At 34.0% G+C, this 72,089-nt stretch overlaps 4 protein-coding genes and 1 pseudogene across 10 annotated transcripts; 4 read left to right on the top strand and 1 right to left on the bottom strand.

Moving 5' to 3' along the window:
* Nucleotides 1-19,923: 19,923 nt before the first annotated feature.
* Nucleotides 19,924-24,954, top strand: LOC112749301 (uncharacterized). Of its 4 annotated transcripts, XR_011873517.1 has the most exons (5): nt 19,924-20,774; nt 21,029-21,706; nt 22,436-22,536; nt 24,250-24,311; nt 24,457-24,954. XR_011873517.1 is itself a non-coding variant. In XM_072219311.1 (4 exons), exons 1-3 carry the CDS (start codon nt 20,145-20,147, stop codon nt 22,505-22,507), a joined length of 1,380 nt encoding a protein of 459 aa, XP_072075412.1. In that variant the 5' UTR covers nt 19,924-20,144; the 3' UTR covers nt 22,508-22,536; nt 24,250-24,954. The 4 variants fall into 4 exon arrangements, 3 of the variants coding, with proteins under 3 accessions (XP_072075412.1, XP_072075417.1, XP_025653346.1); XM_072219311.1 differs by having other exon boundaries at nt 24,250-24,954; XM_072219316.1 differs by lacking the exons at nt 24,250-24,311; nt 24,457-24,954 and adding an exon at nt 22,962-23,462.
* On the bottom strand, nt 24,071-27,651 carry LOC112727444 (uncharacterized). Of its 4 annotated transcripts, none has more exons than XR_003813881.2 (3): nt 25,578-27,648; nt 25,044-25,185; nt 24,071-24,736 (listed from the first exon to the last, which is right to left on the bottom strand). XR_003813881.2 is itself a non-coding variant. In XM_072219321.1 (3 exons), the coding sequence occupies exons 1-2, from the start codon at nt 26,400-26,402 to the stop codon at nt 25,099-25,101; spliced, it is 912 nt and encodes a 303-aa protein (XP_072075422.1). In that variant the 5' UTR covers nt 26,403-27,649; the 3' UTR covers nt 24,071-24,736; nt 25,068-25,098. The 4 variants fall into 4 exon arrangements, 3 of the variants coding, with proteins under 3 accessions (XP_072075422.1, XP_029148426.2, XP_072075429.1); XM_072219321.1 differs by having other exon boundaries at nt 25,068-25,185; nt 25,578-27,649; XM_029292593.2 differs by having other exon boundaries at nt 25,089-25,185; nt 25,578-27,646.
* Nucleotides 27,652-39,245: 11,594 nt separating this feature from the next.
* On the top strand, nt 39,246-41,858 carry LOC112749293 (uncharacterized). The gene is made up of 3 exons (XM_025797556.3): nt 39,246-39,965; nt 40,753-41,499; nt 41,580-41,858. The coding sequence occupies exons 1-3, from the start codon at nt 39,294-39,296 to the stop codon at nt 41,739-41,741; spliced, it is 1,581 nt and encodes a 526-aa protein (XP_025653341.1). The 5' UTR covers nt 39,246-39,293; the 3' UTR covers nt 41,742-41,858.
* A 2,681-nt stretch (nt 41,859-44,539) lies between these two features.
* Nucleotides 44,540-49,058, top strand: LOC112749284 (pentatricopeptide repeat-containing protein At1g03100, mitochondrial-like; annotated as a pseudogene).
* A 2,176-nt stretch (nt 49,059-51,234) lies between these two features.
* Nucleotides 51,235-54,510, top strand: LOC112749276 (uncharacterized). Its single transcript, XM_025797539.3, has 3 exons — nt 51,235-51,979; nt 53,079-53,846; nt 54,086-54,510. The coding sequence occupies exons 1-3, from the start codon at nt 51,305-51,307 to the stop codon at nt 54,248-54,250; spliced, it is 1,608 nt and encodes a 535-aa protein (XP_025653324.1). The 5' UTR covers nt 51,235-51,304; the 3' UTR covers nt 54,251-54,510.
* Nucleotides 54,511-72,089: the final 17,579 nt, after the last annotated feature.

The following is a 72,089-nucleotide window of genomic DNA, read 5'->3' as shown; positions in this document are numbered from 1 at the left end:
GGGCGTTCATCTCCTTGCATCATGGGCAAGTGGAATGCCAACCTCACATTTTCCGGACTAAAATCTAAGTATTTCCCCCGAACCATTGTGAGATAATTCTTTGGACTCGGATTCACACTTTGATCATGGTTCCTAGTGATCCATGCATTGGCCTAGAACTCTTGAACCATTAAGATTTCGACTTGTTGCATGGGGTTGGTTAGGACTTCCCAACCTCTTCTTCGAATTTCATGTCGGATCTCCGGATACTCATTTTTCTTGAGTTTGAAAGGGACCTCAGGGATCACCTTCTTCTTTGCCACAACATCATAGAAGTGGTCTTGATGGCTTTTGGAGATGAATCTTTCCATCTCCCATGACTCGGAGGTGGAAGCTTTTGTCTTCCCTTTTCCTTTTCTAGAGGATTCTCCGGCCTTAGGTGCCATTGATGGTAATGGAAAAACAAAAAAAATATGCTTTGACCACACCAAACTTAAAATATTGCTCGCCCTCGAACAAGAGAAGAAAGAAGAGAAGAAGAAGAAGAAGAAGAAAATATGGAGGAGAGTGAGGGAAGGTGTTTCGATCAAGGTGTAGAAGAGGGGGTTTGTGTTGTGTGAAAATGAAGTAGAATGGAAGGGTATATATAGGGAGGGGAGTGGGTGTAGTTTCGGTCATTTAGGGTGGGTTTGGGTGGGAAAGATTTTTGAATTTTGAAGGTGGGTGGGGTTTATGGGGAAGAGTGGATGGATGTGAGTGGTGAAGGGGGTAATTGGGAAGAGAGGTTTGAGGTGATTGGTGAAGGGTTTTTGGGGAAGTGTGTTGGTGGATGGTGGACGAAATTGTGATCATCAATATTGGCTCTTTGGCATATACACAAAAACTATTGTGTCTCTTGGTTAAATTCACAACTCCGTTCAACTAACCAGCAAGTGTACTGGGTCGTCAAAGTAATAAACCTTACGTGAGTAAGGGTCGATCCCACAGAGATTGTTGGTATGAAGCAAGCTATGGTCACCTTGTAAATCTCAGTTAGGCAGATTAAAATAGTTTATGGGTTTTCGAAAATAAAGATAAGAAAAATAGAAATAATAAACTGGATAGAATACTTATGCAGATTCATTGGTAGGAATTTCAGATAAGCATATGGAGATGCTGTATGTCTCAAGGACGCCTGCTCTCCCACTGCTTCTACTCAATCCTTCTTACTCCTTTCCATGGCAAGCTTTGTATAGGGGTTCACCATCAGCTGTGGCTACTTTCAATCCTCTCGGGAAAATGATCCTATGCGGTTGTCAGTCGCACGGCTAATCGTCTGGAGGCATCACCCATGGTTGATGGCTACATCCCATCCTCGCAGTGAAAACTAATGCTCATGCACTCTGTCACAGTACGGCTAATCACCGGTTGGTTCCCACTCCTACTGGAATAGAATCCCTTGATTCTTTTGTGTCTGTCACTAACGCCCAGCAGGTTGCAAGTTTGAAGCACGTCACAGTCATTCATTACCGGAATCCTACTCGGAATACCACAGACAAGGTTAGACTTTCCGGATTCCCAGGATCCTACTCGGAATACCACAGACAAGGTGAGACTTTCCGGATCCTCATAAATTCCGCCATCTATCTAGCTTATACCACGAAGATTCTGTTGGGGAATCTAAGAGATACGCATTCAAGCTCGGTTGCATGTAGAACGGAAGTGGTTGTCAATCACGCGCGTTCATAAGGGAGAATGATAATGAGGGTTACTTATCATCACATTCATCATGTTCTTGGGTACGAATGAATATCTTGGAATAAGAATAAGAGAGATTTGAATAAAAGAAAATAGAACTTCATTAATACTTGAGGTACAGCAGAGCTCCACACCCTTAATCTATGGTGTGCAGAAACTCCACCGTTGAAAATACATAAGCAAAGGGTTTAGGCATGGCCGAATGGCCAGCCTGCTAAAACGTGATCAATGATCTCCTAAGATGAAGAATAAAACAGAACTGAGACCAAAGATGAAACGTGGTCAAAAGACAACTAATACAATAGATAAATGTTCTATATATACTTAGACTAGCTCCTAGGGTTTACATGAGTAAGTAATTGATGCATAAATCCACTTCCGGGGCCCACTTGGTGTATGCTTGGGCTGAGCTTGATTAATCCACGAGCTGAGGCATTTCCTGGAGTTGAACTCCAGTTATGACGTGTTTTGGGCGTTCAACTCCGGATCATGACGTTTTTCTGGCGTTTAACTCCAGACAGCAGCATGAACTTGGCGTTCAACGCCAAGTTACGTCGTCAATCTTCGAATAAAGTATGGACTATTATATATTGCTGGAAAGCCCTGGATGTCTACTTTCCAACGCCGTTGAGAGCGCGCCAATTAAAGTTCTGTAGCTCCAGAAAATCCATTTCGAGTGCAGGGAGGTCAGATTCCAACAGCATCAGCAGTCCTTTTGTCAGCCTTCTTCAGAGTTTTGCTCAAATCCCTCAATTTCAGTCAGAATTTACCTGAAATCACAGAAAAACACACAAACTCATAGTAAAGTCCAGAAATGTGAATTTAACATAAAAACTAATGAAAACATCCCTAAAAGTAGCTTAAACTTACTAAAAACTATATAAAAACAATGCCAAAAAGCGTATAAATTATCCGCTCATCAGTGGACGAAATTGTGATAAAAGAATTTCAGGCACTGTTAGAGAAGCTCACAACTCCGTTCAACTAACCAGCAAGTGTACTGGGTCGTCCAAGTAATAAACCTTACGTGAGTAAGGGTCGATCCCACAGAGATTGTTGGTATGAAGCAAGCTATGGTCACCTTGTAAATCTCAGTTAGGCAGATTAAATTGGTTTATGGGTTTTCGAAAATAGAAATAAGAAAATAAATAATAAAAGGGATAGAGTACTCATGCAGCTTCATTGGTGGGAATTTCAGATAAGCGAATGAAGATACTGTATGGCTCAAGGACGCCTGCTCTCCCACTGCTTCAACTCAATCCTTCTTACTCCTTTCCATGGCAAGCTGTATGTAGGGCATCACCGTTGTCAATGGCTACATCCCATCCTCTCAGTGAAAATGTTCCTATGCTCTGTCACAGCACGGCTAATCATCTGTCGGTTCTCAATCAGGTTGGAATAGAATCCCTTGATTCTTTTGCGCTTGTCATCACGCCCAGCCTTCAGGAGTTTGAAGCTCGTCACAGTCATTCAATCCCAGAATCCTACTCGGAATACCACAGACAAGGTTTAGACTTTCCGGATCCTCATGAATGCCGCCATCCATCTAACTTATACCACGAAGATTCTGTTGGGGGAATCTAAGAGATACACATTCAAGCTCTTGTTGCATGTAGAACGGAAGTGGTTGTCAATCACGTGCGTTCATAAGTGAGAATGATAATGAGGGTTACTTATCATCACATTCATCATGTTCTTGGGTACGAATGAATATCTTGGAATAAGACTAAGAGAGATTTGAATAAAAGACAATGGAATTGCATTAATACTTGAGGTACAGCAGAGCTCCACACCCTTAATCTATGGTGTGCAGAAACTCCACCGTTGAAAATACATAAGTAAAAGGTTCAGGCATGGCCGAATGGCCAGCCCTCTCCATGATCAAGTGACCGAATGATCAAAAGATTCAAAGTGATCAAAAGATGTCTAATACAATAGATAAATGTTCTATTTATAATAAACTAGCTCCTAGGGTTTACATGAGTAAGTATTTGATGTATAAATCTACTTCCGGGGCCCACTTGGTGTATGCTTGGGCTGAGCTTGATCAATCCACGAGCTGAGGCTTCTCTTGGAGTTGAAATCCGAGTTATGACGTGTTTTGGGCGTTCAACTCCGGATCATGACGTTTTTCTGGCGTTTAACTCCAGACAGCAGCTTGTACTTGGCGTTCAACGCCAAGTTACGTCGTCAATCTCCAAATAAAGTATGGACTATTATATATTGCTGGAAAGTCCTGGATGTCTACTTTCCAACGCCGTTAAGAGCGCGCCAATTGGAGTTCTGTAGCTCCAGAAAATCCATTTCGAGTGCAGGGAGGTCAGATTCCAACAGCATCAGCAATCCTTTTGTCAGCCTTCTTCAAAGTTTTGCTCAAGTCCCTCAATTTCAGTCAGAAATTACCTGAAATCATAGAAAAACACACAAACTCATAGTAAAGTCCAGAAATGTGAATTTAACATAAAAACTAATGAAAACATCCCTAAAAGTAGCTTGAACTTACTAAAAACTACCTAAAAACAATGCCAAAAAGCGTATAAATTATCCGCTCATCATGTGTTTATTGGAAAGAGAGAATGAATGTTGAGAAGATGGGAGAATATGTTAGGTGGGGATCCTGTGGGGTCCACAGATCCTGAGATGATCCTGTGGGGTCCACAGATCCTGAGGTGTCAAGGATTTACATCCCTGCACCAATTAGGCATGTAAAATGCCTTTCCACACCATTCTGGCGTTTAAACGCCGAAGTGATGCACACTCTGGGCGTTCAACGCCCATGTGTAGCATGTTTCTGGCGTTGAACGCCAGTTCCATGCTTGTTACTGGCGTTCAGCGCCAGCTTTCCTCAAGGCATATTCCTGGCGTTCAAACGCCAGGATGTTGCTTGTTTCTGGCGTTCAGCGCCAGAAACATGCTCTGTTCTGGCGTTGAACGCCAGCCAGATGCACCTTACTGGCGCTTAAACGCCAGTAAGTCCTTCCTCTAGGGTGTGATTTTTCTTCTGCTATTTTTGATCCTGTTTTTAATTTTAGTATTTTTTTCGTGACTCCACATGATCATGAACCTAATAAAACACAAAATAACAATAAAATAAAATTAAAATTAGATATATAAAAATTGGGTTGCCTCCCAACAAGCGCTTCTTTAGTGTCATTAGCTTGACAGTGGGCTCTCATGGAGCCTCATAGATATTCAGAGCATGATGAGGGCCTCCCAACACCAAACTTAGAGTTTGAATGAGGGGGCTTCTCAACACCAAACTTAGAGTTTGGATGTGGCCTCCCAACACCAAACTTAGAGTTTGACTGTGGGGGCTCTTTTTGACTTTGTACTGAGAGAAGCTTTTCATGCTTCCTCTCCATGGTTGCAGAGGAAGGTCCTTGAGCTTTAAACACAAGGTACTCCCCATTCAATTGAAGGACTAATTCTCCTCTGCTAACATCAATCACAGCTTCTACTGTGGCTAGGAAGGGTCTTCCAAGGATGATGCATTCATCTTCTTCCTTCCTAGTGTCTAAGATTATGAAATCAGTAGGGATGTAAAGGCCTTCAACCTTTACTAACATGTCCTCTACTAATCCATAAGCCCGTCTTACTAACTTGTCTGCCAATTGTAATGAGAACAAGGCAGGTTGTACCTCAATGATCCCTAGTTTCTCCATTACAGAGAGTAGCATAAAATTTATGCCTGACCCCAGGTCACACAGAGCCTTGTTAAAGGTCATGGTGCCTATGGTACAGGGTATTAAGAATTTACTAGGATCTTGTCTCTTTTGAGGTAGAGTTTTCTGAATCCATGTATCTAATTCACTAATGAGCAAGGGGGATTCACCTTCCCAAATCTCATTACCAAACAACTTGGCATTCAGCTTCATGATAGCTCCTAGATATTGAGCAACTTGCTTTCTAGTTACATCTTCATCCTCTTCTGAGGAGGAATAGTTTTCAGAGCTCATGAATGGCAGAAGGAGATTTAGTGGAATCTCTATGGTCTCTATATGAGCCTCAGATTCCTTTAGGTCCTCAATGGGGAACTTCTTCTTGTTTGAGAGACGTCCCAGGAGGTCTTTCTCACTAGGATTTACGTCCTTCTCCTCCCTTGTGCATTCGGCCATATTGATTACTTCAATGGCCTTGCAATCTCCTTTTGGATTTTCTTTTGTATTGCTTGGGAGAATACTGGGAGGAGTTTCAATGACTTTCTTACTCAGCTGGCCCACTTGTGCCTCCAGATTTCTAATGGAGGACCTTGTTTCACTCATGAAACTTAAAGTGGCTTTTGACAGATCAGAGACTAAGTTTGCTAAATTAGAGGGGCTCTGTTCAGAATTTTCTGTCTGTTGCTGAGAAGATGATAAAAAAGGCTTGTTATTACTGAGCCTATTTCTTCCACCATTGTTAAAGCCTTGTTGAGGCTTTTGTTGATCCTTCCATGAGAAATTTGGATGATTTCTCCATGATGAGTTATAGGTGTTTCCATAAGGTTCACCCATGTAATTAACCTCTACCATTGCAGGGTTCTCAGGATCATAAGCTTCTTCAGAAGCTGCCTCTTTAGTACTGTTGGATGCATTTTGCCATCCATTCAGACTTTGAGAGATCATGTTGACTTGCTGAGTCAACACTTTGTTCTGAGCCAATATGGCATTCAGAGTATCAATTTCAAGAACTCCCTTCCTCTGAGGCGTCACACTATTCACGGAATTCCTCTCAGAAGTGTACATGAATTGGTTATTTGCAACCATGTCAATAAGTTCTTGAGCCTCTTCATGCATTTTCTTTAGGTGAATAGATCCACCTGCAGAATGGTCCAATGACATCTTGGAAAACTCAGATAGACCATAATAGAATATATCTAATATGGTCCATTCTGAAAACATGTCAGAAGGACACTTTTTGGTCATCTGTTTGTATCTTTCCCAAGCTTCATAGAGGGATTCACCATCTTTTTGCTTGAAGGTCTGAACATCCAATCTAAGCTTGCTCAGCTTTTGAGGAGGAAAGAATTTATCCAAGAAGGTCGTGACCAGCTTATCCCAGGAGTCCAGGCTATCTTTAGGTTGTGAGTCCAACCATGTTCTAGCTCTGTCTCTTACAGCAAAAGGGAAAAGCATGAGCCTGTAGACTTCAGGATCTACTCCATTCGTCTTAACACTCTCACAAATCTGCAAGAACTCAGTTAAAAACTGATAAGGATCTTCAGATGGAAGTCCATGAAACTTGCAGTTCTGTTGCATTAAAGCAACTAATTGAGGTTTCAGCTCAAAATTGTTTGCTCCAATGGCAGGAATGGAGATACTTCTTCCATCAAACTTGGACGTTGGTTTAGTGAAGTCACCAAGAATCCTCCTTGCATTATTGTTGTTGGGTTCGGCTGCCATCTCCTTCTCTTGTTCGAAAATTTCAGAAAGGTTGCCTCTGAATTATTGTAATTTAGCTTCTCTTGGTTTCCTCTTCAGAGTCCTTTCAGGTTCTGGATCAGCTTCAACAAGAGTGTCTTTTTCCTTATTCCTGCTCATATAGGGAAGAAGAGAACAAGAAAAGAAAGAGGAATCCTCTATGTCACAGTAAAGAGGATCCTTTGTTGTTAGTAGAAGAAGGAATGGAAGAAGAGTGAAGAAGAATGGTTAAGGATAGAGGTAGTGATTTGAGATGAAGAGAGGTGAAGAGAAGTGTTAGTAAATAAATAAATAAATAGAAGAAGGAGAGATAGAGAATTTCGAAAATAATTTTGAAAAAGTGGTTAGTGATTTTCGAAAATTAAAGATAAGATATAATTAAAATTAGAATTTAAAACAATTAAAAGGAATTTTTGAAAAAGAGAGAGGTATTTTCAAAAATTAGAGAGGGATAGGTAGTTAGTTGGTTTTGAAAAAGATAAGAAACAAACAAAAGTCAAATAGTTAGTTGAAAAAGATATTAAAATCAAATTTGAAAAGATCAGAAGATTTAGATAAGATATTTTGAAATCAAATTTTTGAAAAAGATAAAATTTTGAAAAAGATATGATAAAAAGATAAGATTTTTACGAAAAAGATATTTTGAAAAAGATTTAATTTTTAAAATTAAAATTGATTAAAAGATAAGATTCTAGAATTTAAAGATTGAACCTTTCTTAACAAGAAAGTAACAAACTTCAAATTTTTTAATCAAAACATTAATTATTGATTATATTTTCGAAAATATGATGTAAAAGATAAGAAAAAGATTTTGAAAAATTTTGAAAAATATTTTTTTTGAAAATTTTCGAAAAACAAAGATAAAGTTGAAAAGATATGATTTTTGAAAAAGATTTTGAAAAGATAAGATTTTTAAAATTGAAAATTTGACTTGACTTGTAAGAAACAACTAATTTTAAAATTTTTTGACTAAGTCAACTCAAATTTTCGAAAATTTGGAGAAAAATAAGGAAAAGATATTTTTTATTTTTGAATTTTTAATGATGAGAGAGAAAAATTAAAAACGTCATTTTTGTGTTTTTCTCTTTTTTTTATGGATCAAAACAAAGAATGCATGCAAGAACACTATGAATGTTAAGATGAACACCAAGAACACTATGAAGATCATGATGAACATCAAGAACATAATTTTGAAAGATTTTTGATGCAAAGAAAACATGCAAGACACCAAACTTTGAAATCTTTAATGCATGGACTCTAACAAACAAACAAAATGCATATGAAAAACAACAAACAACACAAAACAAGAAAACATCAAGATCAAACAAGAAGACTTGTCAAGAACAACTTGAAGATCATGAAGAACACCATGAATGCATGAATTTTCGAAAAATGCAAGAAAATTTTTTTTAAAGCATGCAATTAACACCAAACTTAAAAGTTGACTCAAGACTTGAACAAGAAACACAAAATATTTTTGATTTTTATGATTTTATGATTTTTTTGTATTTTTATTATTTTTTTCGAAAATTATATTTTAGAAAAACAAAAATAAAGAAAAACTTTTTGAAAGATTTTTGAAAATTTTTTTTTGAAAAGAAAATAAAAAGAAAATTACTTAATCTGAGCAACAAGATGAACCGTCAGTTGTCCATACTCGAACAATCCCCGGCAACAGCGCCAAAAACTTGGTGGACGAAATTGTGATTCGTACTCTTTGTACTTGTATGCAATTTAATTCGAGATAATAGCTCTTTACTATGTGTGGTCACAACTCCGTTCAACTAACCAGCAAGTGTACTGGGTCGTCCAAGTAATAAACCTTACGTGAGTAAGGGTCGATCCCACAGAGATTGTTGGTATGAAGCAAGCTATGGTCATCTTGTAAATCTCAGTCAGGCGAATTTAAATAAATTATGGAATTTGGAAAATCAAATAATAGTAAATAAACATAAAATAAAGATAAAGTTACTCATGTATTTCCATGATGGGAATTTCAGATAGGTGTATGGAGATGCTGTGCTCCTCCTGAATCTCTGCTTTCCTACTGCTTCATCCAATCCTTCTTACTCCTTTCCATGGCAAGCTATATGTAGGGCATCACCGTTGTCAATGGCTACATCCCATCCTCTCAGTGAAAAAGGTCCAAATGCTCTATCACAGCACGGCTAATCATCTGTCGGTTCTCAATCAGGTTGGAATAGAATCCCTTGATTCTTTTGCGTCTGTCACTAACGCCCAGCCTTCAGGAGTTTAAAGCTCGTCACAGTCATTTAATTCCGGAATCCTACTCAGAATACCACAGACAAGGTTAAACCTTCCGGATTCCCATGAATGCCGCCATCAATTCTAGCTTATACCACGAAGATTCTGATTAAGGAATCCAAGAGATATGCACCCGGTCTAGGGTAGAACGGAAGTGGTTGTCAATCACGCGCGTTCATAGGTGAGAATGATAATGAGTGTCACGGATCATCACATTCATAAAGTTGAAGTGTAACGAATATCTTAGAATAGGAATTATTCGAATTGGATAGAAAATAATAGTAATTGCATTGAAACTTGAGGTACAGCAGAGCTCCACACCCTTAATCTATGGTGTGTAGAAACTCCACCGTTGAAAATACATAAGTGAAAGGTTCAGGCATGTCCGAATGGCCAGCCCCCCAAAACGTGATCAATAGTCTCCTCAGATGAAGAATAAAATAAAACTGAGACCAAAGATGTCTAATACAATAGTAAATTATCCTATTTATACTAGACTAGCTACTAGGGTTTACATGAGTAAGTAATTGATGCATAAATCCACTTCCGGGGCCCATTTGGTGTGTGTTTGGACTGAGCTTGATCTATCCATGAGCTGAGGCCTCTTTTGGAGTTGAACGCCAAGTTGTAACGTGTTTTGGGCGTTCAACTCCGGGTCGTGACGTGTTTCTGGCGTTTTACTCCAGACAGCAACATGGAACTGGCGTTGAGCGCCAGTTTACGTCATCAATTCCCGAATAAAGTATGGACTATTATATATTGCCGAAAAGCTCTGGATGTCTACTTTCCAATGCTATTGAGAGCGCGCCATTTGAAGTTCTGTATCTCCAGAAAATCTATTTCGAGTGCAGGGAGGTTAGATTCCAACAGCATCAGCAGTCCTTTGTCAGCCTCCTATCAGAGTTTTGCTCAAGTCCCTCAATTTCAGCCAGAAATTACCTGAAATCATAGAAAAACACACAAAATCATAGTAAAGTTTAGAAATGTGAATTTAACATAAAGACTAATGAAAACATCCCTAAAAGTAGCTTGAACTTACTAAAAACTACCTAAAAACAATGCCAAAAAGCGTATAAATTATCCGCTCATCAGGCGGCGCCAGCTGGACGCACTTCATAATTTTTTAAAAGTAACTCATTATTGTGTTCAGCAACAAGAAGGCAAGAAATTAACTCAAAATATTTTTTAAATTCTTTTTCTCGATACTGCTGCTGCAAGAGCACATTCGAGGCATGGAAGGTCGAGAAAGTTTTTTCTAACATATCATTATCAGTTATCTTTTTTCCATATAATTTCATTCGCGAGGTGATTCGAAACATTGCTGAATTATATTCATTTATGGATTTAAAATCCTCTGGACGTAAGTGCGTCCATTCATATCGGGCTTGAGAAAGTATTACCGCCTTTTGATGATTGTACCTTTCTTCAAGGTCTTTCCACAGATCTGCTGGATCTTTTAATGTGAGATATTTATTTTCCAATCCTTCGTCAAAATGACGACGAAGGAAGATCACGACTTTGGCTTTATCCTTTTGGGATGTATTATTTTCAGCCTTAATGGTATCTTCAAGATCCATTGAATCAAGGTGAATTTTATCATCCAGTATCCATGATAAATAGTTGTTTCTAGATATATCAAGAGCATTAAATTCAAGATGAGAGAATTTTGACATAATGAAAATTTGTTACATGAGTCTTTCTAAAATTTGATCAGAGTCTCGTGCTGATAACGTGTTGTAAAATAAATAAATAAGGAAGATATGATAAAATATAAAATAAATAAGTATAAATAGAAGACTCTAGTATTGTGTTGAGTTAAGAAATTAACTAAATTATTTAATGATGACAAATATTATTTTATTAAGCAAAATAAATAATTAGTGTTGATTGTTTATGATTATACGAGGCTAATTATTTATTGTTGCAAGCCAAAACTCATCTTTGTAGTAAGCCCAAGAGGAAGAAAAATAATAAACAAGACTAATGGGTTGATAACACAAACAAAGCCCAAAAGGAAGCTAGGCAAGGAACCAACGGGCATAATTTGATACAAACCCGATCCAAGTCCGTTTTGCTCTCTCATTCAAACTCTTCCCATGTGCCTTCCCCAAAAGCAACGTACACATATCTTGTCTAAATCAGAAATCAGAAATGGAAAGAAAAAAAGCTTAATATTCAAGCCGTTCACAGAAGAAGAAAGAAAGAGAAGGTTAGGCAAGAAAGGTTGAGGTCAAATCAGCAAGTTCAAACCAAATCAAGCTTAGGCAAAGGTTAAAGGTCAACTATTTCCTATTGCATAAATACTGCGTTCCTCTCCTCTTCCCAACTTTCTGCCACTCCAAAAATGGCTTACAAGAAAAAGTTGATTTCTGCTCTAATCTGTTGTGTATCTACGGTTACAAGTGAGTCTTGGGGACCAAGTAGCTTATCAATGGCCAAGATCTGGTTTACCATTGAGAATATCTATTTTCTACTTTACTATGGTTTTTGGTCAACAAGAGAAGGTCAGAGCACAGTTTCCTTTCTGAAGATTATTGGGAAAAAGTGAGGAAATGGGTTGGTGAAGCACAAAACTCAAGAAGTTGACTTAGGAAGAAGAACCTAGCAACATGCAAGGAGATAAAAGAGGTTTGCTGTTCATTCAGAAGCCAGGGAGAGAAAACCAGAGTTTGGTAAGTGGTGTTCTGTGAAGAGTTCCCTGAAGAAGTTCCTCTACTTGGATAGTGCTTTCTTTTAAAGAAGCATTCAGCCAAAATGAAGAACTTACTCAGAGACGTGCAAGTCTGGTTTATCACATAGCAAAGAGGTTGTTGATGAAGTCAATCTCCTTCATGTTTTACAGATTGTAGTTCTCTTTTTAATGTTTATCTTTTTGTAATTTCTTGAGTGAAAAGGCATCATGAGAAAACTCAAGTAAAAGCCATGAGTGAAAAGTGGCTGAGTGATACACTTGAGAGAAAAGTCTAGAGTTATTTTCAGATTTCTTTAGGTAAGTTTGTGTCTTGTATTCAGTACCAGTGAGGTACCCCTTTCTTAGTTGGGTGAGCACTAAGAGTGAAGAGTTAGGTATTAGCATAGTGAATGTCAAGTTAGATTAGAACTTGAGTATGAAAGAATTATGTCAATCCTGTGGAATTGGTGTATGTAATACTTTTAATTATAGTGGAAATTTCTCCATTATTGTGGAGGAGACTGGATGTAGGTTGTATAGCACAAGACAACCGAACTAGGATACATGCTGGTGTTAGCTTCTCTCTTCTCTACAATGTTCTATTTTCTGATATTCATGAGACAAAAATAAATTGTCTCATAAATTTTCTGCTGCTGAGTTCAAACAGAATCAGAATTCAAAGTTTGCATTAAAGGGTTATTTCAGTAACTTAAAAGAAAGGCATAGATTCAACATCCCTTCTCTAAGCCTACCACAACCTTCATATTGATATTCACCAATATAATTATCTCACTATAATAATAGAAGTAACGTATATATTTAGTAGTATTATATAATGCAATTTAAGAATTTAAAGAAAGAAATAGAAAGGAAAGAGAAAGGAATGCTTTTTATTGCTGTGTATAGTTTCTCAGATTCCCTCACCATTTATAGTCGTGTGAAGTTTACAATTTCAACTTCATTAACTTATATTTGCTATGAGAAGTTGAGTCATTCAGTATTAAAAACAAAATCAATCACTCATATTAATTATGGTCATCCACCTCGTTTGTTTTTATCACAACAAAAACAAGAATAAATTAGTATTTTTATAAAAAATTTAATAGTTGACTATATAAATTAATTATTGACTAAATATTTGAATTATTTTATCAAATGAAATATATTTTTTGAGAGTTATTTTGTTAAAAATAAATATTAAAATATTTTTTATTAAAAATTTGAATCTTTCATGTGTCAAAATAATTATTTATTCTTATAATAATAATATAAATAAATTTAATTTTAATATACTACTAATATAAAATAATTTTATATGTTAATTTAATTACGTAACGTTATTTTAATAAAAATAATTAATTTTTATATTAATTATATAAATAATATAAATATAATTAGATGATTATATATTAAAATTAAATTTAATATAAACATAAACAATACTTGAAAGAGAAATTATGAAATTAATACTAAAAATATATGCTAAGTTTTTTTTTTTTGGTTTGCACCAGAGTATCCATCAGGCCGGAAGCCCAATGACTAATATCTCGGGTACTGCAGAGGCACACAAAGTGGGCGACCCTCCCAAGCAAGCTTCATTCCCATCCTCAAGTGAGTATCAAACCCGAAAAAGATGGTTAAGGGACACAGACCCTCATCCATCTGTGCCAACTTGCGTTGGTAAAATATATGATAAGTTTAACCGGCATTAAAGCACCATCATTAAAACAGTCCAAGACTTTTTTGCCCACAACAAAAACCCATAAGCCTAAGTAAAATTTGATTAGACTTTAGAATCATTTCTCGAAAATAAAAAAAGTATATATTCAAAATCTGTTGACTTCTGATAAAAAGAAAATAAATCTGATGATTATTGTTGTAAAATAACTAAATAAATAAACAAGAAAGAGGTAACAAATGAAAAATAAAGAAATATAAAGAGACAGAAAAATATGGTAGTCGTATAAGAGAGAAAGAGAATTTTATTGCTGTGTGTGTATTATGCACTGAGGTTTAGCCTCTATTTATACATGTAAGGAGACTACTATTTTTCACTTTCATAAAATGAAAGGACTTTGGTAACATAGCCCTTCAGTATGGAAAAGATGAGCCACTCATGGTCATCCATTTCATTCTTATCGCAACACTCTCCCTTGGATGACCATTTAGGATTATTACCTCGTTAAAATCTTACTAAAGAAAAACCCAGTGAAAAAAACCTTAGTGAAGGAAAAAGAGTACAATATCCTTTGTGATAGGAACTGCCTCATTAAAAACCTTGTCAAGAAAAACCCAATGGAAAAAAACCCTGACCAAGAAAAAAAGAGTACAGTCTCCCCCTCTTGTCGATATCATTTAACATCACGAAATCGACGCATCCCAATATGATGTACCAATCTTTCAAATGAGGATTTTGGGAGTGACTTTGTGAATAAATCTGCCAGATTGTCACTTGAGCAGATCTGTTGGACATCAATTGTCCCTTGATTTTGAAGATCATGAGTGAAGAAGAATTTTGAAGATCAATTGTCCCTTTTTCATATCCAAAGATCTTACAATCATTGCGGTACTCAATGGATGTGACTTATCCATATAAAATCTTTTTAAGATCTTCTCTGTGTATGTTGTTTGATGACCAAAGATCCCATTTTTATATGCTCGATCTGCAGGACGAGACAAAATTTAGTCCTTCCAAGATCTTTCATCTTAAACTCTTCTTTTAGAGTTTTTATAATTGTTGGAATCTCTTCAGGAGTCCCAATGATATTTAAATCATTAATGTACACAGCAATTATAATGAATCCAGATGCAGATTTCTTTATGAAAACACATAGACAGGTATCATCATTCTTGAATCTACTTTTGGCCAGATACTCAGTAAGATGATTATACCACATTTGTCTAGATTGCTTTAGACCGTATAAAGATCTTTGCAATTTAACTGAGTATAACCCTTGCGAATATTCACTGGATGGTTTAGATATCTTTAGTCCTTCAGGGACTTTCATATAGATATCCCGATCTAATGAGTCGTATAAATAGGCTGTTACCAAATCCATTAAATGCATATGCAGTTTATGATATGCAGATAAACTGACCAAATAACACAATGTTATCGCATCCACTATAGGAGAATACGTTTCTTCATAATCTATACCGGTTCTTTGTGAAAAACCTTGTGCCACTAGTCAGGCTTTATAGCGCACAACTTCATTTTTCTCATTTTGTTTTCTCACAAATACCCATCTGAATCCAACAGGTTTTACATCTTCTGGTGTACAGACTACAGGTTCGAAGACTTCACGTTTTACAAGTGAGTCTAATTCAGCCTTCATGGCTTCTTTCCATTTTGGCCAATCATTTCTTTGTCGACATTCTTCGACTGATCTTGGCTCAAGATCCTTACTTTCATGCATGATATTCAATGCCACATTATATGCAAATATTTTATTGATAATTGTCTTATTTTGGTTCCATTTCTCTCCTGTAAAGACATAATTTATTGAGATCTCGTCATTTTCACAATTTTCAAGTACCTGAACGTCTTCTGGCGTTAAAACTATATCAAAATTTTAGACAACTATAGGTGTCTTTACTATGTCTTTTTCAACAGGAATCATATTTACCTCTTTTCTTTTTTGAGAATTTTTATGTTTGGAACCGACAGGCCTGCCACGCTCCTGGCGTGTATTTGCTTCAGTGGCTATTTGTCCTACTGGAACATCAATTCAAATTGGGGCATTTTCCGCCCTGCCACGCTTCTGGCGTGAATTTGCTTCAGTGGCTACTTGTCCTACCGGGACATCAATTCGAATTAGGGCATTTTCTGCTGGTATATAAGATTTGGTTATCCTCTTTGTATCGGAAAATGCATCAGGCAATTCATTTGCTATTCTTTACAAATGTATAATCTTTTGAACTTCTAATTCACATTGCCCTGATCGAGGATCTAAATGCATCAACGATGATGCATTCCAATTAAGTTCCTTTTCAGGAAGCTTATTCTCTCCCCTAATGTTGGAAATTTTGATTCATCAAAATGACAATCCGCAAATCGGGCTTTAAATACATCCCCAGTTTGTATCTCAAGATACCTCACTATAGAGGAAGAATCATATCCAACATATATCCCCAATTTTCTTTGGGGTCCCATTTTGGTACGATTAGGTGGTGCAATTGGAACATATATTGCACACCCAAATATTCTTAAATGGAAAATATTTGGCTGCTGGCCAAAAGCTAATTGTATAGGAGAGAACTGATGGTAACTCGTTGGCCTCAAACGAATAAGTGCTGCGGCAAGTAAAATAGCATGCCCCCAAACCGAAGTTGGGAGATTTCTCATAAGTAAAGGTCTAGCAATCAATTGGAGGCGTTTAATAAGTGATTTCGCTAACCCATTTTGTGTGTGAACATAAGCTACTGGATGTTCAACACTTATTCCATTAGCCATACAATAAGCGTCAAATGCTTGGGAAGTAAATTCACCAGCATTATCAAGACAAATTGCTTTGATTGGATTTTCTAGAAATTGTGCTTTTAATCGAATAATTTGAGCCAGTAATCTCGCAAACGCCAGGTTGCGAGAAGATAATAAGCACACATGTGACCATCTCAAAAATGCGTCTATCAAGACCATAAAATATCTAAAAGATCCACATGGTGGATGAATAGGTCCACATATATCACCTTGAATCCTTTCTAGAAATTCAGGGACTCAAATCTAACCTTTATTGGTGATGGCCTTAAAATTAACTTTCCCTGAGAACATGCAACACAACAAAATTCACTAGTTTTAAGAATCTTCTGATTCTTTAGTGAATGTCCATGGGAGTTTTCAATAATTCTCCTCATCATGGTTGTTCCCGGATGACCCAATCGGTCGTGCCAAGTTATGAATTCATTTGGGCTAGTAAACTTCTGGTTTACAATGGCATGTGATTCAATTGCACTAATCTTGGTATAATATAACCCACATGAAAGTGAGGGCAACTTTTCTAATATAACCCTTTTATTTGAATCATGAGTTGTAATACATAAGTACTCATGATTTCCCTTATTCATAGTCTCAATATGATATCCATTTCGGCGAATATCTTTAAAACTCAACAAGTTTCTTCGAGACTTGGTAGATAATAGTGCATTATTTATTATGAATTTTGTTCCTCCGGAAAACAAAATTATAGCTCTTCTGGAGCCTTCTATCACATTGCCTAAGCCAATAATAGTATTAATATATTCTTCTTTTGGCACAAGATGGGTAAAATATATATCACTTTTAAGAATAGTGTGCGAACTTGCACTATTCGCAAGGCAAATATCTTCATAATATATCCTTGCCATTTTTCTTCAAAGACAAATAATAATAATAATAAAATGAGTAGAAGTACATGCACAGTATTTACATGAATATTTAACAAACACATACATATATCAAACTATTCCATCATTGATCAAATAGCCAATATTTCCTTCAAAATCCTTAAAGAAATTAGATACATCATAATGAGTGGTGGAATTTTCATCATTTGAAACAAAATTTGTTTCCTTTCCTTTGTCATCTCTTTTCAAGGATGCTTGATAAAGATCAATTAGGTGCCTTGGGGTACGACAGGTACGTGACCAATGGCCCTTTCCACCACAACGGAAGCATTTATCCTCAATTGATATACTTTGCACATTATTTCTTTCTTTATCCCACTTCTGGTGAGATTCTTTCTTGTGAACATAATTTCTTTTTCTTCCATAATTTTTCTTGCTATCAAATCCTTGCCATTTACCTCTTCTGGGGTTATGATTTGCCGCATTTGCTTCAGAAAATGGGGCGGCGCCAGCTGGGCGCGCTTCATGATTTCTTAAGAGCAACTTATTGTTGCGTTTAGCAACAAGAAAGCAAGAGATTAGCTCAAAAAAATTTTAAATCCTTTTTCTCGATACTGCTGCTGCAGGAGCACATTCGAGACTTGGAAGGTCGAGAAAGTTTTCTATCAGGCTTGAGGAAGTATCATCGTCTTTTGATGATTGTACCTTTCTTCAAGGTCTTTCCACAGATCTGCAGGATCTTTTAATGTGGGATATTCATTTTTCAATCATACGTCAAGATGACGACGAAGGAAAATCATAGCTTTGGCTTTATCCTTCTGGGATGTATTATTTACAGCCTCAATGGTATCTCCAAGATCCATTGAATCAAGATGGATTTTAGTATCTAGTATCCATGATAAATAATTATTTTTAGATATATCAAAAGCATTATATTCAAGATGAAAGAGATTCGACATAATAAAAATTTGTTACCTGAAGTCTTCCTAAAATTTTGTTAGAGTTTCGTGCTGATAACGTGTTGTAAAATAACTAAATAAATAAACAAGGAAGAGGTAACAAATGAAAAATAAAGAAATATAAAGAGAGAGAAAAATGTGGTAGTCGTATAAGAGAGAAAGAGAATTTTATTGCTGTGTGTGTATTATGCACTGAGGTTTAGCCTCTATTTATACATGTAAAGAGACTACTATTTTTCACTTTCATTAAATGAAAGGACTTTGGTAACATAGTCCTTCAATATAGAAAAGATGAGCCGCTCATGGTCATCCATTTCATTCTTATCGCAACAATTATAAGTTTATAACATATTTAAAAGTAGGAGTTAGGAATGATAAATGAATTTCTATGTGAACGGAGATTTTTCTCTCATTTTTTGTCCCATTTAATAAAATATCTCTTATTTTCATCTTATTTTTATTACAAGTTTTTTTATTTTTCTTTAGACAAAATATAATAGGTAATTTAAATATTTGTGATATAAAAAATTAAATATTATTTAAAAATTATTAAATTATATTTTTAGAAAGTTTAATTTAATTTGATATATTTTAATTTTGTTTATTTAATTATTATATTAGATTTTATATTAATGAATTTAAAATTTTTTTTATCTAATATAAAATTATAAATATCTCATAAATTATGGTAGTTTATATAAAGTGAAATTGAATGAATCCCTTTTTTATTGTATCGGAGAATTGGATAGAAGGTTGAGAAGTATTTTGAATTCAATTTTCAAATCATGGCGTAAACAAATTAAGTTGAGAAGTCATTTTTTTGTTGCGTCAAAAAATTAGATAGAAAATTACGTGATTATTTTTGTATTCAATTCCAATCTTTTTTTTTTATTTTTTATTTTAATTTTAATATTTTTTTATTCGATTTAAATTTTTATCTTTTTGTTTACTTTCTTTTTCTTTATCAAGATGGATACTTACAGAATTGCAGGTATTCATAGATATTAAACTTTAAAAAAATAAAAAAATTAACTCAATCCTATAAAATTTAATATAATTTAATTAAATGTATCAAATTAAAACATAATCCAAATACAAATTTAATATAATCAATATACACAGAAATTTTTAACAGACAAATTAAAATAAAATAAAATAAAATAATATAATATAATAATTTTTTATAGTTAATCATAGTTAAATAATAATACTCTTTTTTTGTAATGACACAAATTTAAATAATTAATTATTATAAATTTAAATATTATATACATTATTAATTTGTTTTTAATTAAAACTTAAAAAAAACCATTAAACATGTATTTACATAAGAATATTTAAGTTTTTTTTTTTTTCACGAGAATTTTACAGATCTTCGTAGCAGGTATCTCAAATCTCGTCCCCGTTTTCATTTATTCACAAAGACAAATCTCTGTCCCATACAAATTCTAAGGATCTCCGTTTGCTTTTCTGTTGCAAGTAATTTCCCCAATACCTGTGGATACAAATTTTGTCGTCATCCTAATAGCAGTAAAGTAATTTATAATTTTACTATTAGATTTAGACCATTAACTAATAAAAAGCATAAAAAGGTTTTTATTTTTGTTTTCTTTTTGGTCGGACAGAAAGCTAAAAACAGTGAAATATGTCCAGTCGCCAGTGCACTTGTTAGCTTCCTCACGAAGGAGTCTCCTTCTTTTACTTCTCTAACCATTTCTCTTCTATCCAACTTCGAACAGCATAGCATTCTAGAAATCAAAGAGGCAAATCATAACACCTACAAAATCATCAAACCCTGCGTTTCTTTTCGTAATGGCTTCCAAGGAAGACCAAACGTTCACCTTGAGACTTTTGGTAGACAGAGAGAAAAATCGTGTAGTTGTGGCTGAAGCAACCAGAGACTTCGTGGACACACTTTTCAGCTTCCTCACTATTCCACTCGGAACTATCATTCGACTCGTTTCGGAAAACAACCACCATGATCAACAACCAGAGCTTGGCTGCATCAACAATCTGTACCGTAGCGTGGAGAATTCAAGTGACGAGGTTTTCTGGAACCCGATTTGCAAGCGAATGCTGCTTCGACCGCGAAACCCTCACGAAAGCCTTTGCAAGAAACTGAAGCTGAATGTGGATGACACTGAGCCTACAAGGTGCTTCATGTGCAGTACCAAATGTAAGAGTGATAATTATTTCTTGTTAAGTACTTTTGCAGGTGCTAGTTGCCCTTCGTGTGGGAAACTGATGGACAGAGAATTGAAGCTTCTGGAAGATTCTGGTGAAGTTGGTGTTTTTCTTAAAGGGGAAGCCATGTACATGGTTTTTGATGATTTAAAAGTGCTCCAAAATTTTCCTGGAAACTTGATGAAGGAACTTGTCAAGCTTGGCTACACGGATTTTAAAAATCTCAGCGAGATGACCAAAGTTGTTAGCCTCAAGGGGGTAAAATTTCTTTTCATTCACCTTACGCTGTGTGTTTATAATTGCATACGTGTTAATTTAGCATTAAAATCTTGTTAGTCGGAATTCTTGGTAATAGGACATAGATGCTACTGGTTCAATGAACACATTGAAGTGGCAAAGTTGTGGTGGAATATCCATAATGAAGTGAAGGATTTTCAGGAATCAAGCTCTTCTTACTTTTAATGATGAATTACATTATCATTTTACATTTTTTTTCAATTATTTTGTTTTAGATGTTGGAGTTAATGAAGCGAGCATTAACCTCCAATTCTCCCCTCAGTGATGTGTTCTTGGCAAGCGAAGAATCTAAGCCTCTGTACACCTTCTCACCAAAAGTTGGTGGAAAGCCCACACAAATTAAGAGGATTAAGATATTTGCGAGAAAATCATTGAAAAAAATAGTGTATGCTGAAGCTGAGGAGGATTTTGTTGATTTTCTATTCAGCTTCCTCACAACACCAATTGGATCCACTATGAAGCTTTTGGATGGAAATGCTTCTCTGGGATGCATCAACAACTTGTACAAAAGTGTGAAGAACTTCAGTAGCTTATGGTTCATGGGAAATTCAAATGATCTCTTGCTTGATCCGCAAGTGGCACCAAGATTCGGTTTAAGGACTGGGCTACAACTGTTTTCTGAGCAACAGGATCCTATTTACTATTATGGCAGCAATGATGCGATCTCAAGGAACCCTAGTCTAGTAAAAGATGCTTGTTACATGAAGCTATTCGAGCCGAGATTCTCTGATGGCTTTAAACTCGGATTTGTGAAGAGGCCATCACTGTTTGTTGTGTGGGATGATCTGCATGTGACACCAATGGCTAATGCTTCCAGCATTTCATTGTTACAAAATATAAATGCTCCATTGGATGATTTGGAGGAACATGTGATCAGCATTGGGAAGGCAGAGGTAACAATCCACTTCTAATTTTACATTGAAAAATTCTTAGCTGCTTTAAAGCAAGATAACAATTGGAGTCATTGTCAAACTAAATAACAGAGAATAAGGGGATTTTATTATTAATATCCTCCAATATGTTCCTCAATATAACTTGAGATTTTGTAACACTCTCTATAATAATGCACTCATTATAACACAAGTGATACTCACCCTAACACATTACACATTGCTTCTGCTTCTCATGTCTTATTCTTGGTGTATGTTGAAGGATGAGAACTTGGCTGTTTATAATATTTCAAGAGGAGCAATTGATGATTACATATATAATTACATTCAAACATTATCAATGTTATTTAATCCACCAGCTGCTATAGAGACACTAGGACATCTATTTTCATAACGGTAATGTCTCATGATGCAAAGTGGTGATTATTAAATAGGTTCTAGCACACCTTTTTTTCCCCTTAGGTTGTGTTTGGTTTGATGGTAAAAGAATGAGGAATAAATTTCTATAGATAAGCTCTATGTATAATTTTGGACATGAAGATCCTTGAAATTTCACCATCTCCCACCCGCACTTTTACTGCCTAAAAACTAAAAGCACCTACAAATTTCCGTTATATTTTATGCTTTATAAATCTTGAATTGATGATTACTTTTGATATAACTATTGGTTGGAATCTTAGAATTAGTAACAATAGTAACATCCTTGTCCTTCGTTATATTTACATGTTTCAGGCAATAAACCTGTTAGGGGCTTCTTTGACATCCAAAGCTGCTTTGACAGAAGGTCTATTCTCTACTTCCTGAAAAAGCCAAAAGAAGAACTTGGATCACTTGTAAGATTATTTGGATTGTGATTTCTGTTTAGTTATATTTGAGTGAATTTGTATGATGTGATTGTGGTTGTGGTTTTATGTTCTTATTGGTAGTGATATTTTTGTAATAATTCTAAGGCTGACTATTGTTTAGAAGTGATTTAGTAAAGAAGTCTAGCTATGGATAAATCTCTGGGTTTTCAACTTCAGTGCCGGGTGGAAGAAATTATATATATATTGGTCTAACTACAGAGTCAAATTAATTAAATTTTGGAGGCAGTATATAATAAAATTACAAAATTTCAATGGGGGTAAGACCATCTGACAAGATGAGTCAAAATATTATGAGTTCTGTGTAATATTTTTTTAAGATTTATAATTTTTTGAGCTTAGTCTTGAAATTTTAATATTAAACAATATTGAATACATTGAACGTGAATCTTTAGCAGAAAAGCAACTACTTACTAGAAAATCTTCTCCTTGAAGCCAACATTTGGGGACATTTCTGTGAGCTTATTTAAGTCTTTGTAGCCAAGTTGGAAGAATTCATTTGCACAGTTTTTAGAACTTTGGAGCACTTGATTTTTATATTAGAACTAGCTACCAAGTATGTTACCTTTTGAGTGAGGTTTGTCTGGTAATCTGATTTTGATGCTTCCTTGTTCAATTTTGGAAGTGATGATGTGTTTGGTTACAGTGCAAGTGCTATTAGCACAACATAACACGGTCTTGATGCTGAATATTGTTTATAACTATAGTGGTTTAGCAGAAGAGTTGTAAATTGTAATAGCTAGGATGACATCTCTTTTGTATATTCATTATTTCTCACTTTGAGACACACATTGTATTCTATAATGGTGATGAAATAATGAGTTATAGGGAGTAATGTTCCCATGCAACATGAAGAATTACGTCTATCTCTATAGACTCTTTTCTATATCTTGCCATCTTGATTTGGGCAACCCTACCATGTCAAAGCTATTTTACACTACAGTCAGTTAATTTAAAGCTTTGAATGACACTTCCAATAATGACTTGAGAATTGATAATAATGGCTAATGTGGTAGTGACCTATAAAATGATTTTGAAAACTTTATCAACTTCATGTATAGCAAAATTGCAAAAACAAGTGTTTTATTTCGGTGATAAAGTGCTTTTCAAGTTTTCATGTCCATTTTCTTGCATAGAAAACTACCGCGTGATCATTCAACTTCACAAGCAAGTAATGAATATATTTACACGTGTCACATCATTGCTGTTTTGGTGTTTAGAATTATATAAAAGGACACTCCAATACACAAGTATTTCGCGTTACAATAATGTTTGAGATAATAAAAAATCAGCCTTAAGTTACAGAATTAACATTCATTAATGATTATTATTAGAATAATTGTACAATTTTGAATGTAATAAATATGTAATTACGAATGTTATATATATATATATATATATATATATATATATATATATATATATATATATATATATATAAATGTTATATTATATAAAGTAACCTTAGATATTGTTTCCTTAGCATTACTGAAATAACGCAAGATTTAGGAAAAAATTGTACCCAAAAAATATAATATACACATAACCTGATAATTACATCGGTAGTCGTTTTCACAGTTTCAGTCTATGAGCTTAAAGTTACATAGAGACAGAGCAAAAAAGAGTATAGTCTAAAAATAACATTTATATGCTTATTTTAACCCCCCTTTAAACTTGCTTCAGGTTAGGGAAAATGCTCTGGAAAGAAACAAATAATAGTTGAAGATTTTGGCCAGCATTCAGAGGTTAGTCCCTTGTATGCTAAGTTATGCTTTTAGGGGCAGTTCTTTATGAGTATAATCGACCCTTGATTGCCATCTATTTTTTCGATCTAAAACGGGGCCTAAAGCCCAGGAAAAAGAAAAACAGTAAACAAGAGTGGTTTTGCAGAACTCCACTCCACGCTCATCAGCTTCCACCAAGAGAACCACTATAGCTGGGACTTCTTCGAACAGCATGACCCCTTTCTCCATTCCTTGCCCATATTTGGCCAGAGCATCGGCACATTGATTCGCCTCTCTGAAGATGTGCCAAACACCACCTTCTGCGGTTTTTTCAGCAGCTCCTTGATCGACCTCACCAGGAAAGCTCTAACATGAGTCTCAACTGTGGCACTCCGAACGAGATTATCTATGACTTAACCATTCCCTCTCAATATTTTGCATTATATCTACAAAATATGCAAAATCAGAAAAGGCATGATTAATAAAATAAACAAAATTAAACACAGTAAGTAATAATTAAAAAGTAAAGAAAACACGAAGGCATAGCTTGGGCATCCCCAAGAAGAAAAATATGATTTAAGATCGAGTTTGTTCAATGTAACAAAAGCCATGAGCATAGCACAATCTTGTATCATCTATACCAATTGTAGAAAATAAGATTAAAGATTTCCGGCTATCCTCGATATGTCAAAGGAAAATAATATCAAGAAACAATAAAACTCAAGAAATAAACAACTTCCAACATCAAATTACCAAAGAATCCTTATCTTTATCAACCTAAGGATATGGAAATACGACCTAATACACATCACTCAACACTCGTCGTCTGGTTGGAAGAGCGAGATTCCCATTCAAGAATCTGTCCCACCTCACGGGGAGTCATAAACTTGGAATCCTAAATAAAAAGAAAACCAAAAATATAGTTAGGAGGAGTACTCGAATTATAAATACAGTAAGAGGAGAAAAAAAAAAGATGGAAAGCTTATATTTGCAGATTGGAGAAACAAATCAGACAGTATGTATCAATCTAGTACATCCCTAAACCAACTATCACCTATACAGATTATCTTCATATCAATAAAACTCATCTTTTATGTATATATATGTCATGTGAATTAACCGAATGCAGCATCACGATGTCAAACTAAATCCAGATAGTCACACACACGCACATCAACACACATATAAGAGATAACCAAAGCATATCAGAAGCAGTGACTATGATGTATTCTACGTCATTTCTTACTCTAACACTAACTAGAGTGACACTTGAATAATTTATCTCACCTCATTACTACTGCCCATTAGTAGACCTTTACTGATCATTTCACGAAGAAGCTTTACTGCTTGCTCATTCTTATTTCTAACAAGATGGGCTCGAATAATTGTTTCATAAGTTGCAGCATTTGGAAGGCAACCATTTTCTTTCATTTTTGAAAATAACACCATTGCTTCATCAATCAAGCCCTCTTTAGAAAGCCCACGTATCATAGTATTGTAGGTCACAACATCTAGACAATAATTGTTGACCAAGAGCAGCTGGAAAAAATTTCTTGCAGTCCTTACTCTTCCACATTTGCACAAACCATTCAAAAGAATAGTGCACATGTACAAATCTGGACGATGCCCCTTGTCAACAATTTTCTGAAATAGTGCAATTGCTTCATCAAGATGTTGGATTTTGCATAAAGCATCTAGCAATATATTGTAAGTGATTAAATTAGGGGGTTGTCCACTTTCGTGCATTTCATCAAGAAGATTCTGTATGCATGATATTCTCCCTGATTTGCATAATCCATCAAGAAGGGTACTGTAAGTTATACTATCTGGACTTAAACTTTTGTGACGCATTTCTTTAAAGAGACTCATCGCTTGATCCACCATTTTGTTCTTGCAATATCCATGAATCATGATGTTATAACTGTAATCATCGTGTATCAAACCTGCTTTGTTCATGCAGTCAAATAACTTTGCTGCCTCATTCACTTTATTGATTAGAAAGTAACCAGCAATCAAAGAATTGTAAGTGACAACATTAGGCTTATGGCCACTTTCCAACAACATCAAATATCTTTTGGGCTTCTCCAGCTCTTCTCTTTTTACATAAAACATCAATTAATATACTGAAGGTATATATGTTTGGCTTGATGCTGCTTTTAACCATTTCACTCAACAATTGTGTAGCTTCTTCTAAGCGACTGGCACAGCAAAAACCGTGAATAACGGAGCTGTAACTGACAACATTAGGAGATATTCCTAGTGCAATCATCTTGGGAAACAAGTTCTTAGCGTCAGTCACAAGCCCATCTTTACATAACCCATCAATAACAGTGTTGTACATTACTACGTCGGGTTTAACAGGTTGCTTCTCTAGCTTTTGCAGCAATTCAATGGCTCCTCTTGTCTGCCCTATCTTGCAAAGCCCATTGATTAAGGTCCCATAAGTGACCTCGTCAAGCCGAAATCCCATAGCTCTTACCTTATCATGAAACTCCAATGCTTCCCTGACCTTCTTGTTTATACAGAAACCTTTCATTAGGGTATTCAAAGCAACCACATCCAATTGATGGCCCAACTTGATAATCTTGGCAAATACAGAGAAAGCAGAATCCATGAGACCCAAATGTCAAGATGCAGAGAGTAAAATATTCAGGAGTGATTCCCCTAAAATCCATTTGTGCAAAGAGCGAAACAGCAGTGGAGCATTGTTTGATCTTAGCAAGAGACATTAAAATCTTGTTGAACTCAGCCACAGGGGCAAATGGCGCTTACCAAGAAGGGTGATAAAAGAAGCAACAGCATCATCCACATTGTTATTATTGTTATTGTTAGGAGGAATTGGGAAAGGGGAATGAGCATAAAGCCTGAAAGGAACAGAGTGAAACAAACGAAGAAGGAAGGTGGAATTGAGATAGGTGTACCTCGTGATCAACATCTTCTCCTCAAAACTTCAAATCAAATCCATACAGATTGGAACCTTGTGCTTGCTCCTATTTCCCCAAACGAAGGTTGAAGTTCCGTGAATGTAGCAAACAATATGTCTGAGTGTTAGAACTCTTTTTGTGTTTGTTCCAACTTCCAATGGGGTTTTAATTTTATGATTCCTTTATGAAAAGTATCGGATACATATTTTTACCCAATTTCCGTTGAAGAGCAGATGACCATTTTGACAGAAATTATTTTTGATATCGATAAATAAGTGGTTTTTTTTTGTTAAATATTGTTATTTGGAGTATTTTATAGAAGTGTGGAGTTGTAGAAAAATCTTACATAGCATGCATTGTGTGTTGAGATTGCAGAAATTTTCCGTCGAATTTCGAAGCAACTTTTACAGGTATTTTTAGTAGAGATTCGTCACGTATCAAGCATAGGGCAACACACATCGTACGTGTTGAAGCAGCAGAGAATTTTTGTATGGTTATGAGATATCTTTAGTCATGATTTCTAACCACGTATCATAACACGTATGTGTTGGAGGAGCAAAAATTTCTCACATGATTTCAAAACACTTTTATCAGCGTTTTCGTACTACATGTCAACTCTCGGACAATATGCACTCTACATGTTAATCACTTGTGCAGCTGGTCTCCATGTATCTATCATACATGCTCCAAAAATTCCAAAATACTAATGTGTTGGTGTCTTTAAAGGGAGGGGGAGGGGACTGCTTTGCATGCTTTGTTAAGAGAAACTTATTTTTTATTCTTCATCTCAGAAGGCTTTTAAGAGAAACTGAGAGGGAGAAAGGTGATTTTTGGTGAGTGTGAGAGTAAGTAGTGTGTTATTTGAAAAAATGGTATGTAAGTATATCTCTGTAAAAGAACACTTATTAATTATTTGGGATAGTCTAATTATATAAGTTTAGTATTTTTACTAATTTAGAGCTTAGTATTTAAAATACATTAGTGTAATAATTTTGGTTAATATTATTATTAGCAGTTATAGTAAATTAAATAATTTAAATACTTATTTTTTATTTTTCTGTGATAATATTAATAATTTTATTTATTTTCTGTTATTTATTTTTTTTGTTATAATGTTATTGTAATTTAATCTATTAATCTGTAATTATTGAAACTAATAAGTGATAGAAATATTGATAATTTGTTTAGAAATTTTATTATTATATATTTATTTATTTTTATGATAAAAATTATTTTTATTAAAATTATTAAATAAGATATTTTTTTCGGATATTCTATTATGATGCCATTAATCGAAAATAATATCATTTTAATTTATCTTGTAATTTTTAAAATTAATAAATAATATAAACTATTTTTTTGAATTTTTTGTAATTATGTTATTTTTGTTTCTATTTTAATGTTTTTTATTTTTCGTAATTATTTTCATTTTATTTTCTATAATTATTTTTTTATTAGTTATTCGAATTTTATAATTAATTTTATTTTATTTTCCGGAATTAATTTTTAGTTTATTTTTTGAATTTTATATAATTATTTTTATTTTTTTTCTATTTTCTATTCTCTATCTTTTTTTTATTTTCTATTCTGCCCGTAAATTTGATCCGTCGGAAATGTGGCATTCGGCAGTTGATTAGGTCTTACGAACAACGAGATTTTACCATATCTTGAGAGTTGGAGAGATAAGAGGGAATTCTGGGTTGTTATCTGCTCTTGTGAAAAGGTGGAGGTGGGAGACTCATACATTCGTATTGCCAGTCGGGGAGGTCACAGTAACATTCGAGGACGTGTTACACATATTTGTCCTACCGATTGATGGAGAGGTTGTGACTGATTGGACCGATAGCAGTCATGACTTCTTGGTCACCCAGAGCCTAGCGATTTTCGGCAGCAAACACGTTGTGAGTAGTTCCTCTAAAAGCTACATAAATCTGACCTAAGTTCGCCATATCTGAGACACACATCTTTTAGACACTGAAAGTCTGTTCAACGATACATTAGGTGTCACATTTTCAATCTGTTAGGTAACACCCTCTTTGCAGAAAAGTCGACGGTATATGTCCATGCAAAGTATCTACCACTGCTCCAAAATTTTGATAAGATGACACTTACAGTTGGGGCCAGCAACTCTCACACCCTTTACAGGTCATTGTGTCGTGCATCACAGTACGATTGCAAGAAGATGGATGGACCCCTTGATTTGTTGTTTGTATTGGCGTGGGAGCGAATGCCGTGGCTTGCGTCCATTCTACGACAGCAGCTTGCACCGGCTGATATAATGGTTGCACGCATGTAATAGTACATAATTTATTGAAATTTGACTCATATTTTATTTATGTTTTACTAGTAGTACGTAATTTAAACTATGTTTTAATGTTGTGTAATGCAAGTGGAGTCATCATCCACGAACTAGAGCGTGGATGTCAAAGAGCGCGCGTCTATTAGGCACGAAATAGACTACATGGATGGGGTTAGTATGGGCATTAATTTACGAGAATAATTTACGGTATTATCAATAATCTAATGGCCCATGCAATATTTTACAATTTGTCTAGCGGCTATATATCGGCATCATTATACATGCCGAGCTACATGAACACCTTGATGTGTGTGATACGGTAGGACCGTTGCTTTCATTTGAGTGTATCGAATGGCATCCTGCGAACCGAGTAGGTCGCCAATACGAGTATGCACAGTCCCTCCTCTGCCTGCATAAGCCATCCCAGTTGATCAGCATTGCTACACTCTTCGGAGAGTACAGTACCATGATTGGAGCGAGATACATGACGAATGGATACAACAATGGGGATGTCATAGCAGTTGATTGCGAGAGAGGCATCTACAACTAATCGCTAACTTTAGCCTGTCTACCGATTACCGGAGTAGGTACCTTGGTTTATTCTGGATGTACATGAGGTTGTCGGAATACATTTCTCAGTAGCCACCCCAGCATCCACCCCAGCAGCCAGCACAGTCTTATGCAATGTTTCAGCTATTTTCTTATCATCGCACATATCTATCTCAGGCATCATAACACATCCATCACAGCCAGCACCACAGCTCGCATCACAGCCAATCAAAGCATCACAGCTCACATCACAGCTAATAGTCGCATCACAGCCAGCACCACAGCTTGTATCATAGCTAGCAAAGTCATCACAGGTAGCAGCAGAGCCATCTTGGATTCGAGTTCGCAGACTTTCTCCCATTCTCACCATAGGTAGATATGTTTGTGGATGATAATCTAACTTGTCGATTTCTTGCTAGTGGTGGTCGTCTTAAGGAGGATCTCATCCCATCACAACAATCGTCGCAGTTACACCGGGTATCGGTCGATGGTTCGTCTTGTCGAAGCCATCATACCACCACACCCAATAGTTGAGCGAGTGGTTGCATCGATCCGCATTTTGAGATCGATCGAGGTTGTCTGAATATGCCAACAGATGTTTCCTACACAACGATGTTTCCTGCATCTCGTTTCTTCTATCAAACAGGTGCACAACGATGTTTTCTACACGCTACATATTTTTCTCTACCCACTGAGTAGCAAACTCGGAGTAAGTAAATCTAAAATGCTTGAGCTGGTGAGCCTCAGTACTCTTTCGCGTAAATAGCTCATTCAATCGATAATATGTTGCTCGGACGAGCGCCAAGACATGAATATTCTGGGCACCCTTTAGCACTGAATTAATGCACTCGACAAGGTTCGTCATCATATGACCCCATCGATGTCCCTCGTAAAATGCCAATACCCATTGGAAACATTTGATATTGTCGCACCAACGAGCATATGCCTCGCCTCGTTCTTGCAACCTCTTGTAGTTGATTTTGTATTCCTCCACTGTCCTTGAATACCCAATGTGACCACAAGCTTTTGCAAATACAGGACTTTGAATTCCATTAAGAAGTTGCTACCAATGTACCAAATACAAAACATCCACCATGTTCTTGGAGGTTTCCAATCACCTCCGCTATGATTTACTGTTACCCAGATTGACTTATGACGATCGGAGATTATACCCACGCCGTCTCTTCTTACAACATACCTTCGTAAATTACTGAGGAAAAGTGTCACGCATCAGCAGTCTCACCCTTCACGATGGCAAAAACAATAAGCACAATATTTTGATTCCCATCTTGCATAACTGCAACCAAAAGGCAACCTTTATATTTTTCGTATAGGTGGATGTCGTCAAACTAAACCAGTGGCTTGTAATATTTAAAAGTTCTTATGCATGGATTGAAATTCCAGAATACCTGATGAAATATCCTAACACCATCTACCTCTTCACTCCCGCTATACAGGGGTCGTATTTCTATTTGGACTTATGAACCAGGCATCTTCTGAACCATTGCCGAGAACCACAACGGCAAAGCTTGGTAAGATTCTTTATATTCATTGAAAACTTTGGCTATCGACTTTTGTTTTGCTAACCAAGTCTTTCGGTAACTAATAGTGTAATTGGATCTTGCTTGGACTTCCGCAATTATAGATTTTATCTTTATGGATAGGTCGGATTCAACAATGGCTTCATAGCCTCAGCAATCGTGTTTGAGGCCAACTTGGAGTGATCCTATGAAAATCGTTGTCACGGAACACATGTGCCTCCTATTGTATCTCCGAATCTCCTAACAAGCTTTCTTCTGTATCAAACTACCTCGGTTAAGCCAATCACACCCACATCCATAAGTCTTGCATTTTGCATAGAACATCTGTGGCTTGAATTCATAAACAATGTAATCGACTCCTCTGGAGATAGTGTAACTCCGAATTACCGTGATGACTAATTTTCTAGAACTGTATGTCATTCCAATCCTGAAGTTTCCATCCTTAGGATCAGCAACACCTATAAAAAATAAATTGTCACTCATCGATCCGTCAAAACAAAATTAAAGAAACATATTACCCATTTCTCATATACCTATGTTCGCATATTTGGAAAACTTCAGTGCATGCATGATATCAAGATCCAAGCTACGCATAAAAGGCAGAACATCCATCGATTGACTGACTGTGGGTGGAACCAATAAAGTTTCCACAACTGCCTCACCTCCCCCATTGTCATCCTCGTCATCGTCACCGGCTTCATACATAGCTTCGAACTCATATCATTATTCATTCCTTCGTGCGTTTTAACTCTGTCGTCTTACACTTCTGGGTCATGTTGAATCTCATCCACAACTATATTTTCAAACTCAACATACAACTCAATCTTTGGGTGTTGCATCTGAGTTTGCTGGTGAATATGAAACATCTGCTGAATACTTGTTTTGTCAACAATCGGCATAATCTTAAACTGTATTAGGCTGCCAAATACGACAACCAGACTCCTGTAGAGAATGCTACTCACTCTCTTTAAAATATCACTCTCTATGCTCTTACAGAGGTCGTACTATAGTTTCGCGAATGTTATAATTCACGGAACCACAAACAAAAATGTATTCTCACACGCAAAGCTCACCCCCTCATATGTATTTCGTATATCCTCACCGTTGTGGTAAACTACTATATTTGCAGTGCCTTCCATCACACCAATAATGCAGTAAAACACCTCTTTCGCAATGAAGTAAAATGATAGCGAGTTTCAGTTTGTATAGGCGGAGAACTCATTTCGCAGGTTACGTGTTGCAATGACATCCAACCTGCATTTGACACGTGTACAACACGCAGGGTGCGTGTTGCTTCTTATTAGGACACATGTTCATCACGCTGCATGCCTGAGTCAGCACGTGACCTGTGTGTTGCACCTGTTATATCTGCAACATCCACTCATCTGTATATACAAAAAAAATTTATTTCCAGTAAAAACTCACATCTTTTTTCCATATTAAAATTTTTTTAGCCCCATTTTGACATTCGATCTTTCAAAAAATAAAAAAATAAAATAATATTTATCAATTACTGCAAATTCGTTAGTATTTATATTTTTATTCTATTATTTATTTCGTTATCTATATCTTTAACAATATATAATGACAAAATATGGAATAACTAACCTTAACAAAGTATTGGATAAGTTTAAAGAAAAATTTATGTATTTATGTGTTATATTTTATTTTTGTGGTCGACAAGACTCGCATCAGAATATCACAATTCATTTTGCATCTATATTCATTCATCTAAGTTCATTTATGAAATATCTTACAAAAGTTATATTTAAATATTTTTTATCTTAAAATCATTTTATATTTTGGAATTCAAAATTTTGTATTTTTATTTTTATTTAAGGTTTATTTTTGTATTTTATTTTGATTTTATTAATGAAAAAGTATTAATATTAATTTTAATTCTTAACTTTTAGGATAAATAAAATGATGCGACCTTCTTAAAAATTAGATGATTTAAAAACTACTTATTATAGAAGAAGTTAAGTTTACTTTTTGTCTATACGAGTACATATGATTTACTTTTAAATGTAATCAAAATAAACATGAATTTATTTCATTTTTTTAAATTTACATTCATTATTAAAATTATGATGTAATGGATGCACTCTTATAAGAAATAAAAATGACTCAATAATTATTTTTTTCTAAAAAAATATGACTCAATAATTATAAAGTCTAATTTAAACAATCATACATAAATAAAATAAGTAATAAAAAAAGATATAAAATTTAATTTTTTTATTATGTGATTAAATCATATTGTTCTCATATATAAATGGCATAAAATTTAATATTATCTTTTTTAGAGCCTTCTATTTTTTTCAGTTTTTATGCTTATTTTTATGCTTTATTTTAATTTTATTAAAACAAAAGTATTAAACTAAAAGAATTGATATGATGTCTAAGAGTGATGACCAAAAATAATAAATTTTGATAGGCTCTAGTATTTTTTTATTTTTGAAATAGTATTTTTAAGGTATGTTCACTTTTGAGCGTAATAATTATGAACTAATATATGGTGGTAATTAATTGTGATCAAAGAAGAAAAGGTGAAAGGAGAATAAGAAAAGAGAGAAAGAAAAAAGAACAAGCGCCAATATAATAGTAGTAGTGAGACAATGATATATATGTATATAGAAAATAGTAAAAAAAAAATAAAAATAAAAATTAAAAATTATTAAAGAATAATCAACTAAAGATAATTTAAGATGTTGAATATAAAATTAAAAAAATTAGTTATTAAAATTATGCAAAAACAAAAGTACTTTTAAATATAAATTTTTATATATATTTTAAATTAGATAAGATTGAAAGATAAATAAATTTATAAACATTTATAAATTTTTGTCTTGATTGTTACACGTAATAACAACACAATAATTTTAGTATTATTGAGTTTGACAACAACAATAATAATTATTTAATAATAACAAAATATTATTTGTTAGGTTAAAAGCTCAAATATTTTATAACGTGTGTGATTGTTGTGCAGAAAAATAAAAAACAACCAAACAAGTCCAAATTTCATGGCAAATAATCTCTCTTCTCCAAGAACCCGTAATCCACGTGAAATATCTTTAAAATAAGGATGAAAAGATGTTTCACAAGTTAAATGGCATGTTCAAAAGTGAATTCAAGTAAAGTAAAAGAGTGGTCCACCAAACTTAAGCACTGAAAAAGGACAAAAAAAAAAGATTAAAATTGGAGGCAAAAAAAAAAATCAAAATCAGATTTAATACAGAAGCTAATTAAGAAAGCTGAGTTACTATTTATGTAACCACCCTAACTTGTTGAAGTAACCATATTCTTTATTGCACATTTTCAAATAAGAAGAAGAAAATGGAGGTTGTCTTTCTCTACTGTAAATCAAAGGATAAAATTAAAACTGGGAGTCCAGAATTAGATGAATGATTCAGATCTTTGAAGTCAAAAGAAAAGGAAGAAAGAGAAGCAGTTAGGTCAGAATTCAAGCTAATTCTACTGGCCATGAAATTTTGCTGCTGTTCCATTTCTTTTCTGTATCTATGTTCTGATTTTTGTGGAAGAACACAAAATCAAAAGTGCTCTCCTATTTAAAATTGGTATCCTCACCAAACTCAAATTTTGCAAGCTTTACTCATATATAAAAGGGTAAACTGTTAGAAATTGAATTAAGGAGAGTGAACACACTATATGGATCTTCATAGCTTTCGCACTATACCTTTTCCTCTTTCATGGTTTTACATTGAATTTTCTGTTTTTCATTTCTATCTTTCTTTGTTTCAAATCAATGAAAAAAAAAAAACAAATTAGTGAGGAATCGATAAAAGCCACTGAGAGAAAAGGCAAAGAGAGTAAGTTTGGAGAAAAGTCAGAAATTATGTCAATATCTTTTGTTATTATTTTTATTTTGTATTCTTAAATCTGAGAGGTTTTCTTACTAAATTGGATGAACACTTAGTGTTCAGAGTCTAAAGAGTAAACTTAGCTAAATCAAGCTTGGTTAGAAGTTTGTGTTGTCCCTGATAGGATTAGGTTGAATATTTAGGAATTAGTGTTTGTAAATCTTTGACAAAGATAGTAGAAATTCCACCACAATTGTCGTAGAGACTGAATGTAGGCCACATTGCACATGGTGGTTAAATCAGGATATATGCCTATGTTATTTTCTCTTCTCTGTTCTTTCTGTTTTGCTCGTTATGAGACAAAATAAATTTATCTCCTGCTCAATCAACTTCACAGAAGTCAATGCAACACAGAGTATTAACTTCTCATTATTGCTCTATTCCTGATTCATTTGGTGAAAGACAAAATAAATTTGTCTTCTACATAATTAATGTTACAGATTTCATAGCAACTTGATCTTAAATCCTAGTTTAAAATTTAAAGTGTATAAGATTAAAAAAAAAACCATAAATTCAATTTCCATTTTTCTAGGTCATTGAGAACTTTCAATTATTATCAAGAGCATGATCTCAAGGAATCAAGTTTCACATCTTGAAGCAAAGATTTAATGGCCAATAACATGGATGCAAATATTGTGGCTTACACACTCAATGAGGGCCAATCCCACAATAGACCTCATTTCTCTAATAGCAAGAACTACACTTATTAAAATGAGAGAATGTGAATTTTTGTACAATCTGTCGACTACAATATTTGAAAAATAATTGTGAATGGTCCAAAAGTTCTAACAATCACAACTGCCGAAGGAGTTGTCACTCCCAAAGAAAAATCTAAATGGAACGATGAAGATACAAAAAAAGTGGAGCTAAATGTCAAGCATGATGTATTACGCAATTAATTCAAATTTAATTATTTTGTACATTAAAAAATTAAATGTCTTATAATTTTTTAATTTTTATTTTATTAATAATTTATTATTTTTTAAATTTTATATCACAAATTTATAATTTAAAAGTATAAAAATTAATTTTTTAAAAATATTAGAAAAAAACTAACAATATAGTAGTTGTTATTTTGTTTTAAAATTAAATAAAACTTTAAGAAAATCTTAAAATTTTTATCATTTTGATAAATAGAAAGTTGATATTATTAGACTTAGAAAAAAATTAAGAATTATTACAAATAGTGTTAAAAGCAGGCGAGTTACTCGACTATGTCAACTTTTTTTATAGGTCAATTGAATATATTAATAGTAGATAAAACAGAAACAATATTGTCTATATAATATTATTTTTTTAAGAAGATATAATAAATTTGATATTATTTTTTATAATTATTGATAAATTTTGATAATTTGAACAAGGGAAAATATAAGGAACCAAAAGCTTATCAGCTAAAAACTAAACAAAACTACATTAATTTATATCAATAATTAATTAATTTTAAATTTTTTAAATTCAAAATTTAAAAAAGAGCAATGCTAGGGGACAGTAACTTTTGTGATTGTTAGCCATCAACTAACCATCAATGATGATTTGATGGTGTGAGATTGGTATGAGATTTCATCCAATGGCTCACCTTTCTCTGCTGGTTACATGCTGGCCAAAATTCAATAGAATTGCTGGCTCCCTAGACTTTTCCTTTAAAAAATTTTAAATTGATTAAGTAAACCTAATTAAAACCTATAAAAACCTTCCTCTTTTTTCTCACATTAATCTATCCACTTCTAACAATCACAAATTCGAAAAATATATAAAAGAACATCCATTTAATATGAAAAAGAAACATTCTAATACTTAGTAGAAGAAACATCCATATATATTAACTCGTAAAAATTTTGAATTCATCCAAAGGTATTTGGCTGGGTTTTGGCTGATATGCTTTTGGTTCCCTAGCTTTACACTTTGAACAAAATTTTTTGAATGTTTGATATTTTAAATTTTTCTTAACATAATAAAAATATGATTTTATAAGCAAGAATGAAAAATAAGTATCCATATAATTATACATTCAGATATTCAAATCAGACAAGAAAATAATTTTTTAATAAATTTTCAACAACTCAAAAATTAACATAATGTATAGTTATAGATGAAAGTGATAAACAAAAATAAGAGTTGCAATAATGATATGGTGGTAATTAATTGCGGTTGGGATGAATAGAAGAAGAAAATAAGGAAAGAGAATAAAACAAGGCAACATAATAATAACGGTAAGACAATAATTAAATTAAAAATTAAAAAATAATAAAATTAAAAATAATTAAATACGTTTAATAGAAGATTAAAAAATAAATTTTTTATCTATTAGAATTGTGCATAGAGATAAATAGTATTTTGAATATAAATTTTTAATTTTGTTTCAAATTAAATAGAATTGAGAAAATAAATAAATATAATAAACACTTATAAAAAAAACTAATCTGTAAATAATATTAATAAGTTTTTATCTTGGTATTATTACACATAATAACAATGTAATTTTTTTAATTTAAATTCATTTATTTTATATATTCTACATGTTAAATAATTTAAAATATTTTATTTTTTCATAATTTATTTTTTAACTAGTGATATTAAATTTATAATTTTAAAAATAAAAATATAAAATATTTTAAACTCAATAGAAAAATAGCTAAAAAGGTACGATAGTGTCTGTTGATTCGTTAGTTATTATAAAATAAATATTAAAATATATATTAAAAAACTAAATATATTATATTGGATAAACCACTAAAAATGCATCTAAATAATTTTGTTATTGATAAAAATACACTTGAATTTTGTTATTGACAATGCCCTCAAATAATTTAAAAAACGTGACAAAAATACCTAACATTAAATATGTATTATAACAAAATACTTTAAAATTTGATTTTTGATGCCATTTTTTATAAGTATGATTAGAAAAACCAAATATTATTATTCTTAAAATTTGGTAATTTTTTTAAATAAATATTTTTTAAATTTTTTTGTCAACAACTAATAATATTTTTGAAAAATAAAATAAAAATATACAGATTAAATTTTTATCCTATTTTTTTGTGTATATTTCTTAAACAGTTATCTAAATATTTCTATAAAATTTTGGATTAAATGTATAAGTATTTTTTCAAATACAAAAATTTGTTATCATTATAAAAAAATATTTTTTAGATATTTTATCGCGTTTTTAAATTATTTAAAAATATTTTTATTGATAATAAAATTTAAGTAATTTTTGTCAATAATAAAATTATTCGAATACAATTTTTGTAATTTACCCCACATATAATTATATGATAACCGATTTTGTGACAATTTTTTAGACCTATTATGTTTGTTGGTTGAGGTACAATTATTTTGATCATCCTAGCTTTACTAATTATTAAATCTTAAAAAGAATTTAAATTTAATTAATTTCTATAATTTTATTAAATTTATAATTAAATTTTTATACATATATTTTTAATTAAATTCTTACACTATTTTTAATTTTATAATTGAATTCTTATCAATGTAAAAATATATTAGAATTAATTAAATATATTTTTATAAATTAAAGGTATCCACAATTAAAAATCTATCTAGATCATATATTTTTTAAAAAAATATTTTATTAATTTTAATATTTTTGACAAAAAAATTCTAATTATAAAATTAAAAATAATATAAAAATTTAATTAAAAATATAAAAATTTAATTATAAATTTAATAAAATTAAGGGACTAACATGTCAATTAAACTAAGAATTTAAAAGTAGAGTATTTCTCCGCCACAGTTCCCTCTCCCTCCAATACTTGGTTCCTTTTCCTCTGCACTCTGCCATGTCTTCCCAGCAACAACAAATTCCCCTCAGAATCTTGATCGACAAACCAAACAACAAGGTCGTCGCCGTCGAATCCACCAAGGACTTCGTCGACACCCTCTTCAGCTTCCTCTGCCTCCCTCTCGCCACCATCATTCGCCTCCTCACCAAACGACACGAGCAACAGCAACAACCACCACCATCCATTCTTGGAAGCATCACGAACCTCTACCACAGCGTTGAGAATCTAACCCCAAACGATGTCTGGAACACTGTATGCAAGGACATGCTTCTGTGCCCTAGAAACCCCTGTGAGTCACTCTGCTCTAAGCTCTTGTTCAACGTTGACGACACTAAACCAACACCGAAGGTTCTCGTGTGCAATTCTTGCAACAAGTTCACAACTTTTCCAACCCTTGATTGTGTTTGTGGCAAACGCATGGAACATGTGCCCGGCGATTTGGATTTAGAGCGAAAAGGGAAGAATGGTAATAATAATAACACCAATGTCAATGTGGATGCTGCTAAGACTGGGGTTTTTGTTAAGGAAAATGGGTCTTTGTTTTTGGTGTTTGATGATTTGACAGTTGTGCCAAGTTCTTTGGTGACCTCAATGGATATGATGCTTCAACTTGGATATTCCGATTTGACTCATCTTGAGGAATATACTTGTGATATTGGCAAGGACGAGGTAATTTTTTTTTCTCTGTGAATTATAAAACTTTTAGGTGCTTTTGGCATTGGTCAATGCCATAATGCCTCAGGCTCAATGAGAGTTTATAGAGTTAGTTACAAATCACATGTTAATGGAGTCTTGTAGGGTAGATTTTGTGGGATACCTTCGAAGCCTTTATCATCTATGACAACCGTGCTAACCCGTTTTGCCTTGTAACTCTTATCTTGTGTAATATGAATTGAAGGATCACACAAATTTTGCTTTACTTCATATTAAAATTGTCCTTTGTTTAAAGTAAATTTTAAATTGTTAGAGTTAGCACTGAGTTGGTTATACTTAATAACATGAAGCTAACTAACTCTACCTAAACTAACTAACTTATGTAATTTAATCACTGATTAATGTCACAGTTAAGCTACTTGTGTTACATGTATACTATCATACTAGTATACTACCATCTGTTAACTTTCACCTAACATTGTGTATCTAAGCATTGCGCACTCTTCAGACTCAAAGGACTCTTGCATGAATTATATGTATTGTTTACTTGTCAATTGATTGGTGTACTAGTCTACTATTAGAAAGGACATGAGCAAACATTAGTTATTTACTAATCTTAAATTTTAATTTTGCTAATTCTGAATGGTGTGCTAGTCTTATTCCTTAGTTTAGTCAAATATCTTTGAGTTTCATTAAAATTTCATGCTTTGAGTGAACTTTTTTCCTTAAAAGAGGAGTTGTATATTTTGTTTTTGTTTGTTATCTTGATTAAGAAACTATCCCATTTCATTTTAATTTATAGATCTTGAACCTGCTCAAGTATACCATCAGCTCCCATGAGCCTCTAACTAATTTGATTTTGGCAAGTAATTCCAAGAAGAAAGATAACCCGCCAAATCCATCCGCATCAGCGATTAGAGTGAAGGTTGCCTCCACTGACACTAAAATGGAAGTTAAGATAGTTCAGAGTAAGTCTCAAAACAAGGTTTTATTTGCTGAATCTACAGAAGATTTTGTTGACTTCATGTTTAGCTTACTTGCCATACCATTGGGGTCCGTCATAAAGCTACTAAATGGCAACTCTTTAATTGGATGTGTTGATAACTTGTACAAGAGTGTGGAGTCTTTGCACTCTTCATGGTGTACAGAATCACGTTTCGTGCTGCTGAATCCCGGCATAGTGCCCCAATTCGGTTGCCTGAATCAGCCCCTCAACATTCCTGATGTGGAGCCTACTTACTATTATGGTACGGGGATATATGAGAAGGATAACCATTATGGAAGAAAAGGAGTTCCCAGAAGTGGCGGAGTCATTTCCAAATCAGATCATGATATTGTTAGTGTAAAACGATTGACTGCACTGGACCCAAGATCCCCAAACAGATCAAAAGAAGATGGTACCGGATTTGTGAAGAGGCCGGCATTGTATGCTGTAGATGATCTGAGAGTGAGACCATTGTCTGCGGATTCTTGCCTTTATTATTTAAAAGATTTGAATCTTCCCCTTGATGATCTTGAAGTGAAAGTGATAAGTATTAGTGAGGCAGCGGTAAGGCGACACGTATTCCCTCCCATCCCTCTCCTTTTAATGTGACACCTAATTTTCATTATCTTTAATCTTTGGTGCAGGCTTTAAGCCTCCTTGGAGCTTCCTTGACATCGAAGCAAACACTGACTACTGGGTTGAAAGACTTTCTGGATGTGCCGAGACAAGAATTAGATTTGGCATCAAAGTATACTCAAACTAGTCAACTTGATCTTTTAAAACATGAACCTAATCCAGAGCCCTAAATTCTCAGACATGTGCAGTTTTTGCATGCCTACACGTATTTTGTTTTGAACAACCAAGAAAATCTTTAGACCTTATTGCAAATTTGGTGTGCAAATACTGAGGTTTGCCTTTATTCATTAATACTACTAGTTTGAGGTACTTAACTTTAGTTGTATGTACTTACCTGAGTCCTGAACTGCTTGAATTCCAAAAAATATTGATTTTGTTCTCGAACACATACTTTTATGGCCATTCCATCATATATTTTGGGACCTGCTGACCTACATCAAACACATGCTGTCAATTGCTAATGGCTAGTGTGTATGTGTGCGTGTGTGGTCGAAACCACATGCATACACCAGAGGCAATTCTGCTCAAGCTGGTAGGACTACTTATCATTCGACTGTGATTGTGTCTATACAACTATAGATAATATAATGCCTATAATAAGCTACAAGATTTTGGGAGAACCATCATCACAAAAGTTAGTAATATTGTGGGAGAGTCCAAGATCTTATAAGGCTTCATTTTTAAGGTGTTGGCTCCCGATGTGAAACTCTTTTTCAGGTATTAGTCCCACGAGACTCGTAACATGTTCCTTGCAACCAATCAAAATAAGTGCAAAAGAACACCATTTGCCTTTGCTGTTGAATCTCTCTATCAGTTATTTGGTTTTTGCAGTATACAAGTGAAACAGCAAATGTGATTATTATTGCTAATGATGCGATCATTCTTCATGCTAGAATGTTATATAAGTAATGTGGTGTGGTGTTTGAAGCTGAACTGATGGAACTGCAAAGAGAATGTATGGCAAGTTCTGGTGCAGAGTATTGCTTCCTTAGATGGTGAAGAATTGAAGCATATTGAACCGCAAATGAACTGCAGACACGTGGAATACGAGTCAACACCAATTTAACTTTGGATTAACGCGTCTAAACCAACAGGGAATTCTGTATGCTAATGGTTATTTTTTCGGTATCAAATATTTAATCAGTACTAGTAAATTTGCTATTAGTAATAAATTAATAGAATGGAAAAGAATAAATAAAAGAAAAGTGAAAGAAATGTACACACTGTTGTACGGTTAGTTTAATTTATTTAAAATTAAATGTTCTTAATTATTTTCTTAACCCAAATATCGTTGGTATATATTTCAATAATATTTATGATTACTTAATTTTTATATATAATACTTACAGCATTCCATTGATGCAACAAATGGATGCGTCATTTAATTATGGGTGATTATTATGGTATTTAAAAAATGATATTTAATTTAAAAAATATATAAAAATTAAAAAAAGAATTAGATAATAAAAAATAAGTACTATAAAATTCACCTTAATAATTTAGAGGAGCATGTGATCACAAATGGCGAGCCAGGACTAAGAGGTTGTCATGGTTTTAAAAGTTGGAGTACATCGATCAGTCTGACCGGTCCAATCGCGTACCAATCACCTATGCGATTTAATTTAATAGGGATGTATATGGTCCGATTTAGTCTGAAAACTTGGTTTGATTTCGAATATTTCAGAAACTAATTTGGTGTGATTTTATTGGTTTAAAACTGAACAAGAGTCTTAAAAATAAACCCGGTTATTATTTTAGGTCGGGTTCGAACCATAGTTCGGGTCACCCGAATTATCTGATCATCATATACAATTAATATTTTGTGTTATTAGTGATAGATGATGGTTATTCTTATATAAAATTTAAGTATTGTAAACCTTACTATTTTGTATTATTAGTCATTATGGTAGCGTTTGGTTACTGAGACATAGATAGGTGGTACACGGTGACACATGTCTGCTGTTTGGTTTGGTGAGACACAGATTTTCGAAGGACACGGGAGGACACGGATGGACACGGAGACACTAAATTTGTGTACCTCCAATTTGGTGAGACACTGAGACACAACTTGTGAGACACTAATTTTTTACTCTTTTACTCTTATTGAGTTTTTAAAATTTGTCCTCTTATCTTCTCAATTTTTTTTTCTCTTTCTCTTTTAGATTCTACAACTAAATTTACTTTTCTATTTTTTTCAAAAAAATTTGTACATTTAATTTTATTTATTTATTTAAATTTTGATTAATCTTTGATAAATTCTAAACTTTAATTTTCTATTTTTTTTTTCAAGAACAAATATATATTTAATATTTAAATGATAATTTAAGATGGTATTAGAAAAAATAAAAAATTATTAGAAGAAATAAAAATTTAATGGTGATGGCATGCATTGTTTGGGATAATAGGTGTATTGTAATAGTGGTAAAACTTGTGGTTGAATGAAGGGTAATTCAGTCTTTTTTAAATATATGTGTCTTGTTTTTTATTTTTGCCAAACACAATACATAGACACAAATATTTTATGTCTATGTCTTTAATGTCTGTGTCTCTGTGTCTATGTCTCATCAAATACATCAACCAAACGGAGCCTATAAGACTATAAGTTAATGCTTTATGTTTAAAATACATAAGACTAACTAGACTAATACATAATATTGTGTTATTCACTTATTTGTATTGATTTAAATATTTGGTGTTATTAGATAATATTAGTATTGATTGTGGTTATACTTTAATTTTAGAGAATGGTTGATTTTTGTTACATTTTTCTAAGTGAATTTAATCATGTCAAATAATGGGAGTTTTAGAAATTTGGATATTTTCACGTGTTACCTTACAAGAAGGTAATGTTAACAGCCCGGTAATCGTGGCCCAAAAGTGTGTAGATTTCATCGAATTTAGAGTCGAATTTGAATCTAACAAATAGACTCGATATATATTTCGGGTCGAGTCTGTATCGCATCAATCCGGTTTCACCGACACCTCTATGATTCAACATTAAAAATCGCCAGATTCAAAATTGGTCGTAAACCGTTGAACTAGTCGGTTGGTTGAATCGAACCAAGAAGACCGCTTTTGGAAAACGGCCTCGTTTTTTTGCGTATTGTTAGAAAATGAAATGGCCAACTTCTTCTCAGCCTCAACCCCTCGAGCCATTCCTCAGTCTTCCTCCCCAAAACACAACCCTTGGTTACAAGTCCCCCATCGCCGCAAGGAGTGAGCCCCAGCGCTGCCGTTCGTTGCTCTCAGGCACCACCGTGTCTTCGTCCGGTCATCCGCGCTTCTTCCTAATTCAAAAATCGGTGCGTCTTCCTCGAGCTCGACGTCAGTCGCTGCCTTGTTGGTCTTCGTCTGCTCAGCCGCCGTCCGTCGCGCTCAGCCACAGCCGTCTTGGTCTGGTCGTCGTGGTCGAAGAATCCAACCCCTTTCCTCATTCACCAAGCGCAGCTTCTTCCTCAACCTCGCCATCCGCCGTCTGCTCTTCGTTTGCTGAGTCACGCTTCTGCCGCCGTTCGTCCGTCGCCTGGTCTCCGTCTCCGTCTTGCTTCTACCCCTCTGCTCAGACTGCTCAGAACGAAGGCAATATCTTCAATCTTTTTTAAATGATCGTTCTCTGTTCTTACATGGTTCTTAGTTCTTTCTTCAGAAGTCAGAATATTGATTTTTTTGCAATAGCTTCAACTTGTTATTAAATTGTTGTTATGAAATCCATGTGAAAATTTTTTGCAATAGAAATCTATGTGAATTTGTCACTCGTAATTTTTTGCTCTGCTGTGTTTTTGTGCACCGTTTTTTGCAAGTTAATGCTATTTCCTTTAGTTTTTTTAATGTTGGATTTTGAAACTAACCCTAATTTCTTGCTTCTCAGGAATCGAAAATCAAAGAAATAGGAAAGAAGCAGGTATAATTAATTAAATTCAATTCACTGAGCACTGTTTGGTTAAATATTTTTGTTTTCGCTTGTTGGGGGTGATGTCATTTATACTGATGGTTTACTGTTTTTATCGGTCTAGGTGGCCGCAACTGAAGGGGTATATAGGTTATGCAATATTTCTACAGAGATTCAGGCATGAACAATGAACTAAACTTCTGTTGCAATAGATTTCTTTTGTCTAGACTTAAAAGCCTAAATCTTAAATGAGCTTCTTTGTTTTATTATTTTAATTATCTTTTTTATACTCTTTTCAGAAATCATTGAATGATTATCTGATTAATGATTATTGATTAGCTCTGGCTGCTCTGTACTGCTGTTTTGTGTTTTGAGTTTTTTGGATAGTGATGTGCTGCTGGTGAGGTGCTGCATTGTGTTTTACTGTTTTCTGACTTAATTATGCCTAGATAGTGAGTTTTGGCAAATACTTGGATGTTTGCTTTTTGTTTCCTGGGAAATTCATCTGTTTCTTGGCTGTCCCTTTTAGTACTTCGAGACTTCATTTATCTGAGTTTTGGCAAATGCTATACCATTTATCTGAGTCTTGGCAAATGCTACACCATTTCTTCAGTCATTGAAGTTTGAATAGTATTTTGATGTTTGTACTTTTTAGGGTGTTTATTTATAAATTATTTATTATTTTATTATAAAATGGTTTTTCTGATTGAATCACAGCTGGACCAGTGAACCAGTGAACCAGTGACTAGAGCAGTTCGATGACCAGTCCGGTTTTCAGAACCATGGTTAAACCTTTTTCATTGCACGATAATACTCATTCCTTTTGGTTTATATAATGAGTTATTTGTATCATCTATGGAATTCGTTAACAAGCATTGCCAATCTACAGACTTTGATTGACTTCAATCTGGGATCCTGCTTTGCAAATTTTCGATAGTTCAATATGCTTACAGTAAGAAAACTTAAAATTGGGCCAGATATCACTTATGCTTTCATTATTGCCAATTGCCATCATAGTGTAGCCCAAATTTTCAACAGCAGCTGTTACAAACCTATCGTTAAATCTATTAGCTCTTATTTATCCAACTCCCGTTCACAAGCACGTCTTCTCAGATTTGAGAATAAAGTAACCCTTCAAGGACTTTGTTTCTCAAGTGTGCCCGAAACAATCCTGGTCCAGGCTCGAGACCCAGCAAAAGTAAGCCTGGAAATACAAAATGCTATTGCGGGGAATCAATTAGGTTATTCGTGGAAGTTATTTGAACAGCACATGCAGATGGAGGATTTCCTAGAAAATCTGTCTTCAACCAACTTGTAACAGGTTATGTGGATGGCCTTGATATGCAATGGTTAGAAAGGGCTTATGAATTGGTAGATCGAGCTATTGAAGAAGGCAAACAAATTTTGTTAGAAAAGGGGGTTCTTATATACCTTAGCTTTGGCCTTGCAAAAGTTGGACTACCTGTTCTTGCATCAACTATTTTGAGGAAAATGATAGATATGGAACTTTTCCCCCCAGTCAATGCTTGGTCTGCTGTTTTGGCCCACATGTCACAAACAGCTGATGGAAGTTACCTTGCTGCTGAGTTGATTCTTGAAATAGGTTATTTGTTCCAAAATAATAGAGTGGATCCACGTAAAAAGAGCAATGCACCTTTGATAGCCATGAAGCCTAATGCTACAGCTTTTAACATTGCTTTGGCAGGGTGTCTCTTATTTGAGACATCTAGGAAAGCAGAGCAGCTTCTTGATTTGATGCCGCGAATTGGTGCCAAAGCTGATGCAAATTTACTGATAATAATGGCACACGTGTATGAGAGAAATGGGCGAAGAGAAGAGCTCAAGAAGCTGCAAAGGCACATAGAGGAAGCCCCAAATCTAACTGATGTTCAGTTTCGACAATTTTATAATTGTTTGCTCACGTGCCATTTGAAACTTGGGGATCTAGAATCCGCATCAAACATGGTTTTGGAAATGCTTAGGAAGGCTAAGGAAGCAAGGAATTCTCTTGCAACTGCCAAATTTATGGTTGATGCTGCTATAATTGATAATAAATATTCTCCTGGACTTGCTTCTCCCCAGAGTTTGAGAAGCAACGGGGAGTTGGATAGTTTTGAAAATAACAAGCAATCATGCAATGATGTCTTATGCTATAAGGAGTTTTCTAGAGATCGAAATTTCTTAAAACTCGAAGCAGAGTCAAAGGCTATTCTTGATTCTTTACTAGCTAAGTTGCAGGTGCAAATTGACTTGATTACAACCGTCCATGGTATACTTCAACCAACTGAAATGATTTATGTGAAATTAGTTAAAGCTTTTCTAGAGGCTGGCAAGACCAAGGATTTGGCAGTGTTTCTCCTCAAAGCAGAAAGGGAAGATTCCCCGTTTTCCAATGATAGTTCAGCCTTGGTTCATGTCATCAGTTCATGCATTTCACTTGGATGGTTGGATCAAGCACATGACCTTCTTGATGAGATGCGTCTAGCTGGAGTCAAAACCGGTTCATCTGTATATACCTCTCTTTTGAAAGCATATTGTCGAGCAAACAGGGTTGTGGATGTCACGTCACTTTTGAGAGACGCTAAGAAGGTCGGTATCCAGCTTGACTCAAGTTGTTATGAGGCAATGATTCAATCTAAGGTGATCCAGCAAGATACACATGGAGCGCTCCAACTTTTTAAAGAGATGAAAGAGGCTAGGATTCCGAAAGTTAATCAACTAGACTCTAGCATGCTGGCTAAACCTGGTACAAAGAGCGATGAAGCCGCCCTAATGAAAGGGCTGTTGCAGGAAATCAAGGAAGGACAGAGGGTGGATTATGGAGTTCATGACTGGAATAATGTAATCCATTTTTTTTGCAAGAAGAGACTAATGCAAGATGCAGAGAAGGCTCTGAAGAAGATGAGAATCTTAGGCCACACACCGAATGCACAAACTTTCCATTCTATGGTGACTGGGTATGCTGCTGTTGGAGGGAAGTATCATGAAGTGACAGAGCTGTGGGGTGAGATGAAATCTCTTGCTTCCGCAATCTCAATGAAGTTTGATCAGGAACTTCTCGATTCTGTGCTTTATACTTTTGTGAGGGGTGGATTCTTTGCTCGAGCCAATGAAGTTGTGACGATGATGGAAAAAGGGAATATGTTTGTTGACAAGTACAAATACCGAATGCTATTCTTGAAATATCACAAAACTCTTTACAAAGGTAAGGCTCCGAAGATTCAGACAGAATCCCAACTCAAAAAAAGAGAAGCAGCACTGGGTTTCAAAAGATGGGTAGGCTTGAGTTGAGAAAGTGAGAATCTAAGTATTATCTCTTCCAAGCCATATTTTTCTAAGTGAATTTTACCATGTCAATTAATAGTTGGAGTCTTGAAAATTTAGATATTTTTACATCCTAGCTAACAAGAAAGTATTAACGTAATGTAATGTTAATGGTCTGATTTTTACCCGGTTTTTGTCCGGTATAATTGTGGCCCGAAAATGTGTTGGTTTCATTGGGTCTAGGGTCGAGTTCGAGTCTAATAAATAGAATTTTCAGAAGTTTGGAAAATCAAATAAATGGTTGATAGTTCAAAGTAGTGAATTTTTATCAAAATAGTGGTTTCGGAAGTTTACAAGTTTGCCAGAAAAGTCAAACAGTAAAAAATAGAGTTTTTTGTATAAAACAAGGTGGTGTGTTTACGCACCAAGGGGTGCGTACGCACGCAACAGCAAGCCTTTCTATGCTTGTGCATATGACACTTGCAAAATCTCAAAATATGCATGCACACACCCCCTCGTGCATACGCATGAGCCAAAACACACTCTCTATTCTGTGCGTACACACACATTAGAATTCCTAGTTTTTTGCAACTTAGGAAAATTCAGCTTTTAATACATAACTTTCGACGTTCATAATTTTTTCTACAAAATTCTGTTTTTCACGAACTTTATACTGTTCTAAAACTCTTGAAATTATTTTTAATTTAAAACAAATTTCATTCAAATCCAGAATTCAAGGTTTAAGTTATGGTCCGTCAAAGTTCGTTAAAAATTCATTTTTTACCAAAAGAGTTCAAAACCTCTATTTTTACAATTTTCATTTTAAAGCCAAAGTTTTCAAGTTTCAATTCAAACCAAACCATATCCAAAACATACCTAAACACTTCTCGTTTATTCCATGACCAACCAATACACAATTTTATCAAGTTCAACCTCAACAATTCATAATCAATATAACTCTATACTCAATCATCAATGTATCATCTTTATTCATCAAAATCATCATTTCATCAACCGTCAACCACAAGCATCAATCACCAATCCATTCTCAAACTAATTCAATATTTTTCATCAAGTTTACTAAGCATTTACATAATCATACATTTCAACATATCTTATGGTCATTTAACCTAAGTTTTCACAAAACATTATATATTATCTACGAGAAACTAAAATAATACCTTAGCCGGTTTTTTTTAAGCAAAGACACATCAATTTCACTGTTTCCTTCGGTGTGATACTACCTGACGATGATGATAAAGCCTCCATGTTCTCCTTCTCTCACATGAACATCTCAAAAGTTTTCTTGAGATCATCATCGTTGTTGATGGTCATGAGCTTCATGAAATCTGAAAGTCCAACAAATGGTCGCCATTGGAGTCGAGGTCTTGGTTGAGGCCTTGAGCTTCATCGAGAGACAACTAGTCTCCAATGGATCCAAAATAGGACCTGAACTCAAAGGCAGAGATTTTTCCATCTCCGTTAGCATCAAAGTGACGGAAAACCTCCCTCATGGCTTCATTTTCTGTGTCTCTAGTAGTAGTTGGAGCTGTGCGTAGGTTTAGCGTCGTTAATGATGTTCGGTGGAGGCTACTACTACGGCACAGCAGCAACAACAACCCGACGAGGATGACGTGCGTCTCGAACAGGCGTACAAGAGGTGGTGGCCAGTTGCGGTGCGATCTCCCGTTGCTACGGTGCCCAAGAGAGGTTGGGTGTCATCGGCAGGAGGCTAGGAAGCGTCGGTGGGAGGATGAGCGGCGTCGGACCAGACAGCGGTACCGGAGTAATTTTATGAACCAGAAATTGCAAATGGAAAATAAAAAGTTAGTGTGATATTAAGAGCTTGTTTAGGTAAGTTTCTTAAAAAAGATATTTTTTCGAGTTATCTTTATTTTAAAGATCTTATGAAAAAGTAAAAGTAATCTTATGTTTAGGTATTTTATGCAAAAAGATCTTTTTATCTATCAATTATGTTTGAGTATAATAATATAAAAGTACTTTTTTGTTTATTTATTACATGAAAAACAACATTTTTTTAATTTTTTTAGTGCTTTTACTTTTACTATTAGAAATTTTTTAAACATGCTAAAAAATAAAAAAATCTTTTTTCATTGAAATTTTTTTTTTATAAAAATAATGGCATTCAAATAAGCACTAAGAATAACGGTGCCAATGGTGATTTAAGTTAATTGCAAATTCTTATTTTTTAAATTTTAAAATTTACAATTAAAAATAATTAATTATTAATCAAATTTATTATTTTAATTATAAGAAGAATGTTAGAAAGTCACTAAATTTTGTGATTTATAACTATTATTAGTGTTTTTAATAGTATAAAATTTTATCCAATAGCAGAAAATTATTTACTTTTCTCTAACTGACTAAGTGTTGGCCAAATTTTAATAAAAATATTTACTCTTGCACCTTTTCCTTTTTTTTTTATTTCGTTATTCACGTGATTTAGTATTATTTGTCATCTTTTATTTTTCTTTAGAATTATCATGTAATATTGATTTTCATCTGGTTTGTTTATATGTTACCCGCCTTTCTTTTTCTGCAAGAAGCCAAGAATGCGGCATGGCTTCACAAGAAGAACAGAAAATTCCCATCAAAGTATTTATCGACAAACAACACAACAAGGTCGTTGCGGTTGAATCCACCAAGGATTTCGTCGACACCCTCTTCAGCTTCCTCTCCCTTCCACTCGCCACCATCATTCGCCTCCTCACCAACCACCACCAACAACAACCACCACCGCCACCACTCCTTGGATGTATCACGAACCTCTACCAAAGTGTTGAGAATCTCACCCAAAACGATGTCTGGAACAGTGTATGCAAGCACATGTTACTGTTCCCAAGAAACCCCTGCGACTCACTGTGCTGGAAACTCTTCTTCAACATCGACGACACTGAACCCTCACCGAGATTTCTCGTCTGCGAGTACTGCACCAGCAAGTTCACAACTTTCCGGAACCTGATTTGTGCTTGTGGGAATCCCGTTAATGGACAGCCTCACGATTTGGATTGGGAACTAAGAATGAAGAGTAATAGTAATAATAATGGTCATGTCAATGTGGATGATTCTAAGTGTGGGGTTTTTGTGAAGGAGAATGGGTCTTTGTTTCTTGTGTTTGATGATTTGGCAGTTGTGCCGAGTTCTTTGGTGACTTCAGTGCAGATGCTGCATCAACTTGGCTATTCCGATTTGACTCAGCTTGAACAAGTTACTCGTACTATTGGCAAGGACGAGGTGATCATTTTTATCTTTTTCTAATTGCATCATCAAGTTCTGCTTTAGTTTATCTTCGAATTGGCCACACAGATTTTGCTTTCTTATGTAGCTAGTTCAGTAATTTCGAATTCCAATAATCTAGTCTAGTGTCCAACCTTGGTTGAATTTGGATTAAGTGAATAATATGTATAGATAAACAAAAATGCTATCTCCTCTAGACTTTTATGGCCAAGAAGTTTTGCACGCGAGTGCGCCCCCAACACCGTCCGTGCAAAACTTCACATGGTATGGGAAGTTGACTGGAAGAGTTGTTCAAAACTTCAAATAGCATTTTTGTTATGAAAAACAGAAAAAGATTATTCATAGACTTATTCCCTTAGGTTTGTGGCCAAAATGTGGCATCTGGCTATTGTTTTGTAGTTTCTTAAATCCTACTAAATCCATTGATTTGGATTTGGTAGTTAAGTAGTAGCCTTTGATTAGTGTTTAACTTATGCAGTTAGATTGTTAGAGTTAGTTTGAATTAGCTATACTCGGTGGCTAATCTTCATTCACGTATACTAGCTGCGTTTTAGTTCATGCAAATAGCTTGAAATTAACTAAACATTGAACAACCTATCTATATGTGCTATCTCTTATATCTGCTTTTTTTATGAACTTTTGTGTTACATGTATTACCCCATCTGTTAACTTTCAATGAACAGTTTAAGCTATTAGACAGATTTGTTTTTGGCATTGTAATTGTTCAAAGCCTCCATAAACATGTGGTAGAAAGTTCATTCCTGGTCTCTAACATTGCCTATGGAACAAAGCTGTTGCTAATCATTGATATTCTTCAAACTCAAGGGGCTGGTGCATGAATCTTGTGTGTCTAAATGTAAATTCCTTGGTGTGTTATTTAATATTCTTAATTTGGCTAGTTTGTAAGTCGTAATATTCAGTTAGTTAATTTGCACATCTTGATTGTACAGTATAGTATAGCTCTTATTGTTTGGTTTAGTTTAATACCTGATGTTTCATTTATGAAATTTCATCTTTCTAGTGAAAACGGGTTATGTTTGTGAATTATGTTTGTTATTTTGACTAAGAACCTGCTTCTTTTCATTTTTCTTTATAGATTTTGAACTTGCTCAAGTATACCCTAACCTCATATGAGCCTTTGACTAATATGGTTTTGGCAAGCGACTCCAAGAAGAAAGACAAACCATTAAACCCATTTGCATCGGCAATTAGAGTTATGAGGCCTGCAACCAGTGAGAGTAAAATGGATATAAAGATACTACAGAGTAAGTCTCAAAACAAGATAATGTTTGCAGAAGCTAAGGAAGATTTTGTCGACTTCATGTTTAGCTTACTCACCATACCGTTGGGGTCCATTGTGAAGCAATTGGGTGGTAACACTTCAGTTGGTTGTGTTGATAACTTGTACAAGAGTGTGGAGACCTTAGATTCTTCATGGTGTACAGATTCGCGTTCTGTGTTGCTCAATCCTGGTGTAGCGCCGCAATATAGTTGTCCGAATCAGCTGCTCAACATTCCTGAGGAGGAACTTCCTACATATTATTATGGAAAAGGGACATATGAGCCTGAGCCAAATCCTTACTATAGTAATAGAAAAAGAGAAGTTACCTGGACCGGGGGAGTGATTTCCAAATCAAATTCTGACATCGCTGGTGTAAAACTTCTGACTGCTCTAGACCCAAGATCCCCAAAGAGATTGAAAGAAAGTGCTGTGGGGTTTGTGAGAAGACCAGCATTATATGCCGTAGGAGATGACTTAAGAGTGAGGCCACTTTCTGGTGACTCTTGCATTTCTTATTTGAAAGAGTTGAATGTTCCCATTGATGATCTTGAAATAAAGGTGATAAGCATTGGTGAGGCAGAGGTATGGCAGCTAGTTACCTTCTATCACTAGATTTAGAAATTTTACTTAAAAAAATTGGACATATTAAGGATTTTGTATGGAATGACTAATCTATTGCCTTTTCTGCACAATGAGAGACGAATACGTCACTTTTAAATCTTGAGGGACTACTTTGTCTATGCTAAAATCTTTTTAGCACTTCTAACTCTCATCCCTCTCCTTTTAATGTGATGCCTTTTCTTCATTATTTTAAACTTCAGGCTTTAAGCCTCCTTGGAGCTTCCTTGACATCGAAGCAAGCACTGACTACTGGATTGCAAGACTTTCTGGATGTGCCGAGACAAGAATCGAATTTGGCATCAAAATATATGCGCACTAGTCGTCTTGATGATCTTTTAAAAGAGGAACCTAATCCAGAACCCTGAATATCCGACGCCTGCAATTGGAGCATACATTACCACCATAGTCCTACTATTTTGCTTTGATCAAGAACTAAGAACTTTAGACCTTATTGTAAATTCGGAGTACAGATACTTCATGCTTTGCTACCTAACACACTAATACTAGGTTAAGATTCTTCTTTCCAGTGGTATGGACTTACCTAAGTTCTGGAATACTTTATGTACACACTAACTTTTGGATGTTCAAAAAATGATGGTATTCAAGAGAGTATATTTTATGTTCATGATATACAATGATTATATCCTATCAAACTAGAACAAAGTAGGTGTATACGACTTAAACCCCAAATGGTCTCTGAAATTTACGAAATGCACTGATTTGGTCCCTAATTTTCTATTGCACTACTTATATCCCAGAGATTGAATAAAATGCACCTAGATGGTCCCTTGTCTATTTTCCGATCAAATTACTTGCCGTCGGGAGTGACCAGGCAAATGATTGCCACGTTGGACAACCTGAAATGTTGTCGTATTAATTTTGGCACTAAACTCATAATAAAACGACACCATTTCAACTATAAGGGAGTTAAAACATTGAAACCCCCATAGCAAAGATGTCACTTTGTCTTCTTCGAACGTAAACCACGTTGCTCAAAATCCTGGCATCTGCAAGTCATCACGAGGGTTGTTGTGGGGAAGCCATTTGGAGTTCGTCGGAACCTGGTCATCATTGGCTCAAAATCGTTGAAGGAAGGAGCAAGGTTTCTTCGCGAAACCTCTTGACACAGAGGTAGGTATGCAGCAGATAATTTTTTTTTCCCATTTTTTACCGTGTTGAGGTATGCATCATTGTGGATTTTACTTATGGATTTTGTGTAGGTTAATGAAAAATCATTGAAACTAGATTATTAGCTAGGGTTTTTGTGTCTGCTCCGACTTGGTGTCTTGTCGTTGATCGAATAGAACTCCCGTCACCTTCAAGAGCTACTACTGCGATTAGGGTTAAAAAGAGGATAAGGGACCAAACTGGGTTACACAGTTTTAATTGTTACCTCATATAACCATTAGATAATCTAGGGTGCCAAGTCAGTGCCAGGTCACTCTTGACGACAAGCAATTTGACATGAAAATAGGCAAGGAACCACCTAGATGTATTTTATTCAATCTTGAGGATATAAGTAGTGTAATTGGAAAGTTAGAGACCAAATTGGTATATTTTGTGAGGAACCACTTTAGATTTTAACTTTTTTTATGATTAATGATAACATTATTTCTAGGCAAAAAAGCTTAATTGGCATGGTTTTTTAAGTTAGAGGAAACCACATGGATTCTATTATTGATGAGGACTAGAATATCATCATCATATTGTAATGAATCATTGATTTGGTGGAAAAGGATCCTATCATTTTATACGTTGTTGCAGACAAGTTTAATAAATTATGAAGAAGTTGTATCATGTGATAATATGGACAAACCATGACCAACTCCTATATCCTTGCATTCTCTGAGGTGTGATTTCTTGTAAGAGTTGGTTCGTTAATACCAACCTTATATTTTCAACACTAAAAGAAAAGCAAAAGAGCAGGAACCACATTCACCTCTTCTTTTCTTTTTCTTTCATTCTACTCTTAGAATTTTAAAATCACTTCATATGAAATGAATTTATGCCTTCGAAGTTATTATAAACTTTTCATACAATTTTGTAGGTCCAAAACTTACATCATGTAAGAAAAAAACTTGATACAACAAATTAATTATTGATAAACATGGGCCATAAGAGGCAATACAGAAATATTGTATACGTTTATAAAGCAATTTTGAGAGACATGGAGGGATTCAAAGAGTGAGTTAGTTTGTTTTGTTTGTGCAGTGAAGATCTGAACTTGATAATAATATGATTAAGGTACGAGATGCAAGCTAAGCTTCATTTGATGGCTAGTAAAGTGAAGAGGATCTCTAATCCTCAACAAGTCACATGAATATGTAAACTGCTGACTACTAATTATGAGTATTAGTAGAATATATTTAAGATATTATATATTAATATTATATCTTGGTATATTTCAGATTGATTTTATATTTATTTAGTTTGACATTAGATTAATTATTGGTAAATTCTACTTAATTCTCTCTATTTTAAAAGGTAAGTTATCCCTGATACATGTCAGAATATTATTAATTAAAATAAATTAGTTTATCATGGTTAAATTTAACTTTTTATTTAATTTAAATTTTGTAACTTAACTAATTAACTATGGTATAATTTCTTTTGCAATTTATAAAAATCATTAAAAAAATCTTATTTTGTAATTTATTTTTTCTCAAACCACATATTTGGAAAAAACAAATATAAAAAAATTTCAAGAGACATCTAAAATTTTCAAACACACTATCTTGATAATTTTCTCTTACTTCCTTTATATTTTTCAAAAAACTTCTTCATATATAGTATATATATTTGGTAGTTACTAAAAAAATTCTCCATTATAATAAAATTTATTTTTAATTAGAGTCATGGATGTTGAATAAATTTACTAAATAAATAAATTGATATATATATATATATATATATATATATATAAGCACGTAAATTTATAAAAAAATTTAAAATAATAACGCATTTTATAAAATAAACTATTTTAGTTTCATCCAAATGAATTTGAATTTCAAATTATGTGTAAATTGCTTAGTTCTTTATCTCTTATTTTTTTCTTTTGTTGTCAATAACTCCAAAATTCCGAATTTAATCATATTTTTTAAATTGTTTTCGTCTCTGTACAAAGAAGCTTTTGTACGAAGAATGATTTCTTTTTTTTTTGGAAAATACAAAGGAAATAAGATAGAATTATCAAGTAATAGATAGTGTAAATGAAACTTTTTTGTGTCTTGAATTTTTTTTATTTATTCATTTTATTTTTTGAGATTTTTTTGGTTGAAGATAATTAATAAATATGTGATTTGAGAAAAAAATATAAAATATTTTTTTAATAATTTTTATAAATTGTAAAAAAAAATTATACTATAATTTATTAGTTAAATTATCAAAATTTAAATTAAATAAATAGTAAAATTAGTTATAATGATAAATCAACATATTTCAATTAATAATACTATGACATGTAACAAAGATAACTTACTCTATAAAATAGAAAAAAATTAGTAAAATTCACCTTAATTTTATCATTATAATTAAATTTTACCCTTAACCTGTAAATAAATAATCTTCATTGTACATTAACACACAAATATCACGTTTCTTCTTAACCTAATATCACAAATTCTAATATTATTTATAATACTATATATTAATAAGTATCTTATTAACAAGCATTTTGGACAGGTGATAAGGTTATTTAGAGTAGAAATTTTTTATGTTCTTCTATATATTGATTATTTTCTTTTAAATATGTCTTTAGTCTTTACTTTGTGTTGCTATTTTCATTTAAAGAAATAAGAATATAGTGATTCTATACTAATATGTACTAATATTGTAAACTTGTTAAAATTCGTCAAGCTAACACGGTTTAAATATTCTTCAAATAACAGCTATAATTAATATATGAGAGTGTTATTGCGCACCCATAACAAAAATCACTTTTAGTAATAAATTTTTATAGCAATAATATAATAATTATTATATACTTTATTTAACTTGTATTTTAATGATAATTATATATTTATTATTATTATATAATGGCAATTATATATTTTTTGTAATTATTAAAAAAAATTTACCGTCAATTATATGATTATCACTAAAATTTTTTAGCGATAAAGTATAAAACGATTAATATCTAATTACTAGTAAATATATTAGCGAGTATTTTTATTACCAATAAAAATAGATTAAAATAAATTATCATTAAAAATGTTTTTTTCTAGTAATAAGAATGTATTTTTTTTACAACAATATTAAATGTGTATCAAAATCAATATCACTAAAATTAACTATTAATATAAAATACATATTAAAATATAAAATACATATTAAAAATAAATAAATAAATATATATATATATATATATATATATATATATATATATATATATCGTAGCTGATTTTAAAATACGTATTACATTTTTGTTTTTTTCCAATGTTTATGAGTTATTCTGTTCCTAACGTTATTAAAAAAATAAATAGAGGGAAAATCTTATCATGAATGAACATAATCAATAAATAACTTAGGAGGATAAATTTAAATATTTATTAATATATTAAATTTTATTGGATTTTTTAATTTTAATAAATATAAATTAATTTTAAAAAAGTACATACTATGAGTCTTATAATTATAGTATTATAGTTGCTATAGAACTTTAACAACACTTTTTTACATTTTTAATTTAAAAAATAAAAAAATATTATCAAAATATAACAAAATTTAGCTTTATACATATTGATTGAATAATTAGAACTGATTAATGTTCAAGTGGTATTTGAAGATTCAAAGAGTATTTGTTTGAATGAAAAAAGATTGGACGTTTGTCTGTCCGGCAGAATGGCGAGGCTGAATTCAAGGAGCGTGGTGTCACGGCCTTGGACACACTCCAACGCTATCGTGCCGGCACTCGGACTTACTCAACCTCTTGAGCTAAGACCAAGTCAGCCTAACCCTCAATACTTAGCAAGAAAGCTAAGAACACAAGAGAACACAAGAGAAAGGAAGCTTTGGTGGAAAGAACACTTTATTACTCAAGTGTTGGTTACAAATGATTCACACACCCAAACTCTAACTCTTACCCCTATTTATAGCCATCCACCTCCTCAATGGATGGTTAGGATTAAATCTAATCAACGGTCCAGATTAATCATCTAGAACCTTCTTTACAAATATCTATCTTACCACAACTCTCTAAATACTTCTAGATTGTTCCATACAACTCTTCATACTTTTATATCAATCCACACTCTTCTAGAATATTCCATGATCTTCTAAAGTCTTCTAGAACCTTCTAGAGTATTCCGGAACCTTCTAGGACATTCTAGAACGTTCCAGAACTATCTAGAGTATTCTCAAACACTCCAGAAAACTATACAAACACTGTTAAATCTAACCTTCTAAAAATTTACCGTGACATTCTCCCCCACCTAATGCGCAGACGTCCTCGTCGCGTTCTGTTCATGATAGCGCTCTAGGTGTTCTTGGAATTGCCACAGATCTTCACGAGCTTCCCAACTAGCTTCAGTTATCGGGAGCCCTTTCCACTTGATCAAATATTGAATACTTGGTGGTACCCCTCTTCGTCTCACAACGCGATTAGCTAAGATCTCTTCGATTTCTTTATCGAAGGATCTAATCACCACAGGTGGAGCACGACTCGAGTCACCTCTACTCGGTTCATCTTGGTCTTCATGATATGGTTTAAGCATACTCCATGGAAGACCGGGTGGATCTTCATAGAGGGAGGGAGTTGTACTTTGTAAGCAACCTCCCCAACACGTCCAATGATCTCAAATGGCCCTTCGTATTTGCGAATTAAGCCCTTATGAACCTTGTGAAAGGCTTTGAATTGTTGTGGAAGAAGTTTAATCATTACCTTGTCTCCCACTTGATAGCTTGCATGCCTCCTCTTCTTATCAGCCCATTTCTTCATCCTCTTTGCAGCTTTGTCAAGGTAAGAACGAGTGACATCTGTTTGTTCTTCCCAAGACTTAATCATATGATAAGCTCCAGGGTTCTTCCCTGTAGACTCACTCATTTGCAAATTATATGAGAACTGAGCAATGTCGAGGAGTTTTGTCCAATCTTTCTGATTAGCGCTTACAAAATGCCTCAAGTAACACTCGAGTAAGGCATTCACTCTCTCAGTCTGCCCATCGGTTTGAGGATGGAAGCTTGTTGAAAAATGAAGCTCCGACCCAAGGAGTTTGAACAGCTCTGTCCATAGTCGTCCTGTGAAGCGTGGATCTCGATCACTAATGATGCTCTTAGGCAATCCCCAATATTTCACCATATTCTTGAAGAATAGTCGTGCTGCTTCCCCTGCAGTGCAGTCAGTAGGGGCAAGTATAAAGGTAGCATACTTCGAAAATCGATCAACTACCACAAGAATAGATCCAAACCCCTCGGACTTTGGTAAGGCAGAGATGAAATCTAGAGATACACTTTCCCACGATCTCTCTGATGGAGGTAGAGGTTCCAACAACCCACTTGGTGTCTTATTTTCAATCTTGTCTTGTTGGCACACAAGACAAGTCTTCACATAGCTCTCTACTTCTATCTCTCATTTGAGGCCAATAATAAGAAGATTCAATGAGAGCTAAGGTCCTTCGCTGACCTTGGTGACCAGCCCACTTGGTGTCGTGGCATTCTCTTACCAACTTTCTTCTCAGATTTTCCCATTTAGGAACGTATAATCTTCTCCCTTTTGTGTAGAGGAGGTCATTTTCTAACCAAAATCTTTTAGTCTTACCTTCTCTAGCCAACTCCACCAACTTCTTGGCTAATGGATCGTGATGCAACCCTTCCTTAATAGTATGCACAATATTTCCTTCAACCATAGAAATGGCCCCCATCCTGTATGGTTTTGAGATAGGCGGTTTTGCTCCTAACTCCAATTCAATGTTGTCATCCATCTTTCTTCTAGGTGGTAACTGCTTTGGCAACTCGAGAGGTATCACATCCTTATTTTCTTTAAGGACTTCCTTGATTTTATAGGGAACATCTTCTCCTTTGGCTGTTGACTCCTCTTGTAGTAAAGCCAAAGACATCATCTCCTCCTTCTTGAAACCTTTCTTGAGTTGCATGGTCGAGAGCATCGGGATTCCTCCCACCTTTGAGATTGTAGGGACCATGCATGGAGACCCTTTCTCCATGATGCATACTATATTGTAGTATGGCATAGGTATTATATTTGCCTTCCTTTGCAAATCGAGTCCGATGACTATTTTAAAATCGTCCATGGGTGCTACTGAGAAATCCACAAGGCCCTTCCAAGAACCAAGAGTCATCTCAACCCCTTTTGCTACTCCCTTAAAGGGTTCACCCTTGGTATTCACGGGTTTGAACCAGCCATTCTTTTCGGTGATCTTCAACCCAAGCCTCTTTGCTTCATCAGGCGTGATGAAGTTGTGTGTAGCACCAGTGTCGATCATAGCCATGACAGGTTTTTCATTGATAAAGGCTTTGACATACATCAAGCCTTTCTTTTCTGCAGTGTTTGCCTCTTTGGTCTTCACAGCATTTATGTGTTGGATAGATCCAACACACTCAGTTACTTGAGTTTGGGCCTCTCGTTCCTCGGCGATAGATGCCAGAGTCCCTAGCTTGGGACAGTCCTTCATTTGGTGTGGTCCCTTGCACACGAAGCATCCTCCTTTGGGCACGAAAGCCTTCTTCTTTTCCTCGTACTCTTTCTTTGAAGAGTATTTTCCTTCCTTCTTGATTGAGAAACTCTTCCCCTTGTCTCCCCCACCTTTAGCAAAACTAGGCTTGGAGGAAGACTTAGGTTTAGAGTCTCCCCTATGATACTCAGTGAGTGATTCGGCCACCACGATGGCCTCATCGACATCCTTAACATTCCTTCTTTGTAGTTCTTTCTTTGCCCAAGGTTGGAGTCCATCAATGAAGAAGAACAATGCATCCTCTGATGCTAAGTTGGGGATTTGAAGCGTGAGAGTAGTAAACTCCTTTACGTAGTCGCTAATCGTACTCTTGTGCTTCAACTCCCTCAACTTCTTCCTTGCTTCATAAACCACATTCTCAGGGAAGAATTGTCTTTTCAATTCCCTTTTGAAATCTTCCCATGTGGCTATGTTGCAAGTACCCTTTTCCATATCTACGCACTTTCTCCTCCACCACAAAGTAGCATTATCAGAAAGGTAGAGAGCTGCAGTGCGTACCTTTATTACTTCTTCGACCACCCCTTGGCCTTCGAAGTAACTCTCCATTTGCCATAGGAAGTTCTCCACCTCGCGAGCGTCCCTTACGCCCTTGAACTCCTTTGGCTTGGGGAGATCAATCTTTGTCGTCTCCCTTATAATGGTTGGTCGAGATTTCACCTCCTCGAACCAAACTCGAACTTCCTCAAATAGCTTTAAGGAATTCTCAAGCTTCTCTTCAATTTGGAGCATGCTTTCTTTGAAAGCATCTAGTTCTCCTAACATGCGAGCCTCGAGGGTCTCCTTATCATGTTCTATCCTTTGGAAACGTTCATCCATAGAGGATAGAACATTCTCCAACACAGAAACTCTCTCTTCTAAGAAGTTAGAGTCCTTACCTCTAGGCTCACTTGAAGAACGGATCTTCTTGCCTCCCCATTGAGAAGGAATAGCATTCCTTCCCCTTTGAGACTCAACATGCTCCATGGTTACACTAGAAGCCATACCCACAAACCACTTGTGCTCCCTCTCGAACCTTGCTCGGATACCAAATTGTCACGGCCTTGGACACACTCCAACGCTACCGTGCCGGCACTCGGACTTACTCAACCTCTTGAGCTAAGACCAAGTCAGCCTAACCCTCAATACTTAGCAAGAAAGCTAAGAACACAAGAGAACACAAGAGAAAGGAAGCTTTGGTGGAAAGAACACTTTATTACTCAAGTGTTGGTTACAAATGATTCACACACCCAAACTCTAACTCTTACCCCTATTTATAGCCATCCACCTCCTCAATGGATGGTTAGGATTAAATCTAATCAACGGTCCAGATTAATCATCTAGAACCTTCTTTACAAATATCTATCTTACCACAACTCTCTAAATACTTCTAGATTGTTCCATACAACTCTTCATACTTTTATATCAATCCACACTCTTCTAGAATATTCCATGATCTTCTAAAGTCTTCTAGAACCTTCTAGAGTATTCCGGAACCTTCTAGGACATTCTAGAACGTTCCAAAACTATCTAGAGTATTCTCAAACACTCCAGAAAACTATACAAACACTGTTAAATCTAACCTTCTAAAAATTTACCGTGACAGTGGAGTGGTACCTGCAAAGATACTTCAACAGACAAGTCAAAGAGCTAAAGAAATAGCGAATAAATGTATAAAGTTGAATGATCATACATGGAGGAGTGATGAAACTCCCTTTTATAAGCTTTGCCGGGTTATTTTATTTTTGTGGGAGGGAGTCCCATTTTATATAATTTTAAAAGATGGTTAGGAGGTAAAGATAGTCCTAAGCCATTAGAATGGCGAAAATATTTTTGGGTTGATTGTATTGAGCCCGTTAAGAATCTAGACACTAGGTCAGAAACAATTATCCCCAAAACGTGAGAGTAAGCTTGCTTAGTCTTCATTCTGATTGTAACACCCTACCACACAGAACTTTACGCATAAGTCATAAATCAGAGGTACTGAGGCGGCGTTACGACGTATAAAAGCAAAATACGTACATATATTTGAAAAATAATTTAACTAGGAGTCTTGAAAGAGAAGATAGACAAAAACAAAGTTATCGCGTCACACTTGAAAAACATTAAAGGTAGAAACATAGATTACAGAAACAGAAGAGACATATATATATATATATATATATATATATATATATATATATATATATATCCAAAAAGAGATACAATCAAGCTCCAGTCTCGACCCGCAAAGTAAAGGTCGGCTAGAGTACATATATATACAGCCCTAAAAGCAGACATAAGCATAAACGTAAATCTTGTTTCTCTACAATCAACCTCTAAGAGGGATATACAAGTGAAAATACAAAAGTGGAAAACATGTACATATATATGCTAAGTACAAAGTAAAATCCCAAAAGTAGTCTTCGATTGCAGAAAGAATCTACCACGCTCAGCGAGGTACATCACGTCCTATATCTGAAAACAGAAAATTTTCAAAACAACCAAAATGTTTCTAGCAAGATAACAATTCCAAATAGAGATTATATAAAACAACACAAACTCACTAAGTAATCCTAAGCTCCAACAACCAAGATCCAAGTCTAGGGTTATACTAATCCAAAATTGGATAAAATACTCTACACACTTCACTATGTTCATGGTCCAAATGTTAGTCTTATCCCACACTCCACTTAGCCTGTATCTTTTCAATTTAATACCATATAATTTTGGTATTGATTTCAGTAATTGTAACCAGTAGATACAAACACAATTAATAAGGTACAAATACAATCAAGAATAGTTATAACATATACAACAATTAGCAATTAAGTATAGATATACAAGTAGGTAAACCAAAACAATGCACACTCAAACAATTTCACATAAATGTATATGATGCATATCTATCCTACTGGTCATGAGCTCACGTGTCAGTTACACGGTTAGAATCTGACATATCCGGTAGCTAACCCGACATTGTTCCTCTGCTGTATTCTCACATATATGTATACTATATGTCTCGCAGGGTGAGTGCTCTGTACACCTCATAGGCAAAATTTCTTGTATATCTCGCAGGGTGAGTGTCATGTACACCTCGCAGACATATAAAGTCACGAAACAAGCGGGATCAACCATTGTCTTTGTTTTGGCATAACTCGACTCAGTGCAAGCAGGATTCACCACCGTCCTTGTCATGTCTTTGCCAAGAGTAAACAATAGTCAAAATGCAAGCGGGTTAAACCACTGGCCTTGCTAGAATACATCTAAGTTCCTCATCAGTCTTATCATTCGTGTCTCCTATTAATTCAGTGTGTTCATCAATCACAAGATTTTCTCAAACTATCATTATCTTTGTAACTCTAAGCCACAATCTCATTGAAGTTCATTAATTTTATCATTAACTATGCTCACATTCATTCCCAAGCCTAAAAACAAGTTATTAGACCTTAATTAGGGGGTTACAAAATTTACAAGCTTGCTGAATAAACCAAATAATTAAAAACAAAAATTTAAATGTGAAAATATGACTTGTGTGTACGCATGCACCAGAACGCCATTCCCAGCTTGTGCATGCCCACACTATCGTGCGTACGCACAACTTGCAAAATCTCTTTGTCATTTCTGTCTCATGCATTGGCACTATTGTGTGCATGGGCACACATGCCAAAATTCTGTTTTTCTACAACATGTCATATTTTAGCTCTAAACCTCATTTTTCCAACATTCAAAACTTTCTCTACAAAATTTCATTTTTCCTGATCCTTATATAGTTTTAAAGATATTTCACCTAGATTTAATTTAGGACTAATTTAATTCGATGCCGAACTCTGAGCGCCAAGTTATGACCCGTCGAAATTAGTTAAAAATCAGTTTTTACCAAAATTTGCACAATTACTCAATCTCACCAAGTTTCAATTCAACTCAATTCCAAATCATACCAAAACCTTTTCTAAGCATACCCAACATGCATTTATGAATTCTCTACTCCTTTCTAACCATTTTAACACCTAATCAACCAATTATCCAGTCAATCATTCATTTCCAATGATTTTTATCCAAAATCAACAATTCAACAATCTAATCAATCCTACAATCAATTACAACCATGGTTCTGAAAACCGGACCGGACCGGCCGGTTCAACCGGAAAAACCGGGAACCGGTCAGTTAACCGGTCCGGGTAAGCTCAAAAACCGGCCAGCAAAAAACCGGTAAAAAACCGGTCGAACCGGCCGGTTAACCGGTAAACCGGTCGAACTGGCCGGTTTTTTAACGATTTTTTAACGGTTTTTTATTAAATTAATATATTTAAAATTATTTTTAGGTTTTTTAATAATTTTATTTAATATTTAATTAAACCGGTTGAACCTCGGTTGAACCCCGGTCGAACCATTAAACCATTGAACCAGTAACCTCACCGGTTCATTGACCGGTTCGGTTCTCGCAACCTTGATTACAACACTTACCTCCACTTACCACGTGAGAGATTCCTCACCCCCATCACGGCCTCTGACTCAATATCCACATCAATCACATTTATTAACAATCAAACCATAACTTCATATTTCAAATTCAATTCACACATATGCATTGATACTACCCAATAACCATTTTACTCACAATTCACAATAATAACTAAATTTCAATTAGATCCTATTCTAAGGGCAATTAACCTAGGCATTCACATAATTTTATATAATGCCTACTCGAAAATAAAACTTGTACCTCTAAGCGGCGGTTCCTCCAATACTTTAATTTCCTCTAGAAAACTCCAACCTCCACCGGTTTTACACCAAGGTGATCCTTGAATCCAATTATGCACCAAAATACAGCGGCTAGTTTCGCTTCACCCCCAAATCCAATCAAATAAAGCTCTATGTTATCTAATCACATAATTTAACCCAAATTCATAACACAAATTTGTGCAAATAATGGAGAAAGATTCCTTTATCTTATTCCTTGTAGTTTTGGGTCAAAATTTCACTAGAACTCACAATTAAGTCTGTTCTAAACATAAAAAATTCAAGATTTTCTCAAAATTCAAACTAAAAAAAATTGAATAGAAGGAAGAATTGGATGAAAAATTTTAATTTTCTTATCACTTTGTTCTGATAGAATCAAAGAAAATTTTAAGATGAATGCGTGGTCACAAACGACTCATCAATCCGAATTCCGGATTAAAAGTTATGAGTGATTGAAGTTGAAGGTGAATAGTGAGTTAGGGTTCCTCACTTCTTTTCTCTCTTCTAGTCATGCCCCTCACTCTCTCAATGTGAAATTCTGAATTTTGATGAAGTCTGGGGGTGTTAATATATGTGGGCTTGAGTTATTGGATCCAACATGGTTTCAATTCAATCGTTTTAGTATGTTGGCCTAATTTTGGGCCAAAACCTTTAAAATTAGTGTTTTAATTCGTATTCTAAATATTTTACTTTTTCAAATTATAAATTTATAATTTTTTAATCTATTTAGCTCATAACTAATTTATTAGTTAATTATTAATTAATTAATCAGGAGTTTACACTGATTGGGTTCGGTTCTCTATGGTTTGGGAGATCGTGAATCTCGCGTGAAAAAGTGAAACGTTACTTTGTGTTTTAAAGACTTTTGGGCCTCTTGGTGAGTTGTTTTGATATTTTAGTTTTGTTAACTTTGAATATCCGTTTCGTTAACCTCGGGGGTGATCAATCTCCGGGGCAGCCATTGTGTCGAGTTCATTTAACGTTTTGAATTTACTCGTTAAAAAAAAAAGAAAACTTTACTTAAATGAAAAATGTTTACATGGTGAGGGCCTCGTTAAAACCTTTCGCTGCTTTGGGTAGGAAAGAGTGCCCTTTAAAAGCAAAAAAAAAAAAAACAAAATATCACAAAAGAAAAAATGCAAAAAGATAAGTTACCAATTCTTATTAATGTAAGGGGCTTTCTCTCTACATTCTCTCTAGATTGTCCTATTTGTAGCTTCTCTAAGTCTCCCTCCGATTCTGGTCTCAATAGGTCGTCTTGTCGGGCGTCTAGATCGGCGAGGAAGATTTTCATGGTGGTTGATTTTGAGTGTTTGGCATAAATCATTTCTCGTTCGTGTCTTTGGGTGGGGTTGTTTTGAGGTGTCGTGTTGTTGTGGTGCAATTTATTGGCAGCCACAACCTTGCTCACTTCTTCGTCGTTTATATATTCCCTCGCCACGCTCTAAATCTCATGCATCGACCAAACAGGTTTCGTTGTAAGGTACTTCCGGAAGTTCTCATTCATCAGGCTGTTAGTTAGGCACAGGCTAGCCACCGAGTCAGTTAGTCTGTCCATGGTTAGGCATTCGTCGTTGAATCTATCGAGATATTTTCTTGTAGACTCGTCCGGGTGTTGAGTGATGCCTAGGAGGCTGATCGGGTGCTTTACTTTGGCTATACGTGTGGTGAATTGTGTGAGGAATTTTCGGGAGATGTCGTTGAAGCATGAGATCAAACAGTTTGAGAGTACGTTGTACCACTTGATAGACAGGCCGGCTAGAATTACCGAAAAGGCTTGGCATCAGATAGCGTTGACTGCTCCTTTGTGGTTCATCCTAGCCTCAAAGACCATTATGTGTTCTTGGGAGGTTTTGGTGCCGTCGTACTTCATGTTGGTTGGCTTATCGAACCCTTTTGATAACCTTATTCTCATAAATTTCTCGGTGAATGGAATTGCTCCCAATACACACATTTGTGTTGTCTTCGCTTGGAATCTCTATGGTATCTTTTTCTATATATGGTCCTCTCAGTCGGAATATCGGGATCGATTGTGATTCCTACGCCTCTCGTGACGTTGATCCGAGGTTCTCGTTCTGGGCTCCCTTCTGGAGATGGTTCGAGAGATCGATTCGTCCATGTGCTCTCGTTTGTAGTGTTCGTTTGTGGCAATCCTACCTTCTAAGTTTGAATTCGGTGGCGAAACTCTTGGATTGTGGTTTGTATCTTTTTCTAGGTTGCCAAATGGCCTGCATATGTTAGACTGGTGATTTTCTTTTCGAGACTGTTGTATCGGTTGAGTGTGTGGTTGTGGACCACGCTGGCCACCCTTCGGTGGCCTGGGAATCGCCGTGGTTTTGAGGCTCAGGTTCAGGCTGTCGATAAGGGTTAGGTTTTAGATTTTGGTTGGGTTGCTTCTCATGGACGTCTGCCATGCTGCTAGGATCTCGATAGTCTCCACAGATAGTGTTAATGTTTAAGCAGTACCTAAAGGTTCAAAATGTGCTTGATTATGTGAAGAGGAATCGGACGTCTGTCAGTCCGATAGAATAATGAAGTTGAATCCGAAAACGTGAGATGGTACCTACAAAGGCACCCCAATATCTAAGTCAAAGAGGTAATAGATGAATGTATAAAATTAAATAATCATATTTAAGAGAATAATAAAATTTCCTTTTTATAAGCTTTACCGAGTTATCTTATCTTTATAAAAGAAATTACATTTCACATAATTTTAAAAAATAATTAAAAAATAAAGATAATTTCGAATCACTAAAATGACGAAAATATTATTAAATCAATTGTATTGGACCGGTTAAAAAACTATAATTGGTTCAAAACAATTAAAAAGGTAAGATACACACACTGATTTGGCAGTGGGGGTTGCTGCCATGTGTGACAATTAAATTCAACGATGACGATATTCCAGCCGGCTTTCCAACTTCACATGCAATCTTATGAGTTATGAGTTTGGTATCAATCATTTTTCTTTTCTTATTTTATATTAAAATCCAGTTTTCCAAAATCATGAGAACATGTTCAAAATCAAAACCCGAAAAAGATATGAACAACCTCGTCATCACCTCCTTCTTTCTTTAGCTTCTATTTTGATATGCTTCTCTTAAATTATAAAAAACAATATTTATGCATAGGAAGTATTTAATTTAGACACATCGAATTATCAAATATGCTCAATTAGGTTTTTTTTTTTTCAATTGGCAAGCTCTGTTCGAAATTCTTGGATGTAAAAGATTTTTATTCTAATAGTTTGTTCTTCAGAATTCAAATTTCAGTGTTCAATTGTAGCTACTTATTGGTAAAGGATTAACCAAAAAAATAACAATGATATAAAAAATAATAAATCCAAACTTGTTTTTTTTTATGCAACAGTAGTAGTATTGAATGGATATAAAACCGATAAAAACTCTAAATATAGTCTTTAAAAATTAAAATTATCGATTTTATACATATATATATATATATATATATATATATATATATATATATGTTTTAGTAGCTAATGAATATTGCTATGAATTTTAGCTTTTATGTGATCTCCATAAATTACAAATTCATTTTTTGAAGTTAATTTGGTGTACTTTAATATAAAATATATTATAAAGTCATCCAGTTATGTTATTTTTTTTGAATAATTTTTATGCATAGCATATATATGTAAAATATTTTTATATTCAGGCAGGGACCTACGTGTTACAGTAGGGGAGCACTTGCCCCACTCTCATTTCAATTTTTTAATATATATATATATATATATATATATATATATATATATATATATAAAATATGTTTTTATTTTAAATTTTAAATGATTCACTACAAATAATTAAGTCTAATAATTATTTAAAATTTTATCTTTCTATCATTTTGACTATTAGTTAACCTAATTAAATTTAGTATTTTTTTTCATTTTCAAATTTCAGCCGTCACCACTTTTTTATTCTCTTAAATCGTTTTCTTAATTTCATATTTTCAACATTCTTTTTTTATTCCTTTTTTGGTGGTCATCTTCTCTTTATCAAAAGGTAAATTTTAAATTTTTTTTATATAACTCTCTATGACTTTATATATCTTTCAATTTTATTGTTTCTCTTTTTCATATTTTTAATTGTAAATTTTAATTCAAGCAATTATAGTTTAGGTATTAATCTAATTTTTTATTCTCTTCATAAATTTATATATTTTATTTTATTTTCAATTTAGTGATTTTTATTATTTATTTGTTTATCTTTCGTTCTATTTTATTATATGTAATTATGCTACATATAAATTTCTAAAGTCAATTGATCAATTTACTAATTTAGAATATATATTTTTTATTTTTAGTCTTATTTTATTATATATAATTTTTGGTTTTTTCGTATTCGAATAATTAATGTGCATTTTTATTTTTTTAAATTTAGATTAATATATCTTTTATAGTAATATATATTATTTTTGTCTGCCTAACATAAATTTTCTGAGTCCGTCACTGTTTATACCGATAGTGTATTAGAGTTAAATTTTTTATTCTATTGAATAATTTTATTGAGTTATATATAAAAAGTTCATTTTACTTAAATTTTTAATTTATATTTACTATATTGAATAATAAAAATAAGCATTTTTTAATTAAATCCTTACTAAAAAAAGAAAATTGTCTAATATAATTATTATAAAAAAAACTGAACTTTAATAAAATGATCATTCAAAACACTTTTTAATCGTAGTTGTATACTCACTTAAAAGTCGAAAGTATAATACATGTCTAATTAATTTTGATATATGGAATGATTTTATAATTTTTTTTCTTCAAATAATTTGTTAGAAGCTAAGTCAGATTAAGAATTAATTTTGATAGGATCGTAAGTAATTTTTTTTACTTTTAATTTATAAAAAATTATAGCATTAACGTTTGGTATAATTTTTAAAATTAATTTATAATTTTTTAAAAAATTATTTAAAATGTTTATAAAAAGTTTAAAAAAATAATTTTTTATAATAAATTTTTTTATCATTCTTTTTTTAAATAAATATTTTATAACTAAAAAATTAAACATAAAATAATTTATTTATAAATTATTTTTAATATAAATTTTTATATTTTAAATATTTTTTAAAAAATTAATTAAATTATTTATGCATCCTAAAACAGTAAAACTTATTTCTTCAACTTTAAATTACTCTATATATATCCCCGCTTAATAATCAATTAAGTTTAGATATTTTCATAAACCAATTTTCACTTTTTACGTTCTTTTTATGTTTTTTTTTCATAATTGTTTTTTATTTATGGAACAATTCAAGTCATGCCACATTATGACGTGTAACAAACTAACAATCATCATGCATGCTTCTTTCGTAACCATTTTTCTTTTAAAATTAGAAACGTTATAGATAGAAGTAACCAGTGGCGGATCCACGGGGGACCTAAGGTGGCCATGGTCCCCCCCAATTTTTTTTTAAAAAAATAGTAAATAGTAATAATTAATAATATTAAATTTTTTTATATATAATATTAAAAAAAATATAAATTACAAAATTTTATAAATTAAAAAAACTAAAAACTGCATTATGTATTAGATATTTGAATTATTGTTGCTCTTGTTAACAAATAGCCCATTCTAATAATTAATAAAAATGGTTCTATTATACTAGCCCAAACCCATACTATTAATTAAAGTAACCCTAATACATTTTTCAAATATTTGTTTCAAACTATCATAGGCATAGCGCCACTTTTCTCTCTCTTTAAGTGATTCCCAAACTTTTGGTCTTCTACTCTTCTCATTCTAATTTTCTTTCCATACCAAAACAAGACATATGAAGAAAAACCATTGAAGAG

This window comes from Arachis hypogaea, chromosome 2 (genome assembly GCF_003086295.3).
Source record: "Arachis hypogaea cultivar Tifrunner chromosome 2, arahy.Tifrunner.gnm2.J5K5, whole genome shotgun sequence".
Lineage (NCBI taxonomy): Eukaryota > Viridiplantae > Streptophyta > Magnoliopsida > Fabales > Fabaceae > Arachis > Arachis hypogaea.
This window is presented reverse-complemented; position numbering and strand designations above follow the sequence as displayed.

Bases quoted from the DNA above. Each gene is read 5' to 3' on its own strand.
- LOC112749276 (XM_025797539.3), top strand. From the start codon at position 51,305: ATGGCTTCACAAGAAGAACAGAAAATTCCCATCAAAGTATTTATCGAC. The intron at 51,980-53,078 runs GTGATCATTTTT...TTTTCTTTATAG, and splicing joins GTACTATTGGCAAGGACGAG to ATTTTGAACTTGCTCAAGTA. The intron at 53,847-54,085 runs GTATGGCAGCTA...TTTAAACTTCAG, and splicing joins TAAGCATTGGTGAGGCAGAG to GCTTTAAGCCTCCTTGGAGC.
- LOC112749301 (XM_072219311.1), top strand. From the start codon at position 20,145: ATGGCTTCCAAGGAAGACCAAACGTTCACCTTGAGACTTTTGGTAGAC. The intron at 20,775-21,028 runs GTAAAATTTCTT...ATTTTGTTTTAG, and splicing joins AAGTTGTTAGCCTCAAGGGG to ATGTTGGAGTTAATGAAGCG. The intron at 21,707-22,435 runs GTAACAATCCAC...TACATGTTTCAG, and splicing joins TCAGCATTGGGAAGGCAGAG to GCAATAAACCTGTTAGGGGC.
- LOC112727444 (XM_072219328.1), bottom strand. From the start codon at position 26,402: ATGTTTTATGTAAAAAGAGAAGAGCTGGAGAAGCCCAAAAGATATTTG. The intron at 25,186-25,577 runs GTGAGATAAATT...CTTTTTATTTAG, and splicing joins TAATGGGCAGTAGTAATGAG to GATTCCAAGTTTATGACTCC.
- LOC112749293 (XM_025797556.3), top strand. From the start codon at position 39,294: ATGTCTTCCCAGCAACAACAAATTCCCCTCAGAATCTTGATCGACAAA. The intron at 39,966-40,752 runs GTAATTTTTTTT...TTTAATTTATAG, and splicing joins GTGATATTGGCAAGGACGAG to ATCTTGAACCTGCTCAAGTA. The intron at 41,500-41,579 runs GTAAGGCGACAC...TCTTTGGTGCAG, and splicing joins TAAGTATTAGTGAGGCAGCG to GCTTTAAGCCTCCTTGGAGC.